Source organism: Perca fluviatilis, chromosome 2 (assembly GCF_010015445.1).
Source record: "Perca fluviatilis chromosome 2, GENO_Pfluv_1.0, whole genome shotgun sequence".
NCBI classification, from domain to species: domain Eukaryota; kingdom Metazoa; phylum Chordata; class Actinopteri; order Perciformes; family Percidae; genus Perca; species Perca fluviatilis.
In genome coordinates this window covers 2,881,150-2,953,033 of record NC_053113.1, presented here as the reverse complement: position 1 = coordinate 2,953,033, position 71,884 = coordinate 2,881,150, and the positions used below count along the sequence as shown (strand labels likewise).

Sequence of the window (71,884 nt, the reverse complement as noted above, 5' to 3'; positions counted from 1 at the left end):
TGTGTGTGTGTGTGTGTGTTGTGTGTGTGTGTGTGTGTGTGTGTGTGTGTGTGTGTGTGTGTGTGTGTGTCTCTATGTCATTGTGTGTGTGTGTGTGTGTGTGTGTGTCAGTGTGTATGTGTGTCTCTGTGTGTGTCTCTGTGTCAGTGTGTGTGTGTCTGTGTGTGTGTGTGTGTGTGTGTGTGTGTGTGTGTGTGTGTGTGTGTGTTCCTCTATGTCAGTGTGTGTGTGTGTGTGTGTGTGAATGTGTGTGTTCTGTGTGTGTGTGTCTCTGTGTCATGTGTGTGTTTGTGTGTGTGTGTGTATGTGTGTGTGTGTGTGTGTGTGTGTGTGTGTGTGTGTGTGTGTGTGTGTGTGTGTGTGTGTGTGTGTGTTGACCTACTGTGAACAGAGGTTGGTCAGCTGCTGGCTGATGGCTCTCTGAGTCTGATCAAACAACATCTGAGGACAGAAGACACACAGATGAACACAGATCAGTGCCAGGCCACAACAAAAAGGTATTTAATGCCAAAAATGCCACCAAATATCCATCTTGTTTCCTTTGTGTTCAGTTTGCAGCATCGCCCGGCAGTCAGTCCATGAATTATACAAACGTCTGTGGTAACAGCAGAACAGTGTCTGTAGCCTAACGGTTACCAACAGGACGTAGTTTCAAGAAATAGCCTTCAACTGCTACAATGCTTGTCAGAAAATAATAATAATAATAAAAGTTACGCTTTTTTAATTCTTTTTTTTTTAAATAAGTGCTGTGCGGAGGTTCCAATTCATGCCGGATTTCGAAAAGGAACTGATAAATATTAAATTTTTGTTAAAAGCCCACAAGGCTCTCTGTGTGCATGTGTGTGCGTGTGTGTGTGTGTGCGTGCGTGCGTGCGTGCGTGTGTGTCTCCTCACAGTGTGGAAGCTGACCATCTCCTGCAGGCCCTGGTTGAACTGGTTCAGGCAGTTCTGGGGGAGGAAGGAAACAGGAAGTCAGCGAGAAACATTTCACAGGAAGTCACGAAAACAAAAGGCGGAGACGCTGCTGACGGAGCCAACACGGCGTCGAGTTACCGCGAGGCCGTTTCCACCCTGACGACTTCAAAACCTGGAACCTAACTGGACAGTTGGTGAGAAATATTAACTAATGATTATTTTCATTATGGATTCACCCGCCGATCAAACCTCAAAATTATATAAAACATTTAAAATAAAATAAATCGAAGTAATAAAAAAAAATATTATAAAATAAATTAAGAATTATTAGAAATAAAATAATTAAAACTGAATTAAAATTATTAAAAATAAATTACAAAATATGAAACATAAATTAAAATAATTAAAAAATAAATTAAATAATACAAGTAAATTTAAATAAATACAAAAAATAAATTAAATAAATACAAGTAAATATAAATAAATACAAAAAATAAATAAAAATAGGAAATAATAAATGAAAAGAAACATAAGAAAAATTAAAAAGCAGCTAATCCCGAACCAGGTAATGTTTTGACATGAAAAATGACTTCAAAATAGGTTCTAATTAATTAAAAGGACTCATGGTTTCGGCTGTACTAACTGTAGAAACTGTTTAGGAGTTTAATTTATAACTAAATGTCACATTCCACCGCTGACTTCAATGATTAGCGTTAGAGTTAGTTAGCTGCGTACGCTGATGACGCCGTCCTTCCTGTGGTACGTGGAGAGTTCGGCCAGGCCGGCCAGGAACAGCTGATTGGCTGCGTTGTACGCTTGTCCCGCCTCCACCATCTTCCCGCACAGCTTCATCACCTGATTGGCCAGAGAGACAGATTACAGACCAATGAGATCTCTCCACAGTTTCAGATACATGTCTGCTGAGAGACACACAACATAACAGTGTCACCTCGGGACTACTTTCCTCTACATTTACTGAAGTCAAAGTGCATCAAATGCCAGAAATGTTGTTTTTGGTCCTAAAAAAGAGAGATTTGCTTGTCTCAAATCTAAGACACTTTGGGTCCTATTTTAACGATCTGAGCGCACGGCATGAAGCGCCTGGAGCGGGTGTGTTTAGGGTGTGTCTAAATCCATTTTTGCTAGTTTGACGGCGGAAAAAAGGGTCTGTGTGCCGGGTGCATGGTCCTAAAGGGTTGTACTTAGTGTCTTCATTAATCAGAGGTGTGTTTTGGGCGTAACATGCAATAAACCAATCAGAGATCATCTCCCATTCCCTTTAAAAGGTCCCATGGCATGAAATTGTCACTTTATGAGGTTTTGTTTAACACTAATATGCCTTCCCCCAGCCTGCCTATGGTCCTCCAGTGGCTAGAAATGGTGATAGGTGTAAACCGAGCCCTGGGTATCCTGCTCTGCCTTTGAGAAAATGAAAGCTCAGATGGGCCGATCTGGAATCTTCTCCTTATGAGGTCATAAGGAGCAAGGTTACCTCCCCTTTCTCTGCCCAGAGAATTTGGCCCCCCCATGAGAAAGAGACATCACGGCTTTCAAACGAGCAAAGTGGCAGTTGGACTATATAAAAGAGACTTCAGATACAGTATTAGGGGACCACTAAGGTCTATATAAAAGAGACTTCAGATACAGTATTAGGGGACCACTAAGGTCTATATAAAAGAGACTTCAGATACAGTATTAGGGGACCACTAAGGTCTATATAAAAGACTTCAGATACAGTATTAGGGGACCACTAAGGCTATATAAAAAGAGACTTCAGATACAGTATTAGGGGGACCACTAAGGTCTATATAAAAGAGACTTCAGATACAGTATTAGGGGACCACTAAGGTCTATATAAAAGAGACTTCAGATACAGTATTAGGGGACCACTAAGGTCTATATAAAAAAGACTTCAGATACAGTATTAGGGGACCACTAAGGTCTATATAAAAGAGACTTCAGATACAGTATTAGGGGACCACTAAGGTCTATATAAAAGAGACTTCAGATACAGTATTAGGGGACCACTAAGGTCTATATAAAAGAGACTTCAGATACAGTATTAGGGGACCACTAAGGTCTATATAAAAGAGACTTCAGATACAGTATTAGGGGAACACTAAGGCCTATATAAAAGAGACTTCAGATACAGTATTAGGGGACCACTAAGGTCTATATAAAAGACTTCAGATACAGTATTAGGGGACCACTAAGGTCTATATAAAAAAGACTTCAGATACAGTATTAGGGGACCACTAAGGTCTATATAAAAGAGACTTCAGATATAGTATTAGGGGGCCACTAAGGTCTATATAAAAGAGACTTCAGATACAGTATTAGGGGGCCACTAAGGTCTATATAAAAGAGACTTCAGATACAGTATTAGGGGACCACTAAGGCCTATATAAAAGAGACTTCAGATACAGTATTAGGGGACCACTAAGGTCTATATAAAAGAGACTTCAGATACAGTATTAGGGGGACACTAAGGTCTATATAAAAGAGACTTCAGATACAGTATTAGGGGACCACTAAGGTCTATATAAAAAAGACTTCAGATACAGTATTAGGGGACCACTAAGGTCTATATAAAAGAGACTTCAGATACAGTATTAGGGGACCACTAAGGTCTATATAAAAGAGACTTCAGATACAGTATTAGGGGACCACTAAGGTCTATATAAAAGAGACTTCAGATACAGTATTAGGGGACCACTAAGGTCTGTTTACCTTGTCCAGTTGTGTCTCGATCACAGACACATCCGCCTCAAACAGCTCTAGCTTCAGCCTGAACAAAAGCAAATCAAACATCATCAGGGCTTCTGCGCATGAGCTTTAAGGAGACGCTAAGGTGTGTGTGTGTGTGTGTGTGTGTGTGTGTGTGTGTGTGTGTGTGTGTGTGTGTGTGTGTGTGTGTGTACCTGAACTCAGGTGAGTCTTTGACACATTCCTCGAAGTCCAGCAGCGAGTCCATGACGTCTTCTGTTACTGTCCCGAAGTCAACCTGTTGCTAACGTTGATCAAAGCATCTCCATACTGACGGTTAGCCTGTTAGCATCCAGTTAGCTCCGTTTAGAGGCTCCGCTCATCATGTTTTAACTCCGTCCACAAGCCGGGGGGGGGGGGGACAACGGGACAACTGCCGAGAAAGTTGTTCCGCGAGCCGAGTCCGCCTGTTTCCCATCCGGCCTGTCACGCACGTTGTTGAAAAGGTGTCAATAACAGCATGTTTGGTGTGTTTTCAGTCTAACAGCTGTCTGTGCAGCAGCCTGCCTGCACCTGCTGCCGCTGTTGGTTGTTGTTGCTAACCGACCGCTTCCGCCAAACATCCGGGTCGCTTGGCTCTGATCCAGACAGCGGAGAAACAGCGGCACCCCGCGGACCGGCGGGGTGGCAACGGATCGGTAACAATACAATAGTTGTCGCAAATAGAGCTCTGATGCCACACACACAGAGACAGATACACACTAAGACACACACACACACACACACACACACACACACATACATACAGACACACAAACAGACAAACACACATACACACAGAGACACACACACAAACACAGAGACACACAGACTCACACACAGATACACACACACACACAAACACACACAATTTAAATGTTACCCACACAAAATATTTACTTTTTTATGCTTAGGCATTTATTTAATCCTACGAAAGGTAAAAGAAAATGACTTTTGTAAGGCCTTTTTTTAGATTATTAAATGTAAGACTTTTAAAGTTCTTTTAAGACCCTGTTTATTTGACTGACTTCAATAAGTGTTTACAGTTTTTTACAATCACTTTGCTAGTAATTTCAGAACCTTGACATCATTTTTCAAAACTCTAGACACAAAACTCACAACCAATGATCAAAATACACATTTTTTTTCACTTGTTTCAATTGCTTGGATACAATACACATAAACTTAAGATCATGTGTTCATTTAACAGAGATCAGCTGTTTAATAAGACACAACTTAACATCAAAGTACTACTATTTCAAAAAGCAATTCACACATTACATTTTAGATGATTGTCTGTTCATTTCATTACAATCATCTAACTATCAAAATATACAACTACTCTAAATGATAAGTAACTGTTGCATTACTCTTAATGACTAGTTATATGGAAACAGACAAACAATATTCCATGTTTAGATCATGAAAGTTTCAAGATAACCAGATTCATTGTCACCAGTTAGTGTGGAGCTTTAACCAATCAGAATACAGTATCTATGGATGTAATATTTCATCATCATTCTTTACTGTAATATACTACTGTTTATCAGACACTGTTACTATGGTCCCATGTACTACCTTTACTGTAATGTACTACTGTTTACCAGACACTGTTACTATGGTCCCATGTACTACCTTTACTGTAATGTACCACTGTTTATCAGACACTGTTTCTATGGTCCCATGTACTACCTTTACTGTAATGTACTACTGTTCATCAGACACTGTTACTATGGCCCCATGTACTACCTTTACTGTAATGTACTACTGTTTACCAGACACTGTTACTATGGTCCCATGTACTACCTTTACTGTAATGTACTACTGTTTATCAGACACTGTTACTATGGCCCCATGTACTACCTTTACTGTAATGTATTACTGTTTATCAGACACTGTTTCTATGGTCCCATGTACTACCTTTACTGTAATGTACTACTGTTTATCAGACACTGTTACTATGGTCCCATGTACTACCTTTACTGTAATGTACTACTGTTTATCAGACACTGTTACTATGGTCCCATGTACTACCTTTACTGTAATGTACTACTGTTTATTAGACACTGTTACTATGGTCCCATGTACTACCTTTACTGTAATGTACTACTGTTTATCAGACACTGTTACTATGGTCCCATGTACTACCTTTACTGTAATGTACTACTGTTTATCAGACACTGTTACTATGGTCCCATGTACTACCTTTACTGTAATGTACTACTGTTTACCAGACACTGTTACTATGGTCCCATGTACTACCTTTACTGTAATGTACTACTGTTTATCAGACACTGTTACTATGGTCCCATGTACTACCTTTACTGTAATGTACCACTGTTTATCAGATACTGTTTCTATGGTCCCATGTACTACCTTTACTGTAATGTACCACTGTTTATCAGACACTGTTACTATGGTCCCATGTACCACCTTTACTGTAATGTACTACTGTTTATCAGACACTGTTTATATGGTCCCATGTACTACCTTTACTGTAATGTATTACTGTTTATCAGACACTGTTACTATGGCCCCATGTACTACCTTTACTGTAATGTACTACTGTTTATCAGACACTGTTACTATGGTCCCATGTACTACCTTTACTGTAATGTACTACTGTTTATCAGACACTGTTTCTATGGTCCCATGTACTACCTTTACTGTAATGTACTACTGTTTATCAGACACTGTTTATATGGTCCCATGTACTACCTTTACTGTAATGTATTACTGTTTATCAGACACTGTTACTATGGCCCCATGTACTACCTTTACTGTAATGTACTACTGTTTATCAGACACTGTTACTATGGTCCCATGTACTACCTTTACTGTAATGTACTACTGTTTATCAGACACTGTTTCTATGGTCCCATGTACTACCTTTACTGTAATGTACCACTGTTTATCAGACACTGTTACTATGGTCCCATGTACTACCTTTACTGTAATGTACCACTGTTTATCAGACACTGTTTCTATGGTCCCATGTACTACCTTTGAGACTATTTACAGTATTGACAGTACTGCACTGTATGCATGCAGGCCCTTGGATGCTGGTCCAATTCTGCCAACTCGTTACTGATAATTGAGATGTATAATTTATATATACTTTATATATAAAGTACTGTATATATATATATTTGTACCACATTGGTCTGTTGTATTACAGGGATGTATTTACATGTAGTACCATAATGAAACATGTATCAGCTATTTTGTACTACAATATTTAATGATTGTACGAACGATGACCCAGTGAAACTGTGTAACTTGTGTGTGGCTGATCTAAAGTAACGTTTCAACGGTATTTCACCATCAATTAGGTTTCTGAACCAATGATTGTGCAAGATTTGTTTAAAGATATGAACGCACAATGCAACGTTTTGAACATTGGACAGCCTGTGTTACAAGTGATGACCGTTTAGAGTTTTGTGTCTCGAGTTTTGAAAAATGACGTCAAGGTTCTGAAATCAGTAGAAAAGTGATTGTAAAAAACTGTAATACCTTACTACAAGTAAAGGTCCTGCATTATCAACCTTATAACTACAGCAGTTAACCATCATGTTGTTGTCATTTTGGACGTCTGTTTCGACACTTTTGTTGCTTTACCACCGATGTTTTTGTCACTTTTTCCCCATGTTTTCTGATGCACCTTTTGATGTTTTTGATGCTTTTCCCAACATTTTTGTCACTTTTTTTCAACGTTCTTTTATTAAAGCAAATTTCAAATGGTATGAAATTGAATAAAACTTGTGAAGAGCGTTAGGGAGCCATCCACGTTATTTCTTTTGAAAATTTGGATGAAAGAAACCCAAATTTCTGCTACGGAAACTTTTTGAAATGGGTTAGATTTGACCCGAGGACAACAGGAGGGATAGGTATTGATGGTAGTGAATGTGTGTTTTCCTCTTCTGTCTGATGTTTCTGGATCCATATTCCTGCTGCATTCATGTGCATGTTGCATTTTACTGCTGTAGATGTTTAACGTTCTTATTTTAACTCCTTTATAAACTGTATGGTAGTTCAATCTACAGAAATGCATCATGGTCTATGAAGAGATCCTTGTTCTGTGAGAACCACGGATCTCTAAAACCTTTTATGGTGTCAGAAAAAACAGCTGTTTTCAGCTTTGTGACGATGCATTTCCCAGCTGATCTAAGAAGATTTTTTAAACACTTTATTTTGGTTTTACAGGACTTTTTTGGGAGCATTTTAGGCATTTGTTATACAGGGCAGCTGCGGTGTGAAAGGGGAGAGAGAGAAAGAGAGAGAATGACATGCAGCAAAGGGCCGCAGGTCGGAATTGAACCTGCGGCCCACAGCGGCAAGGACTGAGCCTTAGTGCATGGGGCGCACGCTTAACCAGGTGAGCTATCCAGGCGCTCCGTACAGGTAGAACTTTGTACTAAAAAGACTAACTTTGGAAGAAACCCACATTTGAATGATGTGACCGTTTACAGAGCTCGGTGGAGTTTTAAGCCCCCACCGTCGACTTCAAGGCACCTAACCCTTAACCCTTAACTCTTAACTCTTAACCCTTAACCCTTAACTCTTAACCCTTAACTCTTACAGGGTACCCCCAGGATCCTCCAACTTAAATTCAAGGCTTTTTAAGACCTTTTTAATACCATTTCAAATGAAATTCAATGCCAACTTCGTACCCATTCCGACAGAAGTATGAGGGGAAAATGTCAAATCTATATAAATTTCAAAACCTAGAAAATAATTATGTACAAGTAGGCTACTTGAATTAAATAACACATTGTATTTAAAGTATCAGTCATTTAATACAATTTATTGGGTTATAATATAATCCAATAAAATAAGATAATTACACTGCATAAGAGCACTTTTACTTGTTATGTTGAATGTAGGACTTGTAACTGACAAGTAATTTGTAACTCTACAACACAGTTTTTTCTACTTTCAATACACGATCTGAGTAAGTCTTCTTGCATGAATACCTGCAGCTGTGTTTAACACTGAAAACACACAGCTCAGTTCAGCGTTTACTCAGGGCTCTTAAGTTTTAAGGACAGGCAAGCACACACTGGAGCACACACTGGATTCCTGTCAGTTTCATAGTGAGAGCGGCGCGCCAGAAAAAAATATTGGCGGCGGCACATATTAAATATATATTTATTAATGAATTGAATTAATTAAATATATTATAGTTTTTCCGCGTGAGAAATACGTGTGGCGGGACTGCGTGACAAAAGACCGAAATGGGTGACTGTCACGCTCAGTGTGTGACACTTGAGAGCCCTGGTTTACTTGCAGCTCCGCTACAGCAGCAGCGAACCTTTACCGTGACCTGTAGTCACATGGTCTCTCAACAGTCCGCTCACCGTGAAGTCCTGCACGGATCAACAGATGTTAGAGCGCGGCGGCTGCTCGCTCCGTTTGTTCTAGCAGATTAATGGAGCCGCTCGGTGTTTGGCTAGCTAATAAGCCGTTAGCCTGTTACCTTGAGCTTTGTCTGAAGGCGCTGAGTGGCCAGCCAGGCTCGACACACCCGAAACATTCCGCACATCCGCCGATCAGGTTAACCGCTATCCCCCCCCCCGTACCAGTCAGAGAGGCGTGTTTACTTTGTGTCTCGGTCCTCCGGGCGGCCCAGAGACGGGGTTCGGTAGTTTTAAATTAGCCTACATTAGTAACAGTTCATTTTGTTACGGTATGAACTTAATCCTAGGAAAGGCGAAAAATATAAGACCTTTGTAACGAAATCCAAGACTTTGTATACCAAATTCAAGGCTTTTAAGGCCTTAATTTGAGATTATCAAATTTAAGACTTTTTCAATGCTTTTAAGACCCCGTGGGTACCCTGTCTTAACTCTTAACCCTTAACCCTTAACTCTTAACCCTAACCCTTAACCCTTAACCCTAACCCTAACCCTAATGCCTTCCATGCAGCGCTGCCTGGAAGACAACATTGGGGGCTTAAAACACCAAACACCGTTTACAGATGTGAATGAAGAGACAAACACTCGGATCATTAAATCTCTTTTACAGCGCAGATAAAGAGAACGGTTTTATTGGAAAACACAAGAGACAACGAGGAGATCAGCGATGTGTGTGTGTGTGTGTGTGTGTGTGTGTGTGCGTGTGTGTGCGTGTGTGTGCGTGTGTTCAGAAGCCAATTGAAAGCAGGATCACAGTGACGTTGTCGGCACAGCCCCGCCTCACCGCCTCGCTGGCCAACTGTTGACAAGCAGCTTCAAACCTCACCTCCTCCTCCTCCTCCTCCTCCGTCGGCCGCGGCCGCTGCTCCACGCTCCCCTCCTGCAGGGGGGACGGGGGGCACTGAAACCGAAAAGTTAAATCAAAAACAAAAGTGACCTCATTGCACAGAAAACTGTATGTGAACACAACTGTATTAAGTAGAGAGAGAGAGAGAGAGAGACCACGACGTGAGGACAAATTTAAGCCACCAGCAAAAAGACTTAAACAAAACCACCTGATAAACCCACAAGAGAGAGATATAAGGAGAGAGAGAGAGAGAGAGAGAGAGAGAGGGGGGGGGGAGAGAGAGATAAGGGAGGAGAGAGGGAGAGAAAGAGGGAGAGAGAGAGAGAGAGAGGGGGAGAGAGATAAGGGAGGAGGAGAGAGGGAGAGAGAGTAGAGAGAGAGAGAGAAGAGAGAGAGAGAAAAGAGAGAGATGGAGGAAGAAGAGAGGAGAGAAGGAGAGAGAGAGAGAGGAGAGAGAGACATACATATATACATCATACACATATGCACATATTACATATAATACATATAACAGTTTATTTATTACATAATACATGACACGTATCATCATACACATTTACATACACAATATATATCATATAAAATACATATACATATATATATATGTATACATATTATCATCATACATATATATATACATGCATATATAAAGTATACATATATATATATATATATGTATATATATACATACAATGACATATTATATATCACTTATTACATATATATATAAGATATATACATATTATCAAGCAGACATACATATATATATATATATAAAATATATATATATATTAGATATATATCAAAATATTATATAATAAAAGAGAAAAAAAGAAGGAGGGAGAGAGAGAAGGAGGAGAGAGAGATAAGGAGGGGGGAGAGAGAGATAAGGAGGAGAGAGAGATGGGAGGAGGGGGAGAGAGAGATAAGGGAGGAGAGAGAGAGATAAGGGAGGGGGAGAGAGAGAGATAAGGGAGGAGAGAGAGAGAGAGAGAGAGTGGGAGAGGGAGAGTCAGTGAGCTGTAGAGGAGCTGGTAGGTGGACAACAGGCTAGCTAGTTTCACCTGTTTACAGCCTTTAATGCTAAGCTAACCAACCGTAGCTTCACATTCACATGGCTGGGGTTTCTGCTGTAACCAATCAGCAGCGACCGTCTGTGGTTCTGTTCTTGCCTGTCATTGGCCGTGAGCTGCAACCTCCTCATGTCGGGGGACGAGATGACGCCGATGCGTTTGTACTGGCCGTCTCCGATGGACCGGGACACCTCGAGGACGCCCAGCACCCTGCCGTCCCTGGACACACACACACACACGCACACACACGCACACGCGCACACACACACACGAACGTGTCAGGAGCTTAGAGCAGCCCAAGACGATTGTGATTGGTTTAAAGAAATGCAGCCAACCCAGAGAGTTTTTGTTCTCCTATCCCAGAATGCATGTGTTGTGCTGTGAGACTACTGTTTGTTCTCCAATTCCTGCTTCTGAAATATGAATATTTGTTTGTATTGATATCGCAGTGAACTGAATATATCTGAGTTTTGGACTGTTGATCAGACAAAAACAAGACATTTGAAGACGTCAGTTTGGACTCGATTGGCTTAAGTAATTACGACAGCCGTTAGACGTGATCCTACATCAAGAGTAGGTCGCTCACTAAATCACGCCACAAGTCGAACTTTGATATTCAAACAAACAAAAAAAAAAAAAAAAAAACCCACCAAAAAAAAAAAAAAAAAAAAAAAAAAAAAAATATTAGCATCATTAATAATATAACATAACATATATAAAACAAAACAATATTAAAAACAAAATAATTATAAATATATATAATATAATAAAAAACACATATACACAATTAATAAATAAAAAAACAACACACACACTAACAATAAACACAATATTATATATCAATACACATTAATCATAAACATAAAAAACACACACATAATAATACACACACATCATCATAATCATTATCATATATAAATACATATACACATTATCATCATTACATATTACACATATCATCATCATTAATAAAAAAAAAAAAAAAAAAAAAATCATATAATACATACACACATACACATATACACATCATATATAATAAATATCATATCATCATTATATTAACACATAAACACACATAAAATTAACATACATATATATCATCATCATCATAAATATCACATATCACACTCATATCATCATACATACACATCATTATCATTATCATCATATATCATACATACATTACATCATATACAACATATCATCATCATCATCATCATCATCCAGACACACACACACACACACACACACACACACACACACACACACACACAGACACACACACACACAGACACACACAGACAGACACACACACACACACACACAGACACACACACACACACACACACAGACACACACAGACACACACAGACACACACACACACACCGTCATGTCCTGCTGAGGTCTGTCTACAGCGCTTTTAGGGACAATGGCCGTCAAATAAACTCGGTTAGAAAAGTGTCTGCTGAAGAACTAAAAGCAGCGTAGAGTATTTTAGCGTCTCCTACATTAGGCCAGTGAGCTGGGACCAGGGGACAACTTGCTTGTTCTGCGTGCCAATAACCAAATGTCCCCAATCTGTCTGCGTTTCGCTGCTGCGACCCATTCATCTTCCTGACGGCCTGCTCACCGTAGCACAAACTATACACTCCATTTCCTTTGGCTTCTGGCTTAGTACCATTCATTGTCTTTTGCACACAACTCAAACACCCCCGGGTGTATCCCTGGCTGTTAACTGCATAGATTGCCTTCCCAGAGGCAATGCCCCACCCAGTGCTCAAACAGAAAACTGCTGATTAATTAGCATAACCAACGTGGTACGTAAACAAAACAAAGTGGTGTAATGGCTCCAACAAGCAGGGTTCAAAATGTACTTATTGTCCACCCGCCAAAATGTCGAGCGAATGTTTTAATTTGACCGTTTGGTTTTTTTTGGGCCGGTGGGTGAAGCAAATGTTCCAGCCACTCCTATATCTGAGCAGCATTTGGCCCGGTAGACGGTGCTAACTGTGAACCCTGACAGGAAGTGTGTAAACACCCGTGTACCCGGCTGTCTCCCAGATTGGCCACGTACACCATGTCGTCCACCACCAGCACGCAGGTGGCCGTGGAGCCGTCCTTCCACGCCGGTTTCCTGTTCGGCAACACAGAGACACAGAGGAGACCAGACGCATGAGACGCAGGCCCTTAAGACACAGGACTGCGGGGCCAGGGATCTAACAGGAGCGACTGGTTTTCTCTGGGGACTTACTGGCTGGAAGCTTTCCTCAGAAAGTCTTCATCCGTCTGCCGGAACGTGTCCAGCAGACATTTCTTTATCAGCTTGTCCACGTTCTCTGTTGACAGTGTCGTCCCTGAAAGAGACAGTAGGTAGTACACAGTAAACAGTAGGTTTTTTTTTTTTTAAATCAGTCTGTCTTCAAAACACAGTATATCTGCACACGTTTTGAAATTGAAATGCATTCAATGTAAAGACCTGAACAAAGAAAAAGTAATGCTCTTTCACTACAGAACACCTGCACATGCAGTATTGATATATATCACCGTATTAAAATGTTTACAGGTCCCATGTCATGCTTATTATGCTTAATCTGGCGCTGTGTCCTGAGTGTGAACAACCCATAACTTTGGAAAACACGAGTCAGTCCTTATTTATATTTTCCTGTATGTATTTTAGTATTCCGGGCTTTGTTTTGAAGTGTCCCAATCTCTCTTTATTGTTGCTGCTACTGCTAGTTTTGGAGTTTTGTTGTTGAAAGGAATAAAAAGAAATAAATAAAAAAAAAAAAAATCCCAAACTGTCCCTTTAAAACTCACCGACGGGGAACTTCTTGGCCAGGTTGTGGTGTAGATGCTCCGCGGCGAATCGGGACGCTCGAGCGCCGCCGTGACCGTCGAACACGGCGAAGTACGAGACGCGAGACCTGCGGGGGACACAACGGACCAATCAGAGAGACGCGCCGGCTTCTGCCGATGACTTCCTGTTGTTGTTTTTCCAAAAGCCACAACCACTGTGAACTCACACACGCACTGACTTCACAGTCTAACCCCCCCAACCCCCCGACTTTCTTCTACCCACCTACTGTGCAATATTTAATATTTAATACTATTGATAATACTGTGCAATTCCACTACTGTGCAATATAATTACTCTCATTTGTCCAATACCTATTACTCATTGAATATGATCACCGCTATTGGGCAATATTCACATAATGTGCAATAACCCACACTGCATATCACACTGTATATAAAACCATATATATATATATATATATATATTTATTTTTTATATGTATATACTGTCTCAGAACTGTGCACCTTACCCCTTTTTTTGCACTACTTTTCTTTTTTTCAAGATTATTTTTTGAGCTTTTCCACCTTTATTTTGATAGGACAGCTAGGAGAGAGAGAGAGAGGAAGACAAGCAGGAAATTGTCACAGGTCGGATTCGAACCCTGGACCTTCTGCGTCAAGGCATAAACCTCCCTGTATATGTGCGCCTGCTCGACCCACTTAACCAACCCGGCCACTGCACTACTTATTTTATTCCATGTTGTTAATATTTATTTTTATGTACAGTACAGGCCAAAAGTTTGGACACACCTTCTCATTCAATGTGTTTCTTTATTTTCATGACTATTTACATTGTAGATTCTCACTGAAGGCATCAAAACTATGAATGAACACATATGGAATTATGTACTTAACAAAAAAGTGTGAAATAACTGAAAACATGTCTTATATTTTAGATTCTTCAAAGTAGCCACCCTTTGCTTTTTTTGATAACTCTGCAAACCCTTGGTGTTCTCTCAATGAGCTTCATGAGGTAGTCACCTGAAATGGTTTTACCTTCACAGGTGGGCTTTGTCAGGGTTAATTAGTGGAAGTTTTTACCTTATTAATAAAAAAGCAAAGGGTGGCTACTTTAGAAGAATCTAAAATATAAGACATGTTTTCAGTTATTTCATACTTTTTGTTAAGTACATAATTCCATATGTGTTCAGATATTATAGAAGCTTGAGTGATAACTCTACAATGTAAATAGTCATGAAAATAAAAAGAAAACATATGAATGAAGAAGTGTTAATAGCTACTGTAGATTACTTGTTGTATTACATGTTGGTACTAGAAAAGGAGTAGCTTTTAATCTCATTGTACGTGTGTGTAGTGACAATAAAAGGCATTCTAGTCTATTCTATCCTGTTGGACGGTGGCGGGTCGGAGGACTTACACTGGTCCCGGCAGAGCCGACAGACAGGCGCTCATGTCCGGCAGCAGAACGTGAGCGTCCTGCATCTCCTCGCGCTCGCCGCGCCTCGCCGCCACGTAGCCTTTCAGCACGGGGAGGCCTGGACGAAGACACGCAGCACATGTCAGTCATCAGCGCTACGGGGTCACACGTCCTAATCAGAGCTTCAATTGGAGGAGAAAAGGCAAACAAACATTGTGGTGGAAGAGCTGAAAACCTTCTTTACAAACTTTCTTGACCTCCCCCCCTCCTCGCTCCTCTCTGTGATCAGCGTGACACTCCGCATCTTCTCGCTTTCGTTTCAAGCTTTTCCCCGCTTCCTCTTCTTCTCTTCTTCTTCTTCTTCTTCTTTGGTGGCCTGTGGTCGAGCTGTGGGCTCTGCTGACACTGGACCTGAGGAAGAATCAAAACTCAGGTCACTCAGGGTGACGAGTTAGACGAGCGACAAAAAGCTGCATGGCGAAGAAACACAGTTTATACTGTGATGCTGCCTTCAGGCGACACTGGGTTTATCAGGAAACACAGTTTACTCTCCGACGCTGCCTTCAGGCGACACTGGGTTTATCAGGAAACACAGTTTACACTCCGACGCTGCCTTCAGGCGACACTGGGTTTATCAGGAAACACAGTTTACACTCCGACGCTGCCTTCAGGCGACACTGTGTTTATCAGGAAACACAGTTTACTCTCCGACGCTGCCTTCAGGCGACACTGGGTTTATCAGGAAACACAGTTTACACTCCGACGCTGCCTTCAGGCGACACTGTGTTTATCAGGAAACACAGTTTACTCTCCGACGCTGCCTTCAGGCGACACTGGGTTTATCAGGAAACACAGTTTACTCTCCGACGCTGCCTTCAGGCGACACTGGGTTTATCAGGAAACACAGTTTACTCTCCGACGCTGCCTTCAGGCGACACTGGGTTTATCAGGAAACACAGTTTACACTCCGACGCTGCCTTCAGGCGACACTGGGTTTATCAGGAAACACAGTTTACACTATACTACTATATTTTAAATCATATTTTCTTTTTATTTCTATATTTGATTTATTATTTGTATCACTACATCTCACCTTATGATGTATCGTATGTTGTGTTAACATGTTATGCTGCTTTATAACATCATATAGGCGACTGTATTACATTTCTATAACGTTGCTCTACTAATACTGACAAACAGTATCATTATTTAATCACTGTATATTATTCTGGTCTATGCTGTTTATATAATACTAGACTTTGCTGCTACTAGTCACACCACTGTCACTTCTAATTTAACTTAGAGAAGCAGTGGCACCAAAAACTGTCCTGTTAGTAGTGTCCCGAGGAGTGTCCCGGGACACTCAGACACTGTCATGTGACGTACAGGACAGTGTCTGACTGAGGCCTGTCGCAATATGCAATAAATCAATGAATCGAGATGACACATAAAAATTTGCTCGATAATTTTTAAATGGAAATTATCTTGGCCGGAAAAATGTCCATTTTATTTATTGTTTTTTATTGTGTTTGGTTTTTATTCCAGTGCGTTATCTGTTAACAGAGACCGAGAGTCCATTTTATTCATTGTTTTTGGTTGTTTTGTTCATTTATTGTGGACATTTAAAAATGTCTTCCAGTTCCAGTGTTAAATATTCTTTAGAAATAAAAGTGTATTGATCTTTGAAAAGGTGTATACCTGCATTATTACGCCCGTTATCATTATATTAGATGAAAAGGGTCTCAGAACGACAATATCTGGGACAATTTATCGTCCAGCAAAATTTGTTATCGTGACAGGTAGGGCTGGGCGATATGGAGGCAATCAAATATCACAATATTGTTGACCGAATACCTCGATATTGATACCGCAACGATATTGTAGTGTTGACTATTGGTGCTTTCACAAAATATTTACACAATGAGATTTTAGATCAATAATCATCAGTAATGTGGCTATAATGACTAAGTGGGTAAAGGTGAATAATAGAACAGCTACAGCAGTCTGGTGAGTTCAGGAAATGACATCACTTTACTGTAATGCAGCCTTTAAAACCAGGAAAAGACAACACTCATGCCATATTAGGATATCCAAAATCTAAGACGATATCTAGTCTCATATCACGATATCGATATAATACAGGACAGTTTTTGCTGCCACTGCTGAACTTATGCATTGAATTGCTCTCAAATGCCCTCTGAGATGTACAAGTACAACTGTTCTTCTGTACTGTTTACATACATCTACCGATACAGCAGGGAACTCACAGTTACTGGTCTAACTGGCGTTACTGGTAACGTTAACGATGCTCTTCAGACGCCATCCATCGTCAGCCAGTCGCCTTCATTTAACCGTGAATTGATCCGGTAACACTTAATACTGAAGGTATCTACATAAGAGTGCCATGACACTGAATTGAATACCCTTTACCTGCCTTTTAGTAAGAGATATTGTAAATGAGAAGAGAAAAAAAAAAGTGATTTAATGTGACGTGTCAATGTTTTGCTTTCTCCTTTTAATGAACTCTAACTCTAGCTAACTTATCATGACAAAAACCGAATGACGCTTACTGACAGAAGCGTTAGCTGTGTCATAAACGTTTGTAACTTGTTCATAATGTTAATGACACGTTCATGACAGTGTCATGTCACTCTTATGTAGATACCCTTCAAGTAAAGTGTCACCGTTGATGGTAACTCACCGGAGGTTTGTGTCGGTTCTGGCAGGTCGTCGAAAAGATCCATTCTGCTTATTATCGATTAGCTCAGGTGTCTGTTAGCCAACCAAGCTAACTAGCCTAGCCTAGCCTAGCCTAGCTAGCTGTCCGGCTCCGTGTCTGTTTGCAGGATAACAGACTCAGTTAAACTGTGTATAACGTTTCATTAAATGATGTTAACTTATCCCAACAGTCCGCCGTTTAACGCCTTCATTTGTTTCAGACGCAGAGACGGCGACCGTTAGCTCCAGGGGGAAATGCAGCTTTAGCTCGAACACCTAGCAACAAGTTAGCCACAACGTTAAAGACAACTTCCGGTCAGAACCTTCAAAATAAAAGTCCATACTAGAATATAGATAGATACTTTATTCATCCCGAGGGAAATTTTAGGCATACAGTAGCTTAGACAACCATAACACAACAAACACACATAGGCCTATATCTCACATACATAAAAATCACTCACAGAAATTTAAAGAGTTAAAAAAGGGATTACAAAGGTCTGGTATGGACTGAGCATGTGATACAATGACCATGATAAGGTGCAGTGGTAGAGTGTGTGCAATGGCAGTAGTGCAAAAGTGAACATATATCATAGAATGCACACATATTTTAAGAGGACTGTCTGCAGGGAATGTGTCTGACCAATCACGTTGAGTGTGGGCCGCCTGGGCCAAAAATGCCCGGGACGATTTTTTGTCCCAGTCCAGCCCTGGTGAAATCCCTAATGAAAAAGCTGTAAGTGCTTCGATTATGTTTATATCTCCATAATAATTGCTTATTATAGTAAAATATTTGGAGTTGGTGTTCATATATCAAAAGTTGCATTAACTAACTTAGATACCCAGTGTAACGTAATGATTAGAAGAGTGCGTTTCTCAATGTTTCTTGCTAGCTGTATGTGTATGAAGCATAGGTATGAAGCCAAATAATCTGCCAGCTAACAGCAGACATATAGCAGTTAGACTAGTTATTCAAAGCTAGCATAACAACCATAACGACTTAATTCAAGTCTGTGAGTTGATTAAAGTGAATGTAATTTGAGTATGAACGAGTGTACATGAGCGCTTGGTAAGCTATCTAGGAAGCTAATATTTTTCTTAATTTAGAATCCTGCATCATGGGGAGAGAAAGAGGAAAAATAAAGATCACCATAATGAGTAAACCTGGTGGATTTAGGTAACTTAGTTAACTTCCTTGCTCAAGGAAAGAATGACCTGTTATCCACTTTGTCATGTCAGGGATTTATATAAGGTGCTGTAACTTTGTTGCTCCAGAATTAGAGGGTTACCTGTTAGATTATAGCCAATCCACTTCTCCAGACACCACTACAATACTGGGACTAGCCCAAACCATGAAATACATCCCAAGACCATTATCCCACCTTCAAAATATGTCAATATAATTTTGCCTGCAGTATATAGTGTAGCAAGGTAGTCTTCAGTATTTTTTATAATTACATTTTAGGGGACCCCCCAAGAGTCCTAAGTCATTTCGAACCCTGGTGACATCACTTCCATCTGATGAGAAAAGAAGACAACAGAAGTGATAAATGAGTGGTTACTGAGACAAAAATTATAATCATGATTATTTTCGTCAATATTTAAATCAGGATTTTGTAAAACCTTGACTTTTGTAAAGATGTTGCATTTACTTAACTTAAAAACAGTGAAACAGTTAAATAAATAGTGAAAACGCCTTCAACGGTGAAATTTCCCTTTATGCTTTTGCCATTTTAACTTTTTTTCCATTCAGCACACAAGATAAAATAAGAAATTGCTTGACTTCATCTGCAGATTTCAATGAAGTACACATTGAAAATAAACTGCTGAGAGTCCTGAACGCATCATTACTGCAGAAACAGAGACGTTCACTGCTCACTTTAATGATGGATTCACTGCTTTTGGGTTAAGAGCTGTTGAAAATCATCTGAATGGTTTATCTACTTTAAATTGTTACATGATAAATATGTAAATATAGAGTCTGTTTTGAAAATATTTGGACAAAACAAATGACAGGACAGATTATATAAAATATTAAAGGACCAACATGTTGATACAAAAATGAACAGTAAAACATCAGCTGTGATTACTGGACTTTAGCAGAGCTTCTGCTATGTATAAAGACCACATGGTTACTAAATGTAATGCTGGTTCTATGAAATAAGAGCCAGTGATTTGCACGCTTCAGTCAGACTGATCTCAGAGCTGTGACAAAGATGAACTGATCAGTTGTTTAGAGTTGGAATAAGAAAACAAACACTTTAAGATGAAATTTGATGGTTGGACAGTTTGATGTCTCTGTACATGTTGGGATCAAGCCCCAGGAACAGCGCCATGTCTTAAAGCAAATATGGGCTTAGTGGCCAATGGTGGAACTGCACCCTTCTGGCCCAGAAAGACTTTGCATGGCGAAAGAAATGTCTATATTTCAGCAGAGATATTTTTTTTGGGTACATCAAATTACCAGCCCAAAACGTCATGTTTTAAAAAATGTTAACATTCACTAGTAGCCAAATCCAGAGTTATTAAACTAGGCATGATGAACGTGCATAATGAACGCGAGCAGACCCGTGGAACTGTCACCCTGCACTGCGCAGGCTCATACCACGGTTCTCCGGAGGTCCTGTAGCTGTAATAATGGATATAGCTAATGGCTGTAATTAACCATGTGTTTTATTAAAACATCCATGGTATTATCGTATGATACATCCGAGGGATGTATGGATGTATGTATGCTGTAAAGCCTGTAACGTGGATGTAACGTCATTAGCGTTTCCCAAACTGCTGGGGCTATCGGCTAGTAGCTAACATCAGCGGTAGCTAGCATGGATGTATTAAGAGGTAATGGTAACACCTACATAACGTTACTACAGACATAGTGATTACATCCCCTTGGTTCTCTCAAAACAGTATTAATCTTAAATTAAATTAAATTAAAATTAATTTTAAAATAAGGAAAATTATATGGGTTTAGGTTTAGCGTTCCATCCATGGTTGCGATATTGTCAGCTGTAATCCAGATTTATTTCCTGCAGACATGAACACAATTACAGTCGTCTTCAAATCAACTTAAATACATGAACAAGCTTCTGGCTCATCCAATTGGCTGACTGTTTTCTGTCTCTTTGTCCAATCTGGAAGCCTGTCACTATTCTCCTCCCACAAATTTACTGAGAAGGTTGTAGTTTACAGGAAATATTGGCTCTTTGCTTTGATACTGTGTAAATTTAATACAAGAGGAAAGGACCGTTAAAACCTGTTCAGAGGATAGTATCTCCTCACTCCAGGTGTGCTTTGACTGTACAGACTGGCAATGTTTTTATAATGCTTGTGGTGACATTAATGAGCTAATTGATACAGTGTCCTCCTACATAACATTTTGTGTGGATTTGGTTATTCCAACAAAAAGGTGGTTATTTATCCAAATAATAAACCTTGGGTGACTAATGTACTCAAAAGTGTTATCAATAAGAAAAAAATTACTTTTTATGCTGGTGATCCTCTAGAAAGAAAAGCTGTTTCTAGGGAAGTAAAAAATGAAATAAGGAAGGCCAAAATCCTATACAGGAAGACAATTGAAAAACAATACATTAGCGGTGACCTAAGAGTAGCCTGGCAAGGAATAAAGTCAATGGCATCCATCAGCCATTATACCTGTGAGACCAACTCATCAGCGTGAATGGTGTTGATGACACTGACTTGCCAAATGCCTTTAATTTGTTCTTTTCTCGGATTAAAAGGTCTGACTTAATAGCCAATGTAACCACTCAGACTCCACTCAGGGAGTCTTTTACACCTCAAAATGAGGTAGGGATTTCTTGAGAAAGGGTCATAACCTATTTCAGAGAGTAAAAATAGGGAAGGGCACTGGCTTGAAATGTGTGCAGATAGTGGACAGATACTTTCACTTTGGAAAACATCCACTATTATACCTTTCCCCAAATCAAAAAATCCTAAAGGACTAAATAAATACAGACCAGTGGCACTTTCTCCTCTGGTGATGAAATGCTTTGAAAAAATCCTAAAAAACAAAATAATCTCACTAATAGATGGCAAACTAGATCCACTTAAGTTTGCCTACCAAGCTGGTAAAGGGGTGGAGGATGCAAAGCTTTTTTATCCTGAATAGAGTATATAAACACCTTGAAAGACCAAACTCACACGCACAACTTTTATTTGCTGATTTTAGTTCAGCTTTTAACAAGATAAAGCCGCATATTTTAATTGAGTGATTAGCTTCCCACTTTATGTTACCTGATCAGATTTTACTGTTACTTTAAAAGTTTTTTTTTTTTTTAGATTATTTTTTAGGGCATTTTCAGCCTTTATTTTTGACAGGACAGCTAAAAAAAGGGGAGAAAGAGGGGAGAATGACATGCAGCAAAGGGCCGTAGGTCGGAGTCAAACCCGGGCCCGCTGCGTCAAGGAGTAAACCTCTATATATGGGCACCCACTTTACCAACTGAGCTAATCAGGTGCCCACTTTCAAACTTTTTAACTGATGGAATCCAGCAGGTTCTCATAAATTGACATATGTCTACTATCGCCAAATCAAACATCGGCTCTCCTCAGGGCTGTGTCCTCTCCCCCTTGCTTTTTATCATGTATACAGACAACTGCAAGTACTCTCAGGAAGGTAGTTACCTCGTCAAATTCTCTGACGACAACGCCCTGCCGTCTCTCCTTCATGGCCACCAATCTGATCATTGTGCTGCCCTACCTGCATTCATCAAATGGCCAATTGTCTAGACCTAAATGTGATGAAAACTAAATAACGAGGATGATTGACTTCAGAAAAGAAAGTGTCGAACCTGACATCTTTCTGTCCGTTATCATCACTGGTGGCATGTTGCTGCATAGCTGTCTGGCTCACTTCTTCACTGCTGGGTCTGCTGCTAATATTTAACTGAGAGGTGCTGCTGCTGGCTGTGCTGCTAAATTTTTCAGTTAGTTTGCGACATTTAGCGGCTTTGGTATCTAAATTCCGCAATTTTTTTTCTCTCGCCTTCTCAGCCCCACCCTTTCTTTCCGTTTTTTACCTGCAGCCGCGTTATGCATATTGTTTGTTTGTTTCTATGCTTCTATCTAATGTCGTTGCTGTTGGTTTCTTCCTCCTCTTCCACTTCTTCTTCTCCTTAATTGGCGGCCACGGCCAGTGCAGCTGGCATCCAACTTAAAGGTGCATTGCTGCCACCTACAGTACTGGAGTGTGAAACAGATTAGTGGGGGAAAAAAACAGGTGATGACTGCGTGTGTGGCGGGTGGTGGGCCTGTCTACCATTGTAAAGGTCTGCTCCAAGATCACTGGAGTCCAGCAGAAAGACCTCAGCTCTCTGTGGAAGGTGCAAGTGGTCCAGAAAGCTGATGAAATATTAACCCAACCTGACCATGCACTTCTTAGTGAATTTTTTGTTATGCCATCAGGTCGGCGCTATAAGTTTCCTTCACGGAAAATTAATCGGTATGTGAATTCTTTCATTCCTTCAACCTTTAGGCTACTCAACACAAACCGGTGATCTATGCTCTTGTTGTCCCTGGCATATTTATATTGATGTTAATGCTGATTGTTGTTGTCACTCTTGTACTTATTTATGACATGGATGGGATAGACTGTAAAAATGAATTGCCCCTTGGGGATTAATAGTTTTCTGTAATCTGTATCTGTATACTGATGAATGGACTGAATTCAACCCTCTACTGACCTCAGTTTACAGTGTGGACTCTCCTTCAAATCACACAGCAGCTTCACATCTGAATCCTTCAGGTTGTTGTATCTCATGTCCAGTTTCCTCAGGTGGGAGGGGTTGGACTTCAGAGCTTTGGTCAGATAAGCACAGCTGATCTCTGTCAAACTGCAGCCATACAATCTGAAAAAAGAATAAATGAAGTAGATACAAATCCATTTATAAACCAATCAGATGTGTTGGAGTTTTAAATGTGTAGCCCAACATTACTCTGCCCTAATCAATGAGCTTTTCCCTAAAATGAGTAGAGAGACTTTGTCATTATGTTATTGTGGATCTTCATAATGTGGGCCTTCTACAGACATCATCCAAATGTAACCACAACATTTATTTACTTATTCATGTCAACACAGATTAATAAAATGCTGCTGATCTCAGTGATGTCTGTGATTAGAGGATCAATATCAATGATCAGACATTATCTGTGAAAACATATTGAAATTAACAGAAACCAAAGAAATATGTCTACTTCAGCAAGTAGGGCTGAACGTTATTTTGTTTTAGCATTGTCACTGCGATTTCTTAAAATCTGTATTTTTTAAGGAGCCACGCTCGTAATTTCGTTCATGCTTTACATTTGTGTTCTGCTGAATGACAATGTGTGCATGTGCAATACACACATCACAGGACGTCCAATGTTAATGCTACAATTTTTTCCTGCTTCATACAAAAGAAAAGAACTTGCAAGGTTCTCATTTTCCTTGACTGTTACCAGCCAACCCTTCCCCTTTAAAATAGGCGGCCATATGTAGTAAAGCTACAGTAGTCAGTCAGTTCACTGCAAAGACAAAATAAAGCACCTAGTTAATGCAATGTTACCATGATGTAAATGGACTGTTTTTATATAGCGCTTTTCTAGTCTTATCGACTACTCAAAGCACTTTAACATACTACAGGAACCATTCACACACATTCATATGCTGTAGCCAAGGCTTCTGTACAAGGTGCCACCTGCTTATCAGATAAACACTCACACACATTTACGGCAACTCTGCGTTCAGTGTCTTGCCCAAGGACACTTCAACATGGGACTGCAGGGCCAAGGATCGAACCACCAAACCACCGATTGGCAGGTGCCCGCTCTAACACTAAGCCACAGCCACCCCGTCTCCTGACCATTCTTCACCGCAGAGTTGCCAGACTAAAAACTAGTTACCCGCTGTGAGCAAGGCTAATGCTCATTGAGCTAGCCTTAAGAAACATGGGTCTGTCCCAAATACAATTCTGAGCCGCAAAGCTGGAAATTTAACAAAAGAGAAGTCTGTGTCTGATATAATGTAATTTAAACTGATTTAAGTGTTCTTACAGGAAGAGGTCTGGCAGATCCAAAGCCACACCAGAATCAGAACACAAGTTTCTGAGAGTCAACAGCTTGCGTGATAGGCAGCTCACAGGACAACAGCTTCAAGCACAGCTTAATAGTGGTCGTAATAAGCAAGTCTAAGTTTCAACTGTTAAGAGAAGACTTCGATCTGCAGGTTTGATAGGTCGAGTTGCAGCAAGAAAACCATTGCTAAGATGTCCGAATAAGAAAAAGAGGCTTGCCTGGGCCAAGAAACATCATCAATTGACTACTGAAGACTGGAAGAAGATGCTATGGACTGATGAATCAAAATTTGAAATCTTAAGAAACATGGGTCTGTCCCAACTACAATTTTGAGCCGCAAAGCTGGAAATTTAACACAAGAGAAGTCTGTGTCTGATATAATGTAATTTAAACTGATTTAAGTGTTCTGTTAAGCTAGTCCTTGACATTGCAGGCTCTGCATGCACAGCAAACCACCAGTTATGAGCAAGAAACGAGGGAGCAACATCAGGGAGCATTTACCAACAATAATAAACATTCATTTACTTTAGCATCACAATAAGAGTGAGTATTTTCTACAGTTTCTTTAACAAACACGTTTTCTATGACTGCAGACTCAGGGTTAGTACAAGAAGAACATTTACAACTTTATGTTATAGTTATGTTTGTACACAAATTAGGTTCAAATTTTAATTAAACATATGAGAAACAGTAACAGAGAGTAAGTGAACTTACTCCAGAATCTCCAGTCTACAGTGTGGACTCTCCAGAAAACCACACAGCAGCTTCAATCCTGAATCCTTCAGCTTGTTGTCACCCAGGTCCAGCTCCCTCAGATGTGAGGGGTTGACCTTCAGAGCTGAGGCCAGAGAAGCACAGCTGACCTCTGACAAATTGCAGTGGCTCAATCTGAATAAAGAATAAATAATGTAACTTCAGAAGACAATGTTCCTGCATGAAATCATCCGTTTAATAATCTGTTCAGAGCTGAAGAAAGTTTAGAATGTAGAAGTTTAGAAAACAGAAAATCCCAAAACCTGAACCCAACATGATGCAGGTTAAAAACTGTAAAATACAAACAATGAATAAGCGCTCTGGTTAACATTAATGACAACATGCTGCTACTTCAATAAATACGTAGTGACTTCTCCTCTTAACCCCGCCAGCTCCACCAGTGGCTCCATCTATACAAACTCATTTTGTGCACCCAAACAAATAAAACCCCAGAGACTGATTTAAGATTCGACTCAAGATAACAACATTTTCAAAGATAAAAAATACATCAGGATGATTTTGGGTAAATGTGAACAAATGCAATTACAACATTTCAATCAGAAATATTGGAGTCACAAAATCAAAGTATCATCAGTTTACATTTTTGAGTCAGTATAAGAATCATATACACTACTGGTCAAAAGTTTTAGAACACCCGAATTTTTCTAGTTTTTTTATAGAAATTTTAGCAGTTCAAGTCCAATGAATAGCTTGAAATGGTACAAAGGTTAAGTGGTGAACTGCCTATGGTTAAAAAAAAAAAGTAAGGTTACCCAAAACTGAAAAATGATGTACATTTCAGAATTTTACAAAAAACAAGGTGAAGCTGTTCTGCAGCAATGGATGTTGATCAAGCTTTGAAAGTCAGTTCTACCAATTCCCACCGGTGTTCCAACTTGTCTGGATTACTTACAAACCCCTGTGTTTGTATATAAGTATTGTTGGAACACACTGTGGTACCATACCCTCGTGAGCATTATATGAACAGCATTGTACTGCAGAAAGTAGTGTGTTGCCATAAAAATGGCGGGAAAAAGGCAATTAACAATGGAAGAGAGAGACAGACCATCATAACACTTAAGAATGTTGGTCTTTCCTACAGAGAAATTGCGAAGAAAGTCAAGGTGTCAGTGAGTACAATATTCTTCACCATCAAAAGGCACTTAGAAACTGGGGAAACTCTGACAGGAAGAGGTCTACAGAATCAGAAGACAAGTTTCTGAGAGTCAACAGCTTGCGTGATAGGCAGCTCACAGGACAACAGCTTCAAGCACAGTTTAATAGTGGTCGTAATAAGCAAGTCTCAGTTTCAACTGTAAAGAGAAGACTTCGATCTGCAGGTTTGATAGGTCGAGTTGCAGCAAGAAAACCATTGCTAAGACGTCAGAATAAGAAAAAGTGGCTTGCCTGGGCCAAGAAACATCATCAATGGACTACTGAAGACTGGAAGAAGATGCTATGGACTGATGAATCAAAATTTGAAATCTTCGGTTCATCATGCAGGATTTTTGTATGCTGTTGAGTAGGCGAAAGGATGGTTCCTCAGTGTGTGACATCAACTGTCAAATATGGAGGAGGAAGCATGATGGTCTGGGGCTGTTTAGCTGGATCCAGGGTCGGTGATTTGTACAGAGTGAAATGCAACCTGAACCAAAACGGCTACCACAGCATTTTGCAGCACCATCCAGTACCCTCTGGTATGCGCCTAGTTGGTCAGGGGTTCATCCTACAGCAAGATAATGACCAAAAACATAAGTCCAAGCTATGCCAGAACTACCTTAGCAAAAAAGAACAAGATGGTAAGCTTAAAAACGTGGAGTGGCCAGCACAGTTACCAGACTTAAACCCCATTGAGCTGGTTTGTGATGAACTGGACAGAAAAGTGAAAGCAAAGCAACCTACACATTTATGGGAAGTTCTGCAACAGAGTTGGGAAGAACTTTCTGAAGAATATTTGATTTCCATTGTAGAAAGAATGCCACGAGTGTGTTCAGCTGTTATATCTGCCAAAGGGGGCTACTTTGATGAGTCAAAGATTTTGAATACATTTTGGTTTATAAATTGATTCCATGATTTCTTTTTTAACTTAAATTGTTCATTTGTTCTATTCCTTCATTTCAGAGTACAAATCAATACAATACAAATCTGGAAAAATTGGGGTGTTCTTTTGGGGTGAAACTTTTGACCAGTAGTGTAGCTTCATAATAATGTCAGAAGAAGAAAAGAAAATACTGAATAAATGTATTATTGTCTGATAGTTGAAGTAAATTATTTAACTATTATGTATCATTTATATAAAAACATGATGTGAAATAAAAGATGAATATTGAAGTTTTTAAGAGATTCAGAGTGAATTATCCAGTGGAGGATTTTTCTTGCTATATTAAGGTTTTAAATGTGTAGCTCAATATTGCTCTGCCACAGTCAATGGACTAAACAGACTTTAACATTAAGATACTCTGTGTGCATAAGTATAATATCAGCCTGATGTCTGCAGTTTAGTGTCACCACAAGTTTTACATGATATTAATCTCAGCACAGAATAAAAAAATGGTGTCTAACCTCACAGTATTCAGTCTACAGTGTGGACTCTCCAGAAAATCACACAGCAGCTTCACTCCTGAATCCTGCAGCTTGTTGTCACTCAGCTCCAGCCCTCTCAGATGAAAGGGGTTGGACTTTAGAGCTGAGACCAGAGAAGCACAGCTGATCTCTGACAAATTGCAGTCACTCAATCTGAATTAAGAATAAAAGATGCAAGTTTAGAAGAAAATGTTCCTGCTTGAAATCATTAAATGTTTAATTTTTTTCTTAACTAGGTGAGCTACCAAGGCTCAGTCCTTACCACATCAGCCCGGGTTTGATTCCAATGTTACCCCCACTGTCTTTCCCCCCTTTCTGTCTACAGCTTTCATATTATTACATAATTATATTAAAAAAGCCCAAAAATATTCGTTAAAAATATCCTTAAAGCAGAAGGCTTTAGAAACACTTTAGGCACAGAAGGCTTTAGAAACACTTTAGGCACATTCAGCTTCGACAAAGTGTAGCAACACGTTTATTAAACTGCATTGAACAACCTGTTGCTTGCTCAATTGCTCTGCTTTGTTATTGCCACAAGTTTGCATACACAGCGCTATTGATTGGGTATCACCTGTGACACAGCCACTAAACGAAAGACACACCCACATAATGAGAGAAAACATACCTCAAAGACCATCGCACATCATTTGACACGGTTCAGAGGAAATTTGTCTTTCAACCCGGAAACCCTAGCGAAACGGTGCACACTGAACCCAACAGGATGACTTCATTTTTTGACAGGAAGCACCATACACATGCTGAAGCGCATTTCTTTCTTTCTTTCTTTCTTTCTTTCTTTCTCTTTCTTTGTGCATTTAAAACAAGAATATGAAATATAAGCACATGTGGGATAAAAAACCCTGAGGGCTTGTAAAAAGAACCAACCTTATATTGAAATGAAATACAGCTTTACATGGTTTCTGCAAATTTACAAGAGTCTAACCTGTAGTTGGTGACAGATCAGACACGACTAAAGACACTACAAACACCTGGATTTGAAAACATGCTTTACTCATTATGGTCCGGTATGCAAGTTTTTAAAGTGTCTGTGAGAGAGAAGTAGTCCCTCCCATTTCAGTGGATTACCAAGGGACCTTATTGTGGGAAAAATATGAACGGTAGTGAACAGGGAGAGACAAATAATTATTTCATCCGCTTTGAATTGAGCCATGAATTACACATCTGATGTTTGCCAATGTAAAGATAATTTTGCAAGTCAAGAAAGTCTTAGTTTATGGTAAAACTGTTGAAGTATAAGACTGTTAACATACATAATTAGAAAGATTACAGACTTCAAAGTTGCATAACTGACGTCTCACCGATGTTACGATGTCTGTGTAGTTCGTTCTGGGATGTACGTTAATCACACAATAATTGCTCATTGTTCCACTTGAAAGAAATGCCTTTTAAATTGACGAACATCGTATGTGTAATTCATGGCTTAATTTAAGAGGTATACATATAATATAATATAATAATTAGTTGTCTCTCCTTGGTCACAACTGTACATTTTATTTTACAAAATAAAGTCCCATGGGGTCAACCAAAAAGGGAATGGACTTTGCCTCTCCATAAATCTATAGGTCCTGTAATAATTGAAGGATCAAAAGACATTCTTTCAGAAAAGACATTGGACTCGATGAAGTTCTTTTAATTATTTATCTATAGATGTGTCCCTCTCATATATCTTGATTTGAGTCCAGACTGACTGATACGTTGTGCTCAGACAAACCCAGAAAACAAGTGAATTGCAGTGAATTTAAAAGTTCTGTTACAGAGCTCAAACATTGCCCGTTGCTACCATTGAAGTCGGTAATCATTTCTGTACACTGTACAATGCTATTTTGCGCTGAATAAAATGGTTTAGGGTCATGATTCCTCTTTGGGCTGGTTAGTTTGGTTCCTGGTTTAACACTCATTATATTGGGGCAGAGGTGGGCTAAAGGTTAAAGAAGCAAGCTTGTGACCGGGCGGTCGTCGTTTCAATCCCATGACCAACAAGATAAAATCTGGGTGGGGAAAGTGAAAGAGCAGCGCTTGTCCCTCACTCATTACCACCACTGAGGTGCCCTTGAGCAAGGCACTTAATCCCAACCGCTCCAGTGGAGCTGCTCAGTGGCCAGCAGATCAGACTGTGGTTGTACTGCTTCCAAGTATGACTGTGGAAATGTGTGAATGTGATCAGGGTGTTCCTGCAAAAGAGAGGCTTCCTCTCAGTGAACCTTACCTGAATAAATAAAAAGTTAAAAAATAAATTAAAAAAGAGTAATTTTTTAAACGTCAACTATTTGGGCTAAATCACTTTCAGAACCAGAGCCGTTCAAAAAGTGGGTGGTCACTGTTGAGCTCTGTAGATTGAAATGTGGTATATACACAGTAGGTTTGCACAATACATGAACTGACCTCAGATTCTCCAGTCTACAGTTTGGACTCTTCAGTCCAGCACACAGCTGCTTTACTCCTGAATCCTGCAGGTTGTTGAGACTCAGGTCCAGCTCGCTCAGATGGGAGGGGCTGGACTTCAGAGCAGAGACCACGGCTTCATAGTGAGTCTCAGAGAGGTAACAGCCAGAAAGTCTATGATGACAGATAATATATCATAAAAAATATAATATCGGACATTTTTTATCATAAAATAGACAATACATTTTGATCAAAAAGCACATAAACATGAGCGGCTCAGCTGGTCAGTAATTGATCAATGGCCTTTTATCCTTCTTTTAAAAAACACCCAGTTACTTGTCAATAAGATGATGAAATAAGACTGCGGATTACGTCGCACAACATAAACAGCTGTGTAATGATAATCACAGAGTTGTTACCGGGCGGACAGGACAGCAGCTGCGGTTATAAGCAAAGGCGGATAACAGAGGATAATTGTGTTCACTAACTTGATAGCAAAAAAATCTCACTCCATCATAAAAAGATTTCCACACTGGCCCCCTTGGCCAGTAGATCAGGGTTTTATTGGCCCTTAAAAAAAACTCCAAATTGTTAATTTATTAATCAAATATACTATACATTGGAATGATTCATACAAACAAAAATACTATTCTGCATGTACAAGCTGGATTTGCACTCTAATAATTCATAGTTATTATAAGTAATGCTTGTTTTAATTTACGTTAATATGCCAGAGTGAGGCCTTCACTCACTTTTTGTGAACTCCCAAAATGGATGGTTGTTATTGTGAATCAATATTGTGTATTTTGGTTAAAGCAATCATTGATAGCAATCATTGATAACTTTTGTGATATTGTTTTGGTAGGCGATATATTAATTATTGTTCCTAAATTATGCAACATAGTTAATTTGCCACATGTTATGTTTATTGTTATAAAGAGAAGACATGCTGATCAGGCAAATAGACATTTCAAGTAAAATTATTTTTATTTCAACAACAGCCATCTGGTAACAAACAATATCACTGGCCCGAATGGGCCTGCGATTGGCAAATCAACTTTTCCGACATACTGTTTTACTGGACCCGGGCCACTTATGTTGATCCCTGCCCTGCAACAAATACATTGTAGTGTACCATTTAGAATTGTTTTCAATAATCGGGTTTAATACTAATTAGAACAACTTTTATAGAGTGTTGTATGTTTTATAGTGTATGCGTGTAAAGTATCTATATCTACTCTAATACTGATGGCTTCAGCTTTATATTGATTTAAAATTTTTTTGGCAGTTTGCTGATTATCTGTATCTGCATTTTATTTGCCTGATAATCAATAAAGTTAATCAATTAAAAAGTGCCCTAGCTTGGCTCGGCTATAGCTCTGTTTGCCCCTCTGCTTTGGTTTCACTCACCACTGAGTCTGACTTAATGTTCCGCCAACAACACTACCTATTCAATTCAATTTTATTTACTAGTGCAGTGCCCATTGAAAACGTACATTAATTTAAAATTAAACATTGCAATTGGTGCTAAGTGAAGCATTAGTCATAATGTGATTGGTTATGTCACTGTCAGTCCAGCTCCATATCCTATCCACCAATCACAGCGTCTCTTGGATGTGCGTGCATGTGCTTTAGGTAATCAGAGTGAGAATTAAATGGACAGATTTTTTTATTAAAAAAGCAAACCTAATGATGCAAGTGCATCAACAACATCCACCACCACTGCAGAGAGTTCTTAATTTCCCACGAAGCTGATCGCGGTTGATACCCCAGAATGGGTTACTGCACGCTAGATACAGCGCACCGCAAGCTGCCGGTCATGGTGCTCCGTCATGTCAGCGGTAGTTGGTGGTCAGTTAAACTTCTCATCTTCAATCCTATCTGTATATGTGAGAAGTGGCGCTGTCCTGAGTTGAATCTTTACAGCTTTATTATCAAGTTAATAGTGTGTTTGTATCGGACGCTGTCCGTTTCCTAAGATTCTGAAATGCAAAATTTTTTTGACTACGTTTTTTTTTAAAGGGCATGCGCCCGTGAGCACCTGCGGAGAAAAACAAACGGAGGAAGACATTGTGCTTCTATATTTACCTGACAGAGAACATTGCAGAATCAGAATGAAATCACAAAATATCACAATTAAAATGTGGAGTAATCAGACATTAGTGTCATGGACTCATGGCAGTGTGCTACCCACCCTGCCCGTTATGAGAGCTAAACAGTAGTGATGGTCAAATGAAGCTTCGCAAGCCACTGTCTTTATTTTCTGAGCTCACTAGATGTTGCTCTCTGTCAAAGAAAAAGGTTAAAGGAATGGCAATGCAGTGTATTTTCAACCCTTTGTTGAACAGAGAGCGCCATCTAGTGAGCTCAGAAAATAAAGACAGTGGTTTGCAAAGCTTCATTTGACCATCACTACAAAAGAGCACATATCTGCAATCATCAACCACCAGAACCGGACTGTGTGTGTGTGTGTGTGTGTGTGCGCGCGCGTGCGTGCGCACAGAGAGAGAGAGCAGAGAGAGAGAGAGAGAGAGAGAGAGAGAGAGAGAGAGAGAGAGAGAGACGGGTTGTCTTGTGTTGGATCGTTAACAAATTTAACATTTCAGCAGACGTGTTCATTTCCATACAGGTTTAGTGGCTTGACTAAACGGTGAAGTAGGGGATTTGATTTGCAGGGGTATTTTGGCAACTTAATTAACCTGACCCAGGGTGAGTCAAATCTGATGTAGGCTATCTGCTCGGTTCAGCTCTGAGATTTGCTCGCATTGCACCGCTATGTGAAGGAATAATCTCTGAGATTAGGCTACGTTATGTTCTGCCAGCTCACAGCAATTTAATACAATAGCAGGAAAAGAGTCAGAGGGCTGATGTGCAGGTTACCTTCCCCCGCAAACAGGCACAAACATACAGATAGGTCTTGCTTTATAAGATAGATAGCCTGCCTATAAGCGACATCACGCTCTGTCTGCACTTGTTGTCTGTGGGTATGCTTTGCATGTGTGGGATTCTGAAACGTACTTAAATTCGAGAATTGTCATTTGTTTAGTCAAAGTCAAAGACAGTCCAAAGAAGTGCTACTTTGCACATTTTTGTGGGTCTGAGGTGTATGTGACATTTTAGCTGCCAAAGCTCCGCTGCTCTCTCTCTCTGTCTCCACTCCTGCTCACTGCTCACTCAGTGTGAGAGGGGGAGGGGCCAGCGGCTAGAGCGGCAAAAGCTAATGTGGGCTTCTTTTACTGATATATTTAATGATATCTTTTGGATTTCTATCCAAACAATGTCAAACTTGGCATTGCACTTACTTTTGCCCATAGCAAAACACCTGGCAAGTTTGAAATCCATCGGACAAACGGTTCGAGAGATATCCGCTTAACACCCAGACAGACAGACAGACAGACAGACAGACAGACGTTCCTGCAATTATAGATAGATAGATAGATAGTATCAAATCAAAACAAGAGCTATCTCGAGACACTTTACAGATAGAGTAGGTCTAGACCACACTGTAATTTACAAAGACCCAACAACTCCAATATTTCCCCTAAGAGCAAGCATTTAGTGCAACAGTGGCGAGGAAAAACTCCCTTTTAGGCAGAAACCTTGAGTGGTGAGTAAAACTTCCTTTTAGAGGGAGAAACTTCAGATAGACCCAAACTTTTGGTAGACGGTGTCTGCCGGTGCCGGTTGTGGTTACGATGAACAGCGTTAATTATAGTTAGGGATGGGGATCGTTCATTTTTATTGATAGTGATACCATTTTCAAGACTGCTTAACGATCAAAGTCTTTAGCGATACTTTTCTATTTGGTGGAAAGTCGAGATGACAAATTCTTAATCTTAACAGAACTAGGGGTGCAACAGATCATAAAACTCATGGTTCGGATCACGGTTTTGATTCACGGATCAGTTAAATTTTCAGATCAGCACAAAAAAGGAGAGAATTTAAATGAGTTATTAAAAATGTAAAAACAATAACTTTTAACAATAATAATTTCTTTCACCAGTAAATTGCTGTTAAGTGACAAACACAGATGAGAAAAGGGTATTTTACAATAACTTTGAATGCACCAAGAGGTTTACCACTTTTAAGTAAACCCATCTTTAGTCCCGTCTGTAGTTTGTGTATTTTAGCTCATAGCTTTAGCGGCAGACGGTTGTATGTCCCAGTGTTGTAATCTTCTACTTTTACACCGTTTAGCTGTCAGCATTTTAACCCTGTTTAATCCAGCTACTAGCTAATGGTAGGCTAACGTTACCTGCTGCCAAGTGTAACGTTAATGTTAACTAGTGTGATGTGCAGCAATGCTTCTGTTGCGTCTAACGTTGGTTTCAGAGCATCAGAGAGCAGCGCAGACATTTAAGTGGCACCGTGACAGACCACGCTCCACCAAACAGAGTCTGTGACTGTTGATTTCTTCTGTCTCTGTCACTGTTTCTGTTTTAACAGCTGATCACAGTGCAGTGCTCTCGGTAGCCAGTCTGACTATGTTTTGATTGATTTGCGGTAGGGAGGCTAGTCATACATATGGTCTTTACGCGCACACTAGTATGCTCGAAAATATTTTTTTCCGGTTCCCGCACATTTTTATTTTTAGACATAACGTTATATGATTATATGATATAAGTCTCGATAGCAGTATCAATAAGCCTGGACCTTTTCTGGTTTTGAGAAATTTGGAACTGGGTCCTAATAGAACTGGGTCTCGGGACCCATCCCTAATTATATATCAAAAAGAAAGGTCTTCAGCCTTGATTTAAAAGAACTGAGAGTTGCTGCGGACCTGCAGTTTTCTGGAAGTTTGTTCTAGATATGTGGAGCACAAAACTGAATGCTGCTTCTACCTATTTAGTTCTGACTCTGGGGACAGCAAACAGACCTGTCCCAGATGAGAGGTCTGGGTGGTTCATAGTGGAGCAGCAGATTAGAAACGTATTTTGGCCCTAAACCGTTTAGTGATTTATAAACCAGCAAAATTATTTTGTAATCAATTCTTTGAGGAACTGGAAGCCAGTGTAACGATTTCAGAACTGGAGTGATGTGATCCACTTTCTTGGTCTTAGTGAGGACTTGAGCAGCAGCATTCTGAATCAGCTGCAGCTGTCTGATATTTTTAGGGAGACCTGTAAGGACACCATTACAGTAGTCAAGTCTACTGAAGATAAAAGCATGGACAAGTTTTTCCAAATCCTGCGGACATAAGTCCTTTAACCCTTGATATATTCTTAAGATGATAATAGGCTGACTTTGTTATTGTCTTACTGTAATGTGGCTGTTGAAATTCAGGTCTGAGTCCATGACTACACCAAGATTTCTAGCTTTGTCTGTTGTTTTTAACATTGTCGTATGAAGCTGAGTGCTTACTTTTAATCGTTCCTCTTTTGCTCCAAATACATTCACCTCAGTTTTTTCTTCATTTAATTTAAGAAAGTTCTCGCACATCCAGTCGTTAATTTGTTCAATGCACTTAGTCAGTTTTTGTATTGGACTATAGTTCCCTGGCGATAAGGTTATGTAAATTTGTGTCGTCTGCATAACTATGGTAACTTATTTTGTTGTTTTCCCTAATCTGAGCCAGTGGAAGCATGTAGATGTTAAATAGAAGAGGACCCAGAAAGGAGCCTTGGGGAACTCCGCACATCATATTTGAATGCTCAGATGCATAATTCCGTATAGATACAAAGTAATCCCTATTCTTTAAGTAGGATTCAAACCAGTTTAGTACTGAGCTAGAAAGGCCAACCCAGTTTTCCAATCGGTCTAGTAATATGTCAAACGACCGTGTCAAATGCAGCACTGAGATCAAGTAATACTAAGACTAAGATTTTGCCACTATCTGTGTTTAAGTGGATGCCATTAAAGACTTTAACAAGAGCCTTCTCAGTGCTGCTATGTGGTCAAAAACCTGACTGGAAGGCATCAAAACTGTTGTTTAGTGATAAGAAAAGGTTGAGTGTTTTTCAATGATTTTACTTAAAAATGGAAGGTTTAATATCGGCCTATATTTGCTCATTAGTGACGTGTCTATATTGTTCTTTTTTAAGAGTGGCTTGATGACTGCAGTTTTCAGGGCCTGTGGGAAGATACAGTACCTGAGAGAAGAGACATATTTACAATCTGTAGAAGATCTGAAGCCAAACAATTCAAAACATTTTTGAAAATGCAGGTTGGTAGAATATCAAGGCAACAGGAGGAGGTTTTCAGATGTTGTATAATGTCCTCCAGGTTTTTATGGTTGATCGTATGAAATTGTGTCATATTGGAATTTGTTTTGCCTGGACACTGTGACAACACATATCCTGTACTTGATATGGAGGTACTGACTGCTTGTCTAAGTTTCTGAATTTTGTCTTTGAAGAAGGAGGCAAATTCATTACAGGCCTTAGCGGATAAAAGTTCAGATGTTACTGGTAGTGGAGGGTTTGTTAATCTATCGACAGTAGCAAACAAGCACGAGAATTATTATTATTTCTAGCAGGGCATAGCAGGGCGGAGAGCAGGACCACAGCAGCAGCTGCAACCATGATTTAGGTGCCACCTTAATCCAAGAAAAACTGCAGGGCAGAAGGACTCTGGGGAGCTTATTCCCCAGAGTCCTTCTGTCCTTCTGCTTAAGTTAGTAACAAGCATTTCTGGGACATGAATGCACACAGATGGAGAGAGAAGAGACATCAGTGTGTCAAAGGAAGTCACCCGGCAGTCTAAAACTATAACCGCATAACTAAGAGCTAGTTCAAGGCAAACCTGAGCCAGTTCTATAAGGGTTGGTAAATAAATCTGACAACTATGTAGAGAAGCAGAGTAGAGAAGGGGTGCCATGTCTGCAGCAATTCACCCTCCCCCACCGGTCTAGCAAACGCTGCATCTCCTCTATCTGACTCTCTTTGCCTGGGTATTATGTTGAAAGTTTCTTATTTATGAAATCATTGCTTCAAGCATTTAAACACAGTTTTGTGTTGGAGTTTGTAACATTCCAAATTCATTAATTTTGACTTAAAGATTTTAATTTTTACTGTAAATACATATCATCCATCCATCTTCTTCCGCTTATCCGGTGTCGGGTCATATTGGTTTCAAATATCGGTTATCTGTTTTATTAACTACTAATAATCGGTATGGGCCTTGAAAAATCAGGCGATCCCTAACTTAAAATGTTAAAAACATATAGACTTACAGAGCCTTTCTGCAGTTCCTCACAGCTGGTATCAGTCTCAGTCGTCCCTGGTACGATGAGTTGTACTTCATCAGGTCCAACTCATCCAGAACCTCCTCTGACATCTGCAGCATGTAGGCCAAAGCTGAGCACTGGATCTCAGAGAGTCTCTTCTCTAATCTGTTCTCTGACTTCAAGAACTCTTGGATATTCTTATGGACTGAGTGGTCGTTCATCTCCGTCAGACAGTGGAAGATGTTGATACTTCTGTCAGGAGAGATTTTATTACTGGTCATCTCTTTCAGGTTGTTGATGGCTCTCTGGATGATTTCTGGACTGTTGTCTGTCTGATCCAACAGGCCTCCTAAGAGTCTCTGGTTGGACTCCAGAGAGAGGCCATGAAGGAAGCGGACAAACAGGTCCAGGTGGCCATTTTTACTTTGAAGGGATTTTTCCATGGTTCTCTTCAGGAACACATCCAGAGATGGATAACTGTTCTTGGATTTCCGGTCTTTCCCCAGAAAGTCCTCCAGTACCTTTGTGTTCCTGTTGGTGTAACAGTGGAACAGGTAGACTGCAGCCAGAAACTCCTGAATGCTCAGATGAACGAAGCAGTAGACTGTTTTCTGGAAGATCACACTCTCTCTTTTGAAGATCTCTGTACAAACTCCTGAGTACACCGAGGCCTCTGTGACATCCAGACCACAGTGCTCCAGGTCTTCTTGGTAGAACATGATGTTTCCTTTCTCCAGCTGTTCAAACGCCAGCCTCCCCAGCTTCAGAAGAACTTCCCTGTCGGACTCCGTCAGCTCCTGTGGACTTGTCTCATGTCCCTCATCATACTTGTGCTTCTTCCTCTTTGTCTGAACCAGCAGGAAGTGTGAGTACATGTCAGTCAGGGTCTTGGGCAGCTCTCCTCTCTGGTCTGTAGTCAACATGTGGTCCAGAACTGTAGCAGTGATCCAGCAGAAGACTGGGATCAGACACATGATGTGGAGGCTCCTGGATGTCTTGATGTGGGAGATGATTCTGCTGGACTGCTCTTCATCACCGACTCTCTTCCTGAAGTACTCCTCCTTCTGGTCGTCAGTGAAGCCTCGTACTTCTGTTACCCTGTCAACACACGCAGGAGGGATCTGATTGGCTGCTGCAGGTCGGGAAGTTATCCAGACGAGAGCCGAGGGAAGCAGCTTCCCCTTGATGAGGTTTGTCAACAGCACGTTGACTGATGACTTCTGTGTGACATCAGAAACAGCATCATTGTTGTTGAAATCCAGTGAAAGTCTGCTTTCATCCAGGCCATCAAAGACAAAGAGAACTTCAGAGCAAGCAAGCTGCTCTGCTGTGAGCTCCTGTAATGTTGGATGGAAAACATGGAGCAGCTCCAGAAGACTGTACTGCTCATCTTTGATCAAGTTCAGCTCTCTGAACGATAGAGGAATCACCAGACTGATATCTTGGTTTTCCAAACCCTCGGCCCAGTCCAGACAGAACTTCTGCACTGAGATGGTTTTTCCAACGCCAGCAACGCCGACCATCAGAACGACTCTGATGTGTTTCTGTTGGTCAGGAAAGGCTTTAAAGATGCCGCCGCACTTGATTGGAGTGTCATGGAGGGTTTCCATCTTGGAAGCTCTCTCAAGCTGCCTCACCTCATGTTGGGTATTAACCTCTTCACTCTGTCCGTCTGTGATGTAGAGTGCAGTGTAGATCCTGTAAAGGAGGGTTTCTCTTCCTCTTTCAGCTCCTTCAGTCACACGTTTAAATGTCCTCTTTAGAATGATCTTATATTCATGCCGAACAAGATTCACTAAAAAAAGGACAAGGTGAAAGACAACACAAGAAAAAGAAAAGTTGAAAATGTGGTGATTATTTTTATTAAATCAACCACAGAAGAACATATAAATAAGTAAAAGTTAAAATAATCGTCACCTCTTGAAGTAAAATATAAATTCATTGTTAATAGTGTTTTTTTTTTAAAGAAATATTTTCAGAAATGCTCCTTTGTCTCTCAGCCACTGACTGTCTGTCGGTGATCTTGTTTGATTGACAGCAGAGGTAGCAGAGCTGCAACACCTCATGTTTTTACTGAATCCATCTATAAATCGTGAAACCTCTGTACGGTCCCACAAGGGATATACTGACTATCAGCCCTGGATGATTATCGGGCTGTTTTTTGGCAGTTTGCAGATTATCTGTATCAGCGTTTTATTTGCCTGATAACCAATGAAGTTCATTCATTTAAAGTGTTCTACTCACCACCAGAGGTGTATAAAGTACTAGAGACCCATACTTGAGTAAAAGTACAAGTGCTCTATCAAAAAAGTGACTTGAGTAGAAGTGGAAGTACTCTTTAAGCACCACACTTAAGTGGAAGTACTAAAGTATTCAAAAATGTTTGTACTTAAGTATTGCAAGTAGTTTATTTTAAAATGTACTACTCAAGTACTAAAAGTACAAGTATTGTGTTATGTAGTTATTAAAGAAAGCAGTACAATTTTGAATATCATATTGTTGGAGTTCAACTTTTTACTTGGTATTAAAGCAGTTACAAGCTGTATATTGCTGGATATGAAGGAAGTTTCTGAAATAAACCCCAAAAGGTACATTAATGTCACAGCTGTTATAACTACTATTATCTGATATAACAGTGGGTTCTTAATCACTTATTAACAAATACTGAAAAAATGTGTGCTGTAGTGGAAAGTTAGCAAGCTAGCAAAATACAGATAAACTAGCAGCTTCACATCACAGGGTCAAACATTCAGTACACTATTCCTTTTCAGTTATTTCCTTTTCATTTTTTTCTGAAACAACTCAGGAATAGCTTAATTTGCGTAGAGAGTACAAACTTACATCGTCTCTGACTTCTGAACAGGCAAAAAAATGAAAAGAAAAAAAGACGCGATCTCTGGGATTTCTTACGTAACTAACGTAGCCGTAACTATACACACTGTAACCTACACAGTCTCCGTAGCGTGAGGCATTCACAACAGTAACGAGTAACGATGCAGTATATATAAAATGTATCAAAGTAAAAGTATTAAACTCATGGAAAATATGTACTCAAGTAAAATTGAAAAAAATAATACTCCTAGTATTTTAGTACTTAAAGGAACACGCCGACTTATTGGGAATTTAGCTTATTCACCGTAACCCCCAGAGTTAGACAAGTCGATACATACCCTTCTCATCTCCGTGCGTGATGTAACGCTGCCTGACGGTTCCAGCATTAGCTTAGCCCAGCACAGATCCTGCAGGTAACTGGTTCCAACTAGCCTACTGCTCGAACTCTGAAAAGTGACAAAATAACGCCAACATGTTCCTATTTACATGTTGTAGATTTGTAGAGTCGCGCGTGTACCAAAACAACGTAACATGAGACACAGCCATCTTCTAACAGTAAACAAACCGGGAACTATATTCTCAGACAGGCTTGCTGTGAGCATATCACTCCACCCAAGTACTATATTCTTCCGCCTGACAATATAGTTCCCGTTTTTTTTTACGGTTAGAAGACGGCTGTGTCTCATGTTACGTTGTTTTTTGTACACGCTGTGACTCTACAAATCACAACATGTAAATAGGAACATGTTGGAGTTATTTTGTCACTTATTGGGAGCAGTAGGATTACTGGAACCGTTCACCTGCATGTTCTGTGCTGGCCTGATGCTGCTGGAACCGTCAGACAGCCTTACAGCACACACAGAGATGAGAAGGGTATGTATTGACTTGTCTAACTCTGGGGGTTACGGTGAATAAGCTAAATTCCCAATAAGTCGGCGTGTTCCTTTAAGTACAGTAGTGAAGTAGTTCTACTTCGTTACTAATACGTAATCGAATTGGGAGATCAGTGAATATTCACACCTCTAGTTTTAAGTAATTAAACTTTACATTTTCTGGCCAGTGATGTCACTCAGCCCCCCTTACTTGTCCAAATCTCCCCAAAATGGTCTCAATTGTTTGTGCTATATTTGTGCTGATTTTTGCTGTTAAAAGAAAAATTTGTGCTACTTCGGTTTTTATCAGGCTTAATTTGTGACACGTGTGACGTAACCCAGCCCCCCATCAATGTCCAGATCTTCCGAAAATGGTCTCAATCGTGCTGATTTGTGCCATTAAAAGGAACATTTGTGCTACTTCAGTTTTTACATTATTAGGCTTTATTGGTTACACGGCTACTATTTGTGCTGCAAATAGATGCTAACCCAGGCCTGGGCCAGGCGAGCCCAGAGAGCCCTTACTGGGCCGTTAACAGCACAACTGATCATTTTTACGGCACAAACCTAGCACAAACGTCACACAAATGAATAGTAGTGTTTTTAATAATTTTTGGATGACATGGAGGGCCAGCTTTACGCAGGTGGGGCAAAGGACTACAACGCTACAAGGGTCATTGATTGCATTTCACCGGCTATCAGTGTCGTGGCAAAAACTGATCATCCGTCTAATACTGATTGCTGTCTGCGCTGCACATGACTAAAGGTACAACAACAACTTCTTATAACTGCTCCACAAAAAAAGCGTCCCTCTGGTTTGCCAGTCGGAAACCATTTATGTGAAGGAGCAGCAACAGGAAATCTTTATTTAAATCAGTAGTAAGTTAACAAAGCTCTAATGGGACTAAATCAATCAAACAGTTAAACTAACGTAATATCTTCAAGAACAGACAGGAACACAGGACGAGGGAGGTTGAAGTGGGAAATGGCGTTGGGACCCATATCGCCCACGTCCTCTCTTGCGGCCTCCACGGTTCCCAGGAAATATAGCCAGGTGAGTACCCTCAAAAGTCTGCTGAACGGGTAGCTGATGAGCCGACAGACAGGAGGTCAGGGGATCTGCTAGTTGCTGTACTAGGCTTTTTCCTTTCAGCTGGAAGGCTGGCTGCTTTGGCCTCCTCAGTCTTTTTAACCGACATGGAAAATACTGAAACAAAGTCATGAGTCTAGGCGTGCACAATATATGGATTCAATATCGTTATCGCGATATCACGTTGCGCGATATTATACCGGAAGTCTCGCGATAATTACGCGATATTTTGTTTACGTTGCATCCCGCCCGACATGTAACCAAAGAGTATAGAAGCAACAAGAGGAGAAACTCAATAGAACATTGTGTTGCATTCGGTCCAAGATGGCGGAGCTGCACTCAATAGACTGATCCATTGCAAGCTGCAGCACAACGTTCTATTGAGTTTAGCCTCTTGTTACGTCTACACTCTTTGATGCACCTCTCGAAAAATACACATCACTTGGTAGCGTTGCAATTCCCCGACTCATTTCCTGGATCTCCTTTTCCATAAACAACATGAAATCAAGGAGAGGGTTAACTTCTCCTGCTCCAGATTTCCCACCGTGTTCAGAAAGAACAGGGGACACACTTTGGTTCTCTCACTATAACGTTAGAGTCGCTACTCACTCCGAAGAAAAACGCCGTCACTCTCTCACTTCTTCCTCGCTCTACCACACACACACACCGGCTGGCTCGACGCACACACCAGCGGAGAAGTATAAACAAACACCAGCTGCGTGGAGCGCCTTATTGAGGTGCCACTTAAATGCCTGCGCTTCTCTCTGATGATCCGAAAACGGACGTTAGAGGGAACTGAAACATCGCCGCACGGGAGGCTAGTTAACAAACACTTGGCATTAGCGTTAGCTAGCTAGTTAGCGCTACACCTGACAGCAGGTAACGTTAGCCTATCGTTAGCAAGCAGTTAACCGAGCATTTTAACAGAGAAAAAAATGAGGTTAAAATGCTGACAGCTAAACGGTGAAGAGTGTGTCTGTATTTCACTTGAGATAACTGTAACACCAGACTGTAGCTGCCGTTGTCTGAAAAACCGCACAGACTGAGCCTCGCCAGCCTCATGCTGCATTCAAAGAAATTGTAAAATACGCTTTTCCCAGCCAGTGTATTTTTTTTTTTTGTCGTTAACAGGAATTTATTGGTGAATAATTACATTTTTAATAAATCATTACATTTTTAATATATATATATAAATCTTTCAATTCAGGCAACATTTTAAATGTATTTTAACACTGGTAAATATGAAATCTATTTTTGATGTGTTTTCCCATAACTTTGGTAATTTTACATATGTTTAAAAATATCGAAATTAATATCGATATCGAAATATTCATTATCGATATCACAATATCAAATTTTTTTCAATATTGTGCACCCCTACATGAGTCTCTCGCTCTCCTCCAGGTAGAGAGACAGGACCGGGCGAAGCGGGCAAAGGGGCCGGCGGGGTCAAAAACAGAGAACCTATAGCCACAATGCTAGCAGGCTGAGAAGCAGGCAGGCTACTGGGTGCTAGCTGGCACTGAAGTAGGCCGAAAACTTGAGGAGCCTTGGTGGAGCTAACGGGCTTACAAAAACATAACTCATTTGCAGGTGGAGGAGTGGAGTTGAAAGAAAACGTTTAGCCCAGTCAGGAATACAGTCATTAAGCCAGGGTTTCTTTGACACCTTCTCCCCAGTTTCCAACAAAACTCCTTAAGGTACTCACTGGTAGCCTCCTTCCACAAGGTCTTCAGATCCACCAGGTTAAAAAGTAAAAAGTAAGTCACATAGTTCTTCTGACATAGTGTGTGAAGGCTCCGTGTCCAGATCGGTTTGGAGCAGCAAACAGTAGGACAAAAAACAAAAACTGGGAACCCACTGGAAAATAAGCCTTTCTGCTGGGTCCAATGTGGTCAGGTCATTCTGTCAGGAGTTTCAGGGGATGTAGGACCCAAGTGCAAGATGGCAGACACATGAGTAAGCTCAAGGATTTATTTCAATTAAATCCAACAAACAAAAGGTGTAGTGGAACAGCAGGCAAAATACAACAAAAACAGGAATAGGCAAAACATCAGGGGCCTGTTAGAATAATGAATTAAGCCGGGATATTCAGGTTATCCTGGATGAATTTAGCTTTGACTTGGTTGCACAAAAGCAGGTTGAATTAAACCCAGCCAAGTAACCATGGCGATTTATTCTTTGCAGCTAGCATGGTCCAGAGCAGGCTAACAGTCAGGCTAAGTTTAATCCTGGAGTCTGATGTGTTAAATCAGCTGCCGCTCTGAACCGAAATAAACATGTTTAACATTTATTCCGTTGTCTTCTGAATGTGTTCCACTTTATTTTTATTATCATGCATTACTTGTCACTATTGCTGTCACGACTTTGATTTAAATCCTACTATTGCAGTTGTTGAGATGGTAATAAATGGTTGCACTGGCACCCTGAGATAAAGTGGGACGATACGGAGGAAATGGGCTTTTCCTCCGCTGCTGTCCCGTGAAATGTGTCCCGTGCAACGCGGGGAGGCAGAGGGAGGCAGGGGGATCCTCCCACACCGTGCAGCGGACTCTAAAGGGGACTTTTAGCGTCAATAACGACAACAATGGCACCTGATCAAACGTCCTTTTTTACCAAATGGGAGTGAGAATGTGTTGGAATGCCACAAAGCTTCTTAATCATTTTATTTTGGTGCTGTCACTTGTCTTCTTCTTGGGAGTGAGAAAAAAAAAAACATGAATAATAACAGATTTACAGATATGCTTACAGTGTGTATTGAAGTCACTTCTTTTTCTAGTTTTTGTCCAGTCATGCTTGTTCTGTATGAACATTAACTGTAGAAAGATATTTAGAATTAGACATAGCTTATGGAGATTTGTGCATATGGTTGTAAAACATATTCTCGCATTATGAATAAGGGTTTAAAATTAAGCCTCGTCCTTAGGGTAAATTTCCTGAGGAACAAGAATTCCCTCTGCTCACTTTTAAATTTCCATTAGACGCTGCTGCTCAGCGGGTGAAACATACGCTGCACATGTCGTTTCGATTACTGCATCAGTAAATCTGTGATCGATACCGTGGTCTATTTAAGAAAGCCGTGAACGTGCACTTATCCCAGCTATGTACACCTGGCTTGACGTAGCTTCACCTTCTCATCCTGGCTCAGCAAACGTGCAACCGATTGAGCCGCGATGAGCGGACCACACTAAGTCAAGCTGCACTTTTTCAGTTAACCTAGATTTCTTTATTCTACTTTTGTGCAACAGGCCCCAGGAACACCAAGACCAACAGGGTACACAGACACTCCAAACCAATATAATGACCTGACAACAGACAAGGGAAAGACTAAATACAGGAGGTAACACACAAACAAAGCACAAGTGATACAACAGGTGAAACACATAAGACAATCACAAGGACGGGAAAACTAAAGACAGGAAGTAAGTAGACTTCCAAATAAAACAGGAAACAGAACATATACAGAAACATACAACCATGACAAGTGCATCTAAATAGAAAATGAAAAAATCTCAAATGTGAACCATTCTTTGTTGAACTTTGATGCTTTATAAACACAAAAGCAAGAAAGCGCTGTGACTACTCTTCTGAAGTGATTTTTGAGAGTGAAAGGTAGAAATATACTGTAATGCACATTTAAACAATCCCAGTGTTGAGACACCCAAAGCAAACTCCTTTTTCCTTTAAAGGAACACGCCGACTTATTGGGAATTTATCTTATTCACCGTAACCCCCAGAGTTAGACAAGTCCATACATACCCTTCTCATCTCCGTGCGTGCTGTAACGCTGTCTGACGGCTCCAGCATTAGCTTAGCCTAGCACAGGTCCTGCAGGTAACTGGTTCCAACTAGCCTACTGCTCTACCAGATATGTGACAAAGTCGACAACATTTTGGATATTTACATGTTGTGATTTGTAGAGTCACAGCGTGTAAAAAGAAACGTAACATGAACACAGTCGTTTCTTCTTTCTGTAACACGCTGTGACTCTACAAATCACAACATGTAAATAGGAACATGTTGGTGTTATTTTGTCACTTATTGGGAGCAGTAGGATTACTGGAACCGTTCACCTGCATGTTCTGTGCTGGCCTGATCCCGCTGGAGCCGTCAGACAGCGTTACAGCACACACGGAGATGAGAAGGGTATGTATGGACTAGTCTAACTCTGGGGGTTACGGTGAATAACCTAAATTCCCAATAAGTCGGCGTGTTCCTTTAAGAAGTAGATTTTTTTCATGATTACTGTTCTTGGCAAATTGATGATATTCATCTGGAAAGGGACCTTGTAAACAGAATAAACAATTGATTTTGCTCTGTATGTCATTCCTGCCAACATTTGGTTTTCAAAATCTGGGAGATTTGTGCGGGGACATGGCGGCATGACCAGGTTACTGTTAAGTGTACTGTAAGTCTGTGCTACCGACATTGCCATCTTGAGGTCAGCTTGCTTCACGTTTTCTGCCTCTCTCTGTTCTTTCATGATGAAGGATGAAATTGCCCATGTGCCCTTGCTTCTTCTGCGCGATGGTGCTGCTGTGTTTTAATGTGCTGGGTGATGTCATTTTCCCTGCCATGCGCTACATAAAAATCAATGCGACACACCTTACAAAAAGCGTGTGTGTGTCGATCTGACTAGGTAAGATGCATGTTAATTGTTGCGCCCAATATGTTGTAATTTACAGCTATATTTCAATTACTTTGCAGGAACACCACCTTCACCTGCCATCTTTATCGGCTCGCTTTCAGGTCTGAACTTTCCGCGAAGCTTGCGCAGAGATCAACTGCGCAATTGGGTTATAGGTTGCCAGGTTGAGGTGACAAACGGGTTGAAAATTGTATATGGTGTTAGGATGCGTTTCATACAAGATCTGGCAACTGGTCAACATTAAACAAACATATTGGTCTGATTATTTATAAAGGAGTTTGGGCCGTGCTGCAAATTAAAAAAATCGAGTGTTGGCAGCTATGCTGTATGTAGTTCTGTTTTGGTTACTTTTTTCTCATAATGTTGTTTATTGGTAGAATAGACATTTTTTGTGAAGTGGTCAAGTTTCATTTTTGGTTTCAATGTATCCACATCCTTTATGATATGCATTCCTTGTTCTGTGGTTTGAAGAACCCCAAAATCGATCAGACTCGTGACCGTGACTTGACATTCCACAAATTGCACAATGTCACTGAAGTTTGGTTTTCGCTTTTGTTTTTCATCACATGCAACATCACATGCAATGCTTCGGAATCGTTCTCTAAATGACAACTTTTAGGTTTGCAGGCATGTCAAGTTCTCTCATGTCCAGCAAATCAGACATTGCATTGTAGCATCCACGCAGGAATAAGGCATAATCCTGGAGTAAAGATACATTTTCAGCCTTAACAAAAGTTAAGCACTTTTTCAATATAAGCTGCTGTGATCTTTACTTCATTGCCAAAGTGTTCTTGTAGGAGAGCGTTGGCTGCTTCAAAATCTCTCTCAGGACTAATATGTAAACATCTTTGTACAAGGTCCTGTGGATGCCCTCCTGTGCATCTTTCCAAAAACTACATGAAGTCATCTTGTTTTCAATTTTTATAATCGTTTTTAACTGCTCTTTAATGTTTAATTTATTATACTGCACTGTAACTATTATTCTCATATTTGATCTTTTTTTAATTTTTTAATTGTTTTTAACTCCTCTTTAATGTTTTATGTAAAGCACTTTGAATTGCCCTGTTGCTGAAATGTGCTATACAAATAAAGCTGCCTTGCCTTAAGTTGCACCTTTCTCTTCAACACAGTGTTTAAAGGCTTGCATGAATACTTTGAATTTTAAAGAATAACCTTCAAAAACTGGTATCTCTCTTGGTGGTAGTGGACTTGCCCTTTGTTGTTGTATCAACAATTCAGATATTTAATTTTGCCTTAGCAGAATTTGTTTAAATTGACTTAATCTCTAACTGCTGCCACTTTTTATGGAAACTCTTGTTACTGATTCAACATTTGACACACTGTCCATTGGTTTTCATTGTCATCAATGTCAACGTCCACATTTCCAGCATCTGATTTGCATGAGTCAAACATTTTGTCATACTGGGACAATTCATTTACAATTACTATTTATTACTATTACTACTATTAGTTTTGCCTTCAACCCAATGTCTTGTTTTTCCTTTTCTTCCACTTGTAACAACTCCAGTAGAGTATTCTGTGCATCCTTGATCAACATTTGATATTTGTTGAAGTTGTATTTTATTTCATATTTGTTGGAGTTGTGATTTATTTCAGTTTCATAACCATATTCACACATCAACCATTGACTTGTCTTTTTAAGTTGGCTGCTTTATTAAGTTTAGATTTACTTTTTTTCTCTAAATCATCTATTTTATAAAGCGTAGACTTTCCCGGGTCGCTTTTTGACAGAGGTGGTTCCCTCATTGTCAGCTTGAGCTGGCACTTCCAAATCAGTGCCAGGTGCAGTTGCACCCACATCACCCTCATCGTCATCCATTTTACTCTTTGTTTATCCACACAATTGTTTTTCATTCAAACATTCACAACAAAATAAAGCATTTGACTTGAGCTTTACTTTCTTTGAGCAAACATTTAAACGCAAATAGTTTCACAACACCAATGCATTGGATTTTTTCTGTTAGTTGTCTTGTGTACACACACTTTAAATGTTGATTGCCATGTACTTTATATGGTAGCCCTACTGTTTACCTTTATCACTTGGCCTTGGTCCAAAGAAACTTTCCAGAGCTGTCGATGTTTCCTCACCACACTGGAGTTTCCAGTCTCCGTTTGCACCGTTCCCCAGCCACCCACACTCTCCAATGCATGGTCCACTGCCCGTTAATGGCCTCCGATGCCTGTCACTGTCCCTGCACCAGCGCTTTTACTGCCTTGCGTCTCTCTCTCCGTTTATGTCAGCGCACTCCATGGCCGTGATTGACGATGAACACATCGGCCCACATCATCCATGAAGTATTCTGTTTTCTGACTAATTGTTGGGGCACATTTGTTCATTGTTTTGATCTGTACTTAAGACGTGGCATCGGTGTAGATGCGTCCTTTAGAACAAACAATTGTTACTCAATAAATTGTTGTCCAAGTGTTGAAACTTAAAGTTGGATATGTCAATCCATTTATTTTACATTAAAAGAAAAAAACTAATCAAACTAAATAATAGTTCTTTTAATCTTAAACCACGCTGTCATACATGTAACCAAGGTCAAAAAACTGTGACCTTGCTATGCGCAACACAGCTGTACCAATTAGGCCACACTGGTTGCCAATGAAATGGCTCCAACACAGGTGATTTATTTCGTCTTTGCAGCAAACATAAAACACTGACTGTAGGTTCACTACCCATGGAAAAGCATGTGCATCACTGTGTCTGCAGTAGCTGCTGCTTACGGTACTTTTCTACAAACAGGAGAGCCTCACTTCCCATACCAGACCCCGTCGGACTAACGTCAAATACACACGTTGCCCACATTAGGGATTGACTGATACTGTTTTTTTTCAAGGCCAATACCGATTATTAGTTGTAAATGAAACCAAAATCTTTAAGTCAAAATTGAGATTTTGAAATATGTTACCAAAACACAAAACTTTTTTTGAATGCTTTAAGCAATTATTTAATAAATTAGAAACTTTCAACATAATACCCACTAACAGATAGTGTTGTGGGCAGACTTTTAATCATTAACTTTATCGGTCATTAGGCAAATAAAACGCTGATACAGATCATCTGCAAACTGCGAAAAAACTGATAATTGGCCTATTCCTAGCCCCCATGACCACCTTTGTTAAAGGGGAAGGCTCCACTGGTAACAATCATTTAAAAGGAAAATGGTGAAAGTCTACTTTTCTATCAAGCAGCAAAAACTTTGTAGTGTTAACATAGCACGTCCTGTGATGTGACGATGAAACAAAACATGGTGCAACCTTAAGTTATAATGATCTCAAACTATCGTGCTGTACGACACAACAAATGCCCTGTATTAAAACAACAATTCTTGTTTTCAGACATTAAGACATCAGCAGACAGACTTACTTTGTACAGTGCTGGTCTGACGGGCTGTCTGCAGTTCAGCTCTGGTTCTGGTTCTGGACGACTGCTCCTCCTCAGAAACATCACTCCTTCTCTTTCTGTGAAGACATTTATTTATCACCAATATGATTTTTTTATTGTTGTCGAAAAATATCAAGATTTGTCTAAGACACACCAGCCCGGTCTCATGGCAGTTCGTGTAAATGTGACGTTATTGTAATCTATTGATACGTGTTCACGGAAACGTTTTTGTCAGTTTTTACGTGGCGGACAACACGAAAATGTTAAGTAATGTATTTCAATGGGAAGCATATTTTGTGGCCACAGCACGAAAATGGTAGGGAGTAATATAAAAAGCCGAAAATCCGCGTAGGGAGGTTGTTCGGGGTGGTGGATGGGTCAAACAACACAGGACTTTCACCTGGGCGAGCGGGGATCGCGTCCCGCGTGTGGTGCTTTGTTTGCCGTTTTGTCCCGCGTGTTACTGTGGCACGTCTCCCGGCATTTAAGGCACCCTTTCCCCGTAAGGTTTTTCCTAAACCCAACCTCCGCCATCCCGTTTTTGTGGCGCGTCCCCGGCGGGCCGCCTCGCGGGCGCCTCCCGGCTTATGGAGCATCCTTTTCGGCCGCCTCCCGGCCGCCTCATCCAGCACGTCCCCAGTGGGCTCCCGGCTTATGGACAGCCTTTTCGGCCGCCTCTCGGCGTCCTTTCCCCGAGAAAATAACGTGACATTTACACGGAAAAAATGAGGAAAACGTCTCCGTGAACACGTATCAATAGATTAAGAATAACGTTGACATTTACACAAACTGCCGTGAGACTGGGTTGGACACACAGCATGTAACAGTGGTGTCACAGGTTCATCTCCTGACTGTTTCCCTTTTCTGTAAGTCATTCTGTTTTATGTCACTTTCTACTATCAAATGAAGGCATAAATGTAATTCATATATGAAAAAAAACGAAGTGGTCCTAATCTACATTTGACCTTTCTTTGCCCTTTTTAATATCTGCAGATAACTTTGACAATAGCTCCGAATCATTAGTAAGTGGAGTTTTGAGCTTAAATGTCCATCATATTTTACTTGTAGCTTGTTAGAAAACAAATCAAACACATAATGAAGATGAGCAAAGCTTTTAAAAAAAAGCCTTTTCACCACATGTTGCACAATTATGACGTGCACTGGTTCAAGATGGCCTGCCTTGGCAGTTCATAACAGCTGATTGGGGGGAAAATCTAACCAACCAAATATTTTGAGACATATATGAGGAAATGAAAAACATTTGAAGCACACTATTTCAGATTTTGAATAGTTGTAATCTTTGCAGCAACTTCCACCATTTGGGCAGAAATATAAATATATTTACAGTGCTCATATTATGCTTCTTGGCTTTTATCCTTTCCTTTATTGTGTTACATATCTTTTTGTTCACGTTATAGGTTTACAAAGTGAAAAAGCCCAAAGTCCCCCCCCCCAAAGGGACTTACCATCTCCAACAGAAAATACTGTTCACAAACTGCTCCAAACAGCTCTATTGTAGTCCAGCCTTTACTTCAGAGACAGACGTGGTCACTTTGTAACACACGTTATAATGCTCACCTAGCTGCTAGCATGGCACGCGCTCATACTCTGCTTCTGACTGGCTAGTAGTCCTTACCTAGGTACTGTCAGGGCACGCCCTCATACTCTGCTTCTGACTGGCTAGTAGTCCTTACCTAGGTACTGTCAGGGCACGCCCTCATACTCTGCTTCTGACTGGCTAGTAGTCCTTACCTAGGTACTGTCAGGGCACGCCCTCATACTCTGCTTCTGACTGGCTAGTAGTCCTTACCTAGGTACTGTCAGGGCACGCCCTCATACTCTGCTTCTGACTGGCTAGTAGTCCTTACCTAGCTACTGCACATGTGCGACTCCCAACAAAGATGGAACAGAAGTGAGATGTCTCACTCTGTAGCTAAAACAGAGAACTCAACACACAGGGTGTAAAGAGGAGCTGCAGCAATGTGCAGTACAACACAAATATGGTGTTTTTTGAAAATTAAACCATGTAAACCTATCCTGGTACAACCTCTAAACACAATTATGAACCTGAAAATGAGCATAATATGAGCACTTTAAGTGTAAATTCTGAAATGGAGGCTCTCAGGTGTTTTGATGCAGAAATACAATCAGTAGTTTTTTGGCTTTAAAATTCAGGACAGGATCCATCTTAATTTAAAACAGTATGTGCGCTAATAGTTCTGCATTGTTCATGCATCATGAATATAAATCTTTTAGCAGAACATTCTGTCTTCATCCTCAATGCATCATCTTCATCAGGTCAGCTGACAGTAAAAACAGTCTCTTACTTTGTGTCTGAGGGTCCAGGTTCATTACTGAAGAAATCATGAAGTCCTTTGGACTGAGCCCTCTTCCGAGACTGACAGCCAGATACTGCAGACTCTTCTCTTCGTCTGTCGTTCTGAACTCTGCAAACACCAAGAGGCAGGGCTCAACGCTAACTTTTTAAAGTGGCATCAGCTTTTGGTTGCCGAAATTGACAATATGGTTGCCATGTTTTAAACTGCCTATATTTGGAGCAATTAATTTCTTATGTAACTGTACCACACATTTTAATAATGACTTCTTTTGAAATAAGATTTTCCAGTTTTGTAAAAACACAAATATTGAATAGGTGGTTGCCAAAGGGGGCAACCAGAGGCCACGAAACAGTTGCCAATTGACTCAAAGTGCAATTGGGCAACCGTTACTGTTGAGTCCTGCCAAGAGGTTTTTATTCATAGCACTTGAATCCTTGATTTAAAAAAGAGTAAGCCATTTAGGAAACTCTAAACACACAAACTACTGCTACTAGTGCAATAATTAGGAGGTTTAAAAGTTTGTACTAGTCCTCTTATATTAGAAGTAAAGAGTTAGTAGCTGTTCTCTTACTTTGTGTCAGAGGGTCCAGGTTCATTACTGAAGAATAAAGAAAGTCCTTTGGAACGGTCACTCTTCAGAGACTGACAGTCGGAAACTGCAGACTCTGCTCTCTGTCTGTTGTGAACTCTGCAAACACCAAGATGCTTTTATGTATTGCACTTGAATTCTTGATAAAATCTCTATTTATGCCATTTATGAAGCTCTAAATACACAAACTACTGCTACTGCCAATCATAAGTAGGATTAAAAATCTATATTAGACCTCTAAAATTAGATTACAGCTTTCCTGGGTGACTGACAGCTGTCACAGTTACAAAAACGGGACTCTTACATAGCTGCAAAACAGATTGATAGGCTGCTTTTTTCCAAAAAGTTGAATTGGTCAGTAGGGCTGCCACCTCTTAGTCGATTAGTTAACTAATCGGTCGTTTGGTCTTAGTCGACTAAGATTTCTTTAGTCAATTAGTCATTTTTTATGCTTATTCATGCTTAATTACTCATTTCCAAAAAACATTTATGGTAAACACAAGATTTAAAGTGGTGCTTTTGCAGGATTAATTGTGGAGAAACTCAGTTTTACAGATGGTTAATTAACTACATTTATATTGTGCTTTTCTAGTCTTAACCACCTCTCAAAGCGCACAGCTCTGTCAATTAAATCATCTAATCGATTAGTCGACTAAATCGTATTAGTGTTAGTCGACTAAGAATTTCTTTAGTCGAGGACAGCCCTATTGGTCAGGCATTCAAAATACATGGAAAGACCTGCATTTTTGCCGGACTTTCTACTGAGTGACGACGGACGCAGTGTTTGAGAATGAATGCTCAGCCAGCCGGTGCCTCACTAGAGTGATTTGAACAGTCGTATCATCTTCACCTTTATCAAATCTCCTGAAAACGGCACCAGGCTGATACAGACCACTACACACATCAGACTACTTGATTGTAACGCAACATTATTCCGTTCTTGGCTGAGATAGATGACATAGCGCTGCATAATTAGCAAGCTGCTAGCAGGCAGTTAGCAAGCAGCTTAAGCCCAACAAAACATCACAGTGAATGTCAGCCTACATGCACGTTTTTCTAAAAAACTAATATTCGAATCCCAAAATTTTAAATCGAATACCTGCCCATCGATTGAATATATTCGGATTCAGAAATGTAATATACAAACACACGAAAACATGGCATTGGCAGAGGAAACTGAAAATAAGTCATATAAACAAGTTAGTTGCAGTTCTCTTACTTTGTGTCAGAGGGTCCAGATTCATTACTGAAGAATTCATGAAGTCCTTTGGACTGAGCCCTCTTCCGAGACTGACAGCCAGATACTGCAGACTCTTCTCTTCGTCTGTCGTTCTGAACTCTGCAAACACCAAGAGGCAGGGCTCAACGCTAACTTTTTAAAGTGGCATCAGCTTTTGGTTGCCGAAATTGACAATATGGTTGCCATGTTTTAAACTGCCTATATTTGGAGCAATTAATTTCTTATGTAACTGTACCACACATTTTAATAATGACTTCTTTTGAAATAAGATTTTCCAGTTTTGTAAAAACACAAATATTGAATAGGTGGTTGCCAAAGGGGGCAACCAGAGGCCACGAAACAGTTGCCAATTGACTCAAAGTGCAATTGGGCAACCGTTACTGTTGAGTCCTGCCAAGAGGTTTTTATTCATAGCACTTGAATCCTTGATTTAAAAAAGAGTAAGCCATTTAGGAAACTCTAAACACACAAACTACTGCTACTAGTGCAATAATTAGGAGGTTTAAAAGTTTGTACTAGTCCTCTTATATTAGAAGTAAAGAGTTAGTAGCTGTTCTCTTACTTTGTGTCAGAGGGTCCAGGTTCATTACTGAAGAATAAAGAAAGTCCTTTGGAACGGTCACTCTTCAGAGACTGACAGTCGGAAACTGCAGACTCTGCTCTCTGTCTGTTGTGAACTCTGCAAACACCAAGATGCTTTTATGTATTGCACTTGAATTCTTGATAAAATCTCTATTTATGCCATTTATGAAGCTCTAAATACACAAACTACTGCTACTGCCAATCATAAGTAGGATTAAAAATTCTATATTAGACCTCTAAAATTAGATTACAGCTTTCCTGGGTGACTGACAGCTGTCACAGTTACAAAAACGGGACTCTTACATAGCTGCAAAACAGATTGATAGGCTGCCTTTTCCAAAAAGTTGAATTGGTCAGTAGGGCTGCCACCTCTTAGTCGATTAGTTAACTAATGTCGTTCGTTTAGTCTTAGTCGACTAAGATTTATTTAGTCAATTAGTCATTTTTATGCTTATTCATGCTTAATTACTCATTTCCAAAAAACATTTATGGTAAACACAAGATTTAAAGTGGTGCTTTTGCAGGATTAATTGTGGAGAAACTCGGAGTTTTACAGATGGTTAATTAACTACATTTATATTGTGCTTTTCTAGTCTTAACCACCTCTCAAAGCACAGCTCTGTCAATTAAATCATCTAATCGATTAGTTATTAATCGTATTAGTGTTAGTCGACTAAGAATTTCTTTAGTCGAGGACAGCCCTATTGGTCAGGCATTCAAAATACATGGAAAGACCTGCATTTTTGCCGGACTTTCTACTGAGTGACGACGGACGCAGTGTTTGAGAATGAATGCTCAGCCAGCCGGTGCCTCACTAGAGTGATTTGAACAGTCGTATCATCTTCACCTTTATCAAATCTCCTGAAAACGGCACCAGGCTGATACAGACCACTACACACATCAGACTACTTGATTGTAACGCAACATTATTCCGTTCTTGGCTGAGATAGATGACATAGCGCTGCATAATTAGCAAGCTGCTAGCAGGCAGTTAGCAAGCAGCTTAAGCCCAACAAAACATCACAGTGAATGTCAGCCTACATGCATGTTTTTCTAAAAAACTAATATTCGAATCCCAAAATTTTAAATCGAATACCTGCCCATCGATTGAATATTCGGATTCAGAAATGTAATATACAAACACACGAAAACATGGCATTGGCAGAGGAAACTGAAAATAAGTCATATAAACAAGTTAGTTGCAGTTCTCTTACTTTGTGTCAGAGGGTCCAGATTCATTACTGAAGAATAAAGAAAGTCCTTTGGAACGGTCACTCTTCAGAGACTGACAGTCGGAAACTGCAGACTCTGCTCTCTGTCTGTTGTGAACTCTGCAAACACCAAGATGCTTTCATGTATTGCACTTGAATTCTTGATAAAATCTCTATTTAGCCATTTATGAAGCTCTAAATACACAAACTACTGCTACTGCCAATCATAAGTAGGATTAAAAAATCTATATTAGACCTCTAAAATTAGATTACAGCTTTCCAGGGTGACTGACAGCTGTCACAGTTACAAAAACGGGACTCTTACATAGCTGCAAAACAGATTGATAGGCTGCTTTTTTCCAAAAAGTTGAATTGGTCAGTAGGGCGGGCGGCCCCCTTACCTCATTAGTCGACTAATCGGTCGTTTTGGTCTTGGTCGCTAAGATTTCTTTAGTCAATTAGTCATTTTTTATGCTTATTCATGCTTAATTACTCATTTCCAAAAAACATTTATGGTAAACACAAGATTTAAAGTGGTGCTTTTGCAGGATTAATTGTGGAGAAACTCAGTTTTACAGATGGTTAATTAACTACATTTATATTGTGCTTTTCTAGTTTTAACCACCTCTCAAAGCGCACAGCTCTGTCAATTAAATCATCTAATCGATTAGTCGACTAAATCGTATTAGTGTTAGTCGACTAAGAATTTCTTTAGTCAAGGACAGCCCTATTGGTCAGGCATTCAAAATACATGGAAAGACCTGCATTTTTGCCGGACTTTCTACTGAGTGACGACGGACGCAGTGTTTGAGAATGAATGCTCAGCCAGCCGGTGCCTCACTAGAGTGATTTGAACAGTCGTATCATCTTCACCTTTATCAAATCTCCTGAAAACGGCACCAGGCTGATACAGACCACTACACACATCAGACTACTTGATTGTAACGCAACATTATTCCGTTCTTGGCTGAGATAGATGACACAGCGCTGCATAATTAGCAAGCTGCTAGCAGGCAGTTAGCAAGCAGCTTAAGCCCAACAAAACATCACAGTGAATGTCAGCCTACATGCACGTTTTTCTAAAAAACTAATATTCGAATCCCAAAATTTTAAATCGAATACCTGCCCATCGATTGAATATATTCGGATTCAGAAATGTAATATACAAACACACGAAAACATGGCATTGGCAGAGGAAACTGAAAATAAGTCATATAAACAAGTTAGTTGCAGTTCTCTTACTTTGTGTCAGAGGGTCCAGATTCATTACTGAAGAATTCATCACTCTTCATAGACTGACAGCCAGATACTACAGACTCTGCTGCGTCCTTCTCTTCCTCCAAATCACTCATCTTCTATCTTCTGATCTGAAGTCCGTCTGACAAGTAACACAGTAACAAACACTGAGTGTGAGCTCACAAGAATACCAGTTTGTTGAAGAGTCTCACGCAAGACAGAGAGCAGTGTTGGGAGTAACTTGTTACAAAAGTAACACAATTACAGTAATGTATTCCTTTTTGCTGTAACGCAGTAATATAACGCATTACTAATGCATTTTAATCAGGGCTGTCAGTTAAACGCGTTATTAACGGCGTTAACGCAAACCCATTTTAACGCCGACAACTTTTTTTATCGCGCGATTAACGCATAGACAGTTAAAGAAGGACTAACGTTCTTTCGGATCTAGTTAGACCGTAAGGAAAATTATGAATCCCACTATGGCCACGCGGCATAAACATTCAAATGAAAAATAACACTCAGTAGCCCAACTAACCCGTTTCACACACACACAGACAGACGGAGACAGGCAGACACACAAACAAACAAACACAGACACACGCACGCAAAACGGCTGAGCGGAGACACGGGAGAGTGGAGAGGATCGCAAATCGAGAAGAGGAAAGAAAACACTGAGAAACATGGAGAGACGCTAGTTAGCTTGGAGAAGATCTAAGTGTAATAACGAAGCTGAAGAGGTGTAGCTATACTACGGCACTTTTCCTGTCTAACAGCCGTGGTTTAGAACAAACGTTGTGCTAGTGTGCCTGGCTAAGGTTGGAGCTAACGGACTAGCTAGCTAGCTAAAGTTCGAGCTAACAGCGGAGCATTGCTGGTTCGGAGGACGCTGATTTTGGACCGGAGAGGACGACAGCGTGTTTCCCTGCTGAGGAGGACTTTGCCGTAGCTGGTGACTGGTTTTGGTTTTCGTGTTTGAGCTGTTTCTGGGACTAACCGCTAACTGTAAGTTGGATTTCTGTGTGTTTGCTTCACTGAAGATAACGTCCTGCTGGCTGGAAGATAACGTCCTGCTGGCTGCTGCAGGTCCACATGAGCCCGCGACTTTTCTCTTTTTTTTTTCTCCTCTCGCCGTGCGTGTGTGTGTGTGTGTGTGTGTGTGTGTGTGTGTGTGTGTGTGTGTGTGTGTGTGTGTGTGTGTGTGTGTGTGTGTGTGTGTGTGTGTGTAGGTTTGTGTTAACGCAGTGGTTTAACAGGGTTTGAGTAAGTTTTACTTTGAAATGCTGTAGGGGAGGAATCATTTTGTGTAGCTGGAGTGTTTTAAGTGGAAACTGATAGAGAAACTGGTAAAGGGGTAGCTAGTTGTGTGTAATATCATTTGAAGAAATATTGCAGTTAGCATATTTGAAGGGTGTGATTTGGGTTATGTTTTTTTTGTTATTCAATCTAACGGCTAAATGTTATACATTTAAGTTATTGTTCAGTAAGAAGTACTGTCTTTGTTAAAGAGTTGTCTGGGGTCAGTTATTCCAATACAGCACAATAGATTTGCTGGTTAAAAGTAGGGTGGTATATGACTAATCCGGTAAACCTTTGTGGTAGCTACCTTAAAGAAATGAACCCAAACACTTCATCATTCCAGTCTGAAGTTAGGCTACATATTGCAGCTTGGGCATTGCACTTGACAAAGCAAGTTTCTCAAGTCAAATATCCTATATGGCTTTAATAGAAAAGGTATTTTGAAGCATCATGATGCATCGTGATGCATCACGATCAGGCATGAGGCATCAGGCATGAGGCAGTACTATCTGCAGTGGAAAATGGAGGTAACAGTGTTACATTATGTGACAGATTATTAGTTCCAAGTGAGAATGTTTTGAACACTATGTATATGCCAATATTTTCAATAAAAAAACATTTGCACAAAGCAAGCCAATCCACTTTTCCATGTTGATAAGAGCATTAAAACGAAAAAATATAATGGGACAAAAAGAAATCAAGGGACATTTAGAATAGATAAAAATGTGTGATTAATTGCGATTAATCATGAGTTAACTATGACATTAATGCGATTAATCGCGATTAAAGATTTTAATCGTTTGACAGCACTAATTTTAATGCAACATTTTTTAAGAATTTCCCAACATTTGTTAACAGGAAAAAAAAGCCGTGAGTATTATTTCATAACATCTGTGTCCCAACAGGTGACGGTACGTCAGCGTGGACAGCAGTGTGTCCCAGCCGCTGACAGATTTAAACATGTTGGGAATTAATGTTTAGGTTTGCTACACGTAAATGTCATTGCAGTTTATCAGCCGTGGAGAGTAACTATGCCTGTAGTGGAACTGCTTCGAATGACAATCAAAAACGCTTGTCTTTCACTGTGACCATTTACTGTTCAATATGTTTCTGTCATGAACGGTAATAATTATTACAGTCGCAGTTTTACAAACAAGAAAGTGAGCAACTTAGCTTGACGGATATGTTGCATCTCAGTAAGCTAGCAAGAGTACACAACAGACAACTTCCGTGTAGGCTACTAGAAAATAAAAGCACTTCCTGTGACGGTTCGCAGTAAAACTATAATACTGTTAAAAAAATAAGGTTGTGGACCTTTTCACATATCAGCTGTAAATCAAGTACTGTACATAATGTAAATAGTGAGTTTTAATCACACTATATTTGGCCATTTCCTTTAGACTGTTTTAAACTAAACAACATGAATTTCTTATTCGAGTGCTTTAAACAAACATTTTACAACAATGCCGTACTTCAATACAACTGTAAGGTACTTTTAATTGAGTATTTTCATTTTCTTCAACTTGTATATTGTACATTTTACTTATCTATTTTTTATAGCTTTAGTTACTTTGCATATCCATATTAATTATACAAAATATTATGATTAATCTATGATGCATCAAAGTGGATGAAGAGGAGACTTTATTTATCCGGTGATGAAATTCACCACCTAGTTGCCAAGTCAAACTTTCGTTGTTATTTTGGTGAAAGTAACTCAAAAGTAATGCAAAAGTAGTGTAACACATTACAATTCACAGTAATATTGTAATATAACTAATTACTCTCAAATGACAGTAACTAGGTAAGGGATAATGTAGAGCGAGGCGGTTGATTCCTGATCACCCTGTCGGGGTTGTATTCGCTATAACAACCACCTCGCTCTACATTATCCCGCTCATTACATGGCTACTTACCAAATAAATCAATAATTTGACTAATAACTTGACAATATATTGATTTAAATGGGAGTTTATTGATTTAAATACGATTGTATTGCTTCCACTAGAGAAAATAGTCCGTTCCGTCTCTACGGTTGGAATCCTGCGTCCATAGCAACGTAAACTCTGTAGCTTTTTAATGCAACCCTTCGTCTGCGGTAGTAGCCGTATATTTTATGGGGTGCTGCCATGTTGCACAAATGAACCAGTTGCTGTTTTAATCACTGCAGGAATTGACACAACATTAGCTGAAGCGTTGTAGTGAGCTAGCGGGCTAGCTAGCGGGCTATCGGCTGCTCTAATTTACAGTAAACTGAACATTTCTGTTGACGGTGGAGTGAGACACGGTGAATGGCTTCTTTGGGAATATGTACGTGGACGTTTATGTCCTCATTCATCTCGTTTCCTTTTTGCAGAGCCGCTGCATGTTGACACACCTGTAAGTTAACGTTAAACTAGTTGCAATGTAAGCTAACTAATAAGCGTTGTTGTCCCTACGGCTGCGTAGCGATCATAGCTAGCGGTATAGAAAGATGCTAGCGATAGACGCTCATCAGATCTGCTGTCATTGCTTGAATTGGAGGACAGAAGTTGCTCCACGTTTCCCCACCCGTTTCGCCACAGCTGATAGGCTAAATTATCCGGACTTCTTTCAGCGGATTGATTGATAGCTGTCCTCCAGAGTGAACAGAACTGCGTCCATGGCAACGCTCTGCTTTTGCATGGCAACTGTGTGTTATCCTTAGCAGCGGTCTGTTATCAAGAAATAACAGACCGCATTCTACATTAGAATTCAACCAAGCCATGTAATAATAATCTATAATGTATTACATTTTGGAAGTAACTTGCCCAACACTGACAGAGAGACCAGGAGGTAAAACGCCTGACACATCAAGCGAGTTAGCGAGTGACTAGATTCATCACTAGAAATGTAACTGTAGCAAGCATCTCACAATCACTAACGTTATCCACATTCATATTTAGATGCAACAAATTATATATTCTTAGGGTGACCAGATGAGAATGGGTAAAATTTGGGACGGGACGGGACGAGATGAGACGAAAATTATTTATTATTTGTATTGAGAAATTCAACTGTCTGTCATGTAAACCCGAAAATACAAATAGAAAATCATTAAATTGATGAACTCAAGTGCCATTATGAAACAAATAAAACAAACACAATGAGGGCTTTTTCCATACCCAGTCCTCCCGGTTCCTGCAGAGAAGCTTTTGCTTTTTAGCTACGTGCTCATCGGGTCCCGGGACACCAGCCTGAGCCTCCATTTCAACAGTGAATGAATGAAAAATAGCAATGTGTGTTATCAAAATTCGCGCCAAGCCGCCTACGTAGGTCCTACGTAGACTACTGTTGCAGCCAATTAGCAGCCGACGGGAGCTGGCTGCAGGATGACTCAATCACCATGAACAGTTTTTAATGTTCTATCAGACTATAACTATTCAAGAGTCTGCTCCTGAGACTTTGCTCTAATTTTCGGGACAATTGGGGCAGGATTTGGGATTCAGGACAACTGCTTGGATTTCGGGACTGTCCCGAATCTTTCTGGACATCTGGGGCCTCATTTATAAAACTGTGCGTAGATTCTATTCTGAAAGATTTTGTGCGCAAAAAAGTCCGAATTTTCGTACGCAAAAACAATATTCTGATTTATAACACCTTGCGGCGCACACCGGTACCACTCTTCTCGTTATAAATACGGACGTGCGTTACCTTATGCGGTTGTGCACGAGCCTCACGCTCCTCCCAAGGTCGTCCCTTATTTGTCCTAATAAGGTCCATGTTAATCAATCAATGAATATTACAGCCTTGAAAGGAGCCCTTGATCACCAATCACGAAACGGAAAAATGGGGGAAAAACACGATTCAGTGATCGTGAGATCGATGTGCTCCTAACAGGTAGAACATCAAAACAAAATCCTGTTTGGAAGCCGTAAACCTTGTGTGGTGTTCATATTGTTGTTACACAGCACATACTTAACAGATTTAGCTCAAATACATCATTTATGGTTCATATTTGCCATTCACCCCTGTGAGATCACATTTATGATCATATGATCATTTTCGGTTTTTGTGAGAAAGGAAATTCAATTATTAAAAAGGTAAAAAATAGAAACAAGATTTTGGATCATTATTGGTGCAAAAGAGGTAAACAATTTGGTAACTTGTATGGTAACTGTGTGGGAAAAGCAGGTGCAGAAAGACAACATTCACATACAGACACCTACAATCAGACGCGACCACATAAAGACAGAGACACACACACACACACACACACACACACACACACAGCATTTCACGGGGAGAGGCAGGGGAGAGCAGCGGAGGAAATGCGCATTTCCTAATTTCCCATAAATGAGACCCCTGGTCACCCTATTCTGCTACAAGAAAGCCTAAAAGTCGCAAGTTAAAACATACAGACAGATCGTTGCTATGTCTCGTTGGTGTGAACTGGAAGGTTTTAAAACTCTTGTCTTGTTGCAAGTAGTTGCAAGGTTCAACTTGTTTCGTCACGAATCTTTGGTCTGAACTGGAAGACTTATAATGGAAGGAAAACGCTGCATTCTAACATGTCGTTCCTCCACAGTCCACAGGTGGAAAACTGACTCAAAGACTCTAAAAAATAAAATAAAGTAAAGTAAAATAATAAAATGTTGGATTAACACTCACCCCGCCTCAGCCTTCTGTTTCCCTCATCCTGCTCTGTTATCAAAATGGATACTGAACACTTTCAATGTTCCTTTTTCATGTTCCCAAATCTCCACCCCTCTCCATTTACAGGAAATCAGGCAGCATATAGTGTGTGTGTGTGTGTGTGTGTGTGTGTGTGTGTGTGTGTGTGTGTGTGTGTGTGTGTGTGTGTGTATGTCTGTGTGTGTGCCTGCGCGTGCGTGCGTGCATGTCTTTGCCTGTGTGTGCGTGCGTTAGGGCTGCACGATATGACCAAAAGTCTAAATCACGACTAATTGCACATTTTACCTCGATAACAATAAATGAACGAAAAATTAATGTATTCCGTGATTCAACAACGGACACTGCATTTAAAAAAAAAAAACGTCTTTTGCTTGATAAAAATGTAAATAGGCTATCAAATCTATTTTTTAACTGCTAATTAATTTGCTAGTCCTAACTGTGAACCAGCAAGTTGCGTTTTAAGCTCCTCTTTTTTTGTGCTTGTGGAGAGCTACGTAACACATGAAACTATATTTATGAGGACCGGCGAGTTAAATCGGCTGACACACAGCTGACAACCTGTAGATGGTATGGCGAGTAGATAGTGCCACGGATAACCTACCGAAGGAGACTAACGTGTGGATAGACTACACTGTCGCCAGTGTAGCTACATCAGAGTTTATAAGTACGCCGTCACACCTAGGCGTCGTCGCCAGACGTGACCACCCCCAAATTTATTGTGTGAATTCAAGTCAATCAATATACAGTAGGCCTATGTTACAGTCTATAGGTTAAAATGTCTTTCTATTCATTCAACATATACATATTCCAGGCCCTTTATAAATTATTAAAGTTGCTCTAAAAGTACTTACAGTATACAAATAATGCGATAAATTAAATTGTAGTACATCATCAGTTTATGTGACCTCACTGTTGGAAGAATGCATTGTAACTCTAGCTAACATTGACTGAACATTGGCGCCATCTACTGGATCATTTGCACTAATACTGTTTATAAGCTTCATAGATCTGTTTACATGTTACTTTATGTACGTATGTGTATATGCATTATGCATGTATACACTTTATTATATACAACTTATATCTGTACATAGTAGTCAAAGTTCATGTTTAACATTACCTTGTTCATCTTTGTTTTTAGCCGTAACGTTATGTCTGTTTCTGTGTTGAAAGCAACACCTAGCCAGACTCAAATTCCCTTGCGTTTACAGTTACTTGGCCAATAAAGCAGTTTCTGATAAAAATCCAGAATTTCTTTATTAAGTATCTTTGCAGATACCCCCCAATTAAAAAAAAAATTCTGATTTGAGTCAAAGCCACCACGATCTCATTGTGTGGGCTGGCACTCTGTTCTTTAGCTAGTTGGCAATAACGTCAGCAAAGCTATGAAGACCAGCCAAATCACTGACTTATTTATTCTGTAATGGATAAATGTCATATTTGTTTTAAAATTAGTAGAATACCCTTAATAGTTGATTTAGTCATATTTTTTTGAATGAATTGATGTTCATTTTGGGTAACAAGTGGACACAACTGTCACTAAGGCTAGCAAGCTCCTCCAGCTATATAAGCTGTTATTTTTATGATTTTTATCATATATCTTGTGACTGTACCTTCGTTAAGGTCCTAAGGCATAAGACTGTTGATGATTGTTGTTGATTTTGTTTAAAGGAATACTCCACCGTTTGTTGAAATAGGGCTTATCACGGTCTCCCCTGGCTGTAGATAGGTGGGCCAACGCATTTCTTGTCTCAGTGCAAGAAACTAGGTTATTTTTGTCTTTTGTTGGCTCACTTTTACTCACAACATGCTAACCGGCATAGGATTCCATTCACTACGCTAAGCTAACTAGCTACAGCTAGGGCAGACCGTGATAAGCCCTATTTCAACAAACGGTGGCTCATCCCTTTAAATATGGCAAATTGCTATTTTATTTATGATTTTTGTTCAGACAGCTGAGCTAAGGTAGCTAATGCTGGCGGCATCTATCTCTTATTGCCATGGAGACATTCCGAACAAACATTCAGTGTTCATTCATCACAGACGCTTAAAGTGATGGTTCAGAGTAATTCACCCTAGGGTCCTTTGCACCATGACCTCAAGCCAAACACCCCCCCAGAAGCTTTTTTCACCTGGGTCGAACATTGGACGAGTTAGCAGAGATGGGAGTAAGTCACACATGTGCAAGTCGCAAGCAAGTCCAAGTCATTTTTTGTGACAATCAAGCAAGTCAAGTCAAGTCATAGCTTTGGTCAAGCAAGTCACAAGTCAAGTCATACAAAAGTTTCCATTTTTAAACAAGCTAAAGACAGTGATTATGAACTGCTGGAGTTTTATTTGCATTTTTTACTCAAAAGACTTTGTGTCCACATACATCTGAAGAGTTTAAATTAACACAGATAAAACAAATCACAGCCTAAAACTGATATTAGGCCAACAATAAATCAATATTGTTCAATGTGCCTCAAACATGACATTAAATCATGTTGTTGAAATTCCTTCAAACAATTAAAGTATGATGGTTCCTAAGTCAAATAATATTCTTCAAACATGCCTCACTTTTATGAGACAGAAACACATCCTTTAACCTTTCCTTCTCTTAAAGAACAAAACATATTCTTTAGGAGTAGCTGAATCCCAACACATTTGCTTATCACATGGAATGGAAAGTATATGTTGATATTTGACAGTGTATTTGTGAGTGAACGTGTGCATGTTTGAGAAAGAGTGAGTGAAAAGTTATTAATATTGGTGAGTGAATGTGCGTGTGTGTGAGAGTGCAGAGTGTGTTGTATGTGTGCCTAGCTTTATTCACATACTTACGTCTGCATGTGTGTGTGTTTATGAGAGAGAGAGAGAGAGAGAGAGAGAGAGAGAGGTTTGTGTTGTGTGTGTAGGCCTATGTGTGCCTAGTTTTATTCGCTCTACCGCCACCTTGAACAAAGAGGGGAGGGTGTGCTTATTCATGGCCAAAAACTGAAGGGACTTCTGTCCATCACAAACGTCCAAATAGTGGTTCAGCTGAATATGGGGACTGGTACCCGAATCTCTCCCGATTTGAAGTGTCTGATGAAATTCGACATCGGAAATAAGTACTGCAGACCTTGCAAACTGCCGTTTCTTTTTTTTCTTTGCCTGGTCATATGTGTAAATCCTTATAGCCAAACTTTATTATTTTCTGTGCAGAGAGACAGGCGCCGATTTATGTTTTCCTCCGTGGGTGCTCACACGCGCACAGTAGGCCTAGCCTATAAGCTATCTTTCAACTCAGGACAGCGCCACTTCTCACAAATACAGATAGGATCGGAGATGAAAAGTTTAACTGGCACGTAACCGCGATCAGCTTCGTGGGAAATGCCACCGACATAACCGATCACACTATGAAAGATGCTCCACAACTGCAGTGTTTAATTTTAGATTAACGTAAAAATGAACTGGCAGTCTGGCACTCGTGGGCGGTCAGTATTTTTTCAGTATCGGCGCCCATGAGAGGGATCCATGACGTTAGCCTACTAGCCATAGCCAGTGTTGTTTACTGACGGTCTGCCGCCGCGCGCCGCGTCATCATATCAACGGTTCCTGCGCATGCAACAGCACTCAAATCGTAAAGTTAACTCCTCCTCAATATCAGAAGGGAAAAATATATTTATTAAACAGAAAATCAAGTCATTTCAAGTCATTTGACTCAAGTCTAAGTCAAGTCTCAAGTCATGAATATCAAGTCAAAGTCAAGTCGAGTCTAACTCGAGTCAAGTCATGTGACTCGAGTCCCCCATGTCTGCGAGTTAGTGTTATCAGCTGAATAGCTTAGCGCAGGGGCTAATGGATCCGAGAGTGTCTCTTGTACATTACCTCACTAATAATGCCCGAAATGATACCAAACTTTGTAAAGTTGTAAAGTTTGCTAGTACACCAGAAGTTTATGTAAATAACACTTGCCTGCTGCTGACGTTTTTTTAAATGCAGTGTCCGTTGTTGAATCACAAAATAAATAAATTTTTCGTTCATTTATTGTTATCGAGGTAAAATGTGCAATTAATCGTGATTTAGATTTTTGGTCATATCGTGCAGCCCTAACGCACGCACATAGGCAAAGACAACTAACTAACTGTGTGGCCTCATCCTTTTTATTTTAAATTTAAATTAAAATAAAATGAATTAATGAGTTTGTGTTTGTGTGTATGTGTGTTAACAATAATTTAGTTGCACACAAAAAAGTATCATGATCAGTTCTTTGGCTGTGTCGACTGTGTCTGATGGTCTGATGACTATGCGTCAGGTTACCGCGGAAACATGATAGCGGCAAGACAGGCGGTGGATGATAGAGTGAAAGAGAGTTGACATCGACAAAACAAACAACATAGATAAAAAATGGTGGAGCAGTGGAGCCACAAAACAGACAGCTAAAAGGTAGAAGGATAGCAGAGAGGCTATAATGAGGAGTAATATTCCAACCATCTCCACTTTTTTCAAAAGTCGGCTCAACGCTAATAAAGAGCCTGGCAGCGCCTGTGGTGATGCTAGCGATGAGGAGTTTAGCATCACAACATCCAGCCTTGCTATTTCAGATGAACAATCAGAACAACATCAGCACCCTGAGCATCAGCAGCAGGACAGACAGAGAACCACAGCCCGGCTGGAGTGACAGACACCTAAATGCCTAGAGTCCAGCACCTCTGCTCTGTCCCCGTATGATTTGTTGCTTTTTAAATCATGTAACGTTGTTGTATTAATGTGGACTGTTCATTTTTATGACCAGATACGCGGTCTAGGCTTATCAATGCATAATATGTCATTCTAGTTGAGGGTACTTTCACGTAATATTTCACATAATATTTTAAAAGTAGCTATATCTTTTGATTTTTTATTTGAATGTTATTACAGTATGTTGGTCTTACCAGTGAAGAATTAGTTTGCTGTGTAAGACAGAACACTAAGCACATGGATCATTGCAATGTGGTCATTCATATAAGAGAATCGGACAGCGAGCAGGCATCTCTGCAACGCCAAAATCACCTAACTGTAGGTCTACTTATTTAATTTGTCACCACCATATATAATAATTTTTGCAGATAATGTAATACAAAAATGATAAATAAAGTAGGCTATACTTCTTTCTCAAAAATGTAAAGTGAACAGATATGCAAACATATAAATCATAAGATAATACTGATACAGATTTTGTGTTTGTTGAAGAAGAGGTTGCTGTCAAAAATAACTCCTGATGGTGTAGATGTGTGAGGAGGGAGACAGAGTGGAGCTATAGATGGTGAAGTATCCTGATGGTGTAGATGTGTGAGGAGGGAGACAGAGTGGAGCTATAGATGGTGAAGTATCCTGATGGTGTAGATGTGTGAGGAGGGAGACAGAGTGGAGCTATAGATGGTGAAGTATCCTGATGGTGTAGATGTGTGAGGAGAGAGACAGAGTGGAGCTATAGATGGTGAAGTATCCTGATGGTGTAGATGTGTGAGGAGGGAGACAGAGTGGAGCTATAGATGGTGAAGTATCCTGATGGTGTAGATGTGTGAGGAGGGAGACAGAGTGGAGCTATAGATGGTGAAGTATCCTGATGGTGTAGATGTGTGAGGAGGGAGACAGAGTGGAGTTATAGATGGTGAAGTATCCTGATGGTGTAGATGTGTGAGGAGAGAGACAGAGTGGAGCTATAGATGGTGAAGTATCCTGATGGTGTAGATGTGTGAGGAGGGAGAAAGAGTGGAGCTATAGATGGTGAAGTATCCTGATGGTGTAGATGTGTGAGGAGGAGACAGAGTGGAGCTTTAGATGGTGAAGTATCCTGATGGTGTAGATGTGTGAGGAGGGAGACAGAGTGGAGCTATAGATGCTGAAGTATCCTGATGGTGTAGATGTGTGAGGAGGGAGACAGAGTGGAGCTATAGATGGTGAAGTATCCTGATGGTGTAGATGTGTGAGGAGGGAGACAGAGTGGAGCTATAGATGGTGAAGTATCCTGATGGTGTAGATGTGTGAGGAGGGAGACAGAGTGGAGCTATAGATGGTGAAGTATCCTGATGGTGTAGATGTGTGAGGAGGGAGAAAGAGTGGAGCTATAGATGGTGAAGTATCCTGATGGTGTAGATGTGTGAGGAGGGAGACAGAGTGGAGTTATAGATGGTGAAGTATCCTGATGGTGTAGATGTGTGAGGAGGGAGACAGAGTGGAGCTATAGATGCTGAAGTATCCTGATGGTGTAGATGTGTGAGGAGGGAGACAGAGTGGAGCTATAGATGGTGAAGTATCCTGATGGTGTAGATGTGTGAGGATGGAGACAGAGTGGAGCTATAGATGGTGAAGCAAAAGTTGTGCGTGGTTTTGAAGAGGAATTTGGGACTGATGATGATCACGTGTGATTTTTCACAACTAAGTTTGAGAAAGTTGGTTTGCATCCATGATTTAATTTCACTGAGGCCAATGGTCAAAGTGGAGTGAGTTGCCGTGGTGATGGATTTGGTAGATGTAGAGCTGAACAACATCGGTGGCGACGGCGTTACATTGTCAGGTGTCATTACATTTCGGGAAATTATGACACAGCATAAAATAGTTGCCACAAGTACAGCTTTACCTGTAAGTCCTGACAACTCATTTTAATGATGTACCAGTCTGCCCCCTTTCTCACGGTCCTCGCCGTCTCCTAGTACCCAGCTGCTCTGATCAACCTCAGTGCTCAAACCTCAAACTAAGGCATACATTAAAATAATAATACATAACCATTGCCATTAAGTTGTGCAACTTAACTTTGAGAACTACATTTCACGCTGAGAGTGATCTGTATAGGCCTATACCTATATATAAGTTATACTCAACCTATTTTCATTTATATATTTGATTACAATGTTAGAAACACAGCTCCGTTACATTTTAGGCTAGTAGATTGTTGATCATCTGTTTCTCCGTGAAAGGGAGAGACAGTGAGAGGGAGTAAAAGAGGTGCTCAACAATCAGCTGTTTTTCTGAAGTCAACTCTTTAGATAAAATTTTGGTCACCACACTATTTTTTTCTTGCCTTATTTTTGGTGTGATTTACTAGTGTTGGGTTCACTCTGTGGAAGAGATGCAGACTGTTGTTTAATGTTGAGATTAGCATTGATGTTGTGCTATTGTGGGAAGCTAGTTCGATTTTGACAGACTGTACAGACATGATTATAGTTATTCTTAGTTATGTTATTAGGCTGTATTTTCATAGATTTTAATCTGCTTTATTGCAATAAATTCTGTTGATTTTGTTCTGTGATAGTTTCCATTTTGTATTTGTTTTATAGATATTTAGAGAGTCACAATTAACATCACAAGAAATGGAGTTGGAGAAAGTGGTTTTGTTTTAAACTAAAGAAAAACCCACAGCTTCCTTTTACCGTTTCTAAAAATTAAGATGCTGTGTGAGTTTGGGCCGCGAGTTCTGGGAGGGGGGGGGCCTCCAAGATTTTGTGCCCAGGGGCTCTGCTTTGTAAATCCGTGCCTGTAGTGGGGTATTGTACAAGAGACACTCTCGGATCCGTTAGCCTCTGCACTAAGCTATTCAGCTGATAACGCTACTCTACGCTAACTCTCCCAATGTTTGACCCAGGTGAAAAAAGCTTCTGGGGAGGTGTTTGGCTCGAGGTCATGGTGCAAAGGACCCTAGGGTGAAATTACTCCAAACCATCACTTCAATGTCAGATAGCGTCCTTAATAATTGGACTTTGGGTTCGATTTTTTGACAGCTTTCAGTGGTTATGATGAGCAATATGAGAGAGAAATTTGGTGATCATTGATCGTTGTTTAGGTACATTAAACACGTTAAGCTTTTTCCTTACAATAGCCTCAATGAAGCAGAAACGCTTAATGTCAGATAAAGTCCATGATAATTGGACTTTGGGTTAGCATTTTGACAGTTTTCAGTGGTTATGAGGACCAATATGAGAGAGAAATTTGGTAATCATTGATCATTGTTTAGCTACA

At 40.1% G+C, this 71,884-nt stretch overlaps 3 protein-coding genes across 7 annotated transcripts in view; all 3 read right to left on the bottom strand.

Moving 5' to 3' along the window:
• Nucleotides 1–4,400, bottom strand: part of zgc:162872 (BAR_ACAPs and ArfGap_ACAP domain-containing protein) — a 16,139-nt gene extending 11,739 nt beyond the window's left edge. Inside the window, exons 1-5 of the mRNA XM_039778694.1 lie at nucleotides 3,837–4,400; nucleotides 3,646–3,703; nucleotides 1,651–1,770; nucleotides 895–948; nucleotides 383–441 (exon numbers count right to left, since the gene is read on the bottom strand). Coding sequence (XP_039634628.1) covers nucleotides 383–441; nucleotides 895–948; nucleotides 1,651–1,770; nucleotides 3,646–3,703; nucleotides 3,837–3,889 — 344 coding nt within the window. The 5' untranslated portion in view covers nucleotides 3,890–4,400. The remainder of the gene's footprint in view (nucleotides 1–382; nucleotides 442–894; nucleotides 949–1,650; nucleotides 1,771–3,645; nucleotides 3,704–3,836) is intronic.
• A 7,910-nt stretch (nucleotides 4,401–12,310) lies between these two features.
• Nucleotides 12,311–18,257, bottom strand: LOC120571294 (integrin-linked kinase-associated serine/threonine phosphatase). The gene is given in 7 exon segments (XM_039820177.1): nucleotides 12,311–13,129; nucleotides 13,247–13,349; nucleotides 13,813–13,919; nucleotides 15,230–15,347; nucleotides 15,465–15,585; nucleotides 15,588–15,640; nucleotides 17,931–18,257. Coding segments are annotated over 7 exon segments (711 nt in total). The 5' UTR covers nucleotides 17,974–18,257; the 3' UTR covers nucleotides 12,311–12,963.
• A 71-nt stretch (nucleotides 18,258–18,328) lies between these two features.
• Nucleotides 18,329–64,009, bottom strand: LOC120570793 (NACHT, LRR and PYD domains-containing protein 12-like). 5 transcript variants are annotated; one of them, XM_039819346.1, is made up of 14 exons: nucleotides 63,899–64,004; nucleotides 57,977–58,112; nucleotides 56,738–56,854; nucleotides 55,504–55,620; nucleotides 54,921–55,040; nucleotides 53,684–53,800; nucleotides 53,101–53,220; nucleotides 50,756–50,850; nucleotides 37,929–39,717; nucleotides 30,758–30,931; nucleotides 28,334–28,507; nucleotides 25,733–25,906; nucleotides 23,650–23,814; nucleotides 18,330–19,465 (listed from the first exon to the last, which is right to left on the bottom strand). In XM_039819346.1, exons 2-14 carry the CDS (start codon nucleotides 58,084–58,086, stop codon nucleotides 19,456–19,458), a joined length of 3,282 nt encoding a protein of 1,093 aa, XP_039675280.1. In that variant the 5' UTR covers nucleotides 58,087–58,112; nucleotides 63,899–64,004; the 3' UTR covers nucleotides 18,330–19,455. The 5 variants fall into 5 exon arrangements, with proteins under 5 accessions (XP_039675306.1, XP_039675280.1, XP_039675288.1 ...); XM_039819354.1 differs by lacking the exon at nucleotides 63,899–64,004 and adding an exon at nucleotides 58,968–58,986; XM_039819364.1 differs by lacking the exon at nucleotides 53,684–53,800 and having other exon boundaries at nucleotides 63,899–64,007.
• Between the last annotated feature and the right edge of the window lie 7,875 nt (nucleotides 64,010–71,884).

Bases quoted from the DNA above. Each gene is read 5' to 3' on its own strand.
- LOC120570793 (XM_039819346.1), bottom strand. From the start codon at position 58,086: ATGAGTGATTTGGAGGAAGAGAAGGACGCAGCAGAGTCTGTAGTATCT. The intron at 56,855-57,976 runs GTAAGAGAACTG...TGGTGTTTGCAG, and splicing joins TCTGGACCCTCTGACACAAA to AGTTCACAACAGACAGAGAG. The intron at 30,932-37,928 runs GTAAGTCTATAT...CTGTCATCATAG, and splicing joins AGGAACTGCAGAAAGGCTCT to ACTTTCTGGCTGTTACCTCT.